The sequence below is a fragment of the Pongo abelii genome, chromosome 7 (assembly GCF_028885655.2).
Source record: "Pongo abelii isolate AG06213 chromosome 7, NHGRI_mPonAbe1-v2.0_pri, whole genome shotgun sequence".
Lineage (NCBI taxonomy): Eukaryota > Metazoa > Chordata > Mammalia > Primates > Hominidae > Pongo > Pongo abelii.
The window spans coordinates 55399465-55467295 of NC_071992.2; the positions used below are offsets into that span (position 1 = coordinate 55399465).

A 67831-nucleotide genomic window follows, 5' to 3' on the forward strand; every position below is an offset into this window, starting at 1 on the left:
TCAGCAGGCCAGGGTGGGGAAAAGGAGGGTGAAAGGGGGTGGCTCAGAGCCCGCTTCTTCAGCTTGGGGGTATCCTGGGAGGAACCGTTGTCCAGTGAGCAGGTCTTCTTCTCCACCAAATTCCCTAGGGGGAAATTTCTGGCAGCCCTTCTTGTTCAGCAGCTTACTGGGGCCAGGTGGACCTCGGCTAGTCACCAGCCGGAAGGCCTTTCTCCATTTCAGTTAGTTTTGCAAGTTGCCTAGGTGACTATTGACCTCATTATCCAGAACAGCAAAGGGACGAGGGGTGAGAAGAGTGGCCGTCTGGGTTTGCAGCATATTGCTGCCTTATAGGAGTTGTGCAGTCATGGGGTGTGCGAAACTCCACCTGGCTGACCGGTGGGAACGCCTCCACAAACTCGCTAAATTCAGTAGCTTTTGCCTTCCAAGATTCATTTACACAATGTAGAATGCTTTAAACGAACGAGCATGAAGAGTACTGGGCCAGAAAGTGACGATATGGATGGTAGGGGCTCCTCGGAGTAGAGGAGTAGAGTTTTACTATGATAACTAGGAGGCAAATAACAAGGAGCTGAACGTGATGCATAATAAACGAAGCACACACTCCCGAAGCTCCATACCAACTACATTAAAATGGTAATCGTGATACTTGGAGATACAACTTAATGGTAAACCTTTAAGTAAACTCATCCAACTTTCTTTAGTGGGTGGCAGGGCTACGGAGGGGAAACAGCAATGGTTCTTGTACCTACTTAACTTTCTTACATTAAATTCACCCAACAAGCCTCCAGAGAAGATATTACTGCTTTGATATTACAAAGGGAAAAACAGGTATGGCATCTCTAAGGAGCACAATGTTCTAGGACTGGGATGACTTGAAATCCACACACACACATTTTTGAGAGAATTTTGCCATAAGGTACCTTACACCTTACTGTAAACTTCTTTTACAATAAGTCTTGAACATCATTCCAAGTTACCATTTGGAAGAGTTTCCTCCATTTGGTTTTGTTCTAGCTGCATAGTATTCTTCTGTAAGGATGAACGTACTCTGATTTAGTTAGCCAGCCTCTTACTGATGTACAATTAAGTCGTTTTTTAATCTTTCACTCTTGAAAATCTTGTTTCTCACACATAAATATTTGTATCCAATCAATAGTTGAAGTAGAATTGTTGGAGTTCGAGACCAGCCTGGCCAACATGGTGAAAACCCATCTCTCCTAGAAACACAAAATTAGCCGCACATGATGGGACATGCCTTTAATCTCAGCTGAGGCAGGAGAATCACTTCAGCCTGGGAGGCAGAGGTTGTAGTGAGCCGAAATCATGCCACTGCACTCCAGCCTGGGCAACACGAGCGAAACGATATCCCCCCCAAAAAATAATAATAAATATATCTATATCTATATATATATAGGTACATATATCCAATAGAATCCTATTCAGCCTTGAAAAAGAAAGAAATCTTATCATTTGCAACGTGAATGAGCCTAGAGGATGTTCTACTGAGTGAAATAAAGCAAAGGCCAGACACAGTGGCTCAGGCCTGTAATCCCAGGACTTTGGGAGGAGAAGGGAGGAGGAAGAGTTGAGCCCAGGAGTTGGAGATCAACCATCTCTACCAAAAATACAAAAATTAGCCAGGTGTGGTGTTGGACGCCTGTAGTCCTAGCTACTCAGGAGGCTGAAGTGGGAGGATCTCTTGACCCCGGGAGGTGGAGGCCGTGGTGAGCCGTGTTTGTGTCACTGTACTCCAGCCTTGGTGACAGACTCCGACACTGTCTGAAAAAATACATCAATACATCATAAAGCTTTAAAAAGCAAACACAGAAATACAAATACTGCACGATCTCACTTCTATGTGCAATGTAAAAAAGAGGAACTCAGAGTCGTAGAGAGCAGAACGCTGCTTACCCGAGGCAGGGGCCGGGGAGGGATTGGGAGATGTTAGTCTAATGATACAAAATTTCAGATACGAATAGTCCTAGAGATATGTTGAACAGCATGGCAACTACAGTGGGTAACTATGTACTGTATACTTGAAATGTGCTATAAGAGTAGATTGGAAACATGTTCTCATCACCATAAAATCAGTATGTGAGGAAACGAATGTGTTAATTAGCTTGATTTTTGTGTCATTCCACAATGTATACATATATGAAACATCATGTTGTACACCATAAATCTATATCATTTTTATTTGTCAATTTAAAATGACAATTTAAATAAATTCTAAAAATCAAATGAAATAACGTACACTGCAAAAGACTTTTATCTAACAAATCTCCAGAGAAGAACTCCAAGTTATAAAGGAAAATAAAATTCCAGGAACGGTGAAATCCATCAGAAATGCCCTTCTTCAGCGCTTTCTGAAATTTGTCTGACACACTGGAAATCCAGTTCTTCACTAAGTCAGTGTTCTGGAAGTGTTAGTGTGTGTGTATATACGTGTGCGTGGGCTCACATACACAAATTAAATGAATGGAAATGTAAGCATCCAAATGATCAGTTTAATTTAGTTATCTATACATACACACACACACACTCACACACCGAAAACATTGACAAAATCAGCCATTCCACCAAAACTAGCTGCTTAGTGTCTCATCTCTCATTGAAGATTCCAAATAGAAACGTGGATTTAAAGAGGCATCGTGGTTCATTCTCTCTTGGAGCCCTGTTGGAAGTTGACTGACTGATTCAGACATTGTATTTGCTCTTGCTTCCCTGGTTCTTTGAATTGGGACGTGAGGGTGTCAATTTTAGATCTTTCCTGCTTTCTCTTGTGGGCATTTAATGCTATGTTTCCCTCTACACACTGCTTTCAATGTATCCCAGAGATTCTGGTATGTTGTGTCTTTGTTCTCATTGGTTTCAGAGAACATCTTTATTCTGTCTTCATTTTGCTATGTACCCAGTAGTCATTCAGGAGCAGATTGCTCCGTTTCCGTGTAGTTGAGCGGTTTTGAGTGAGTTTCTTCATCCTGAGGTCCCGTTTGACTGCCCTGTGGTCTGAGAGACAGTTGGTTGTAATTTCTGTTCTTTTGCATTTGCGGAGGAGTGCTTTTCTTCCAACTGTGTGGTCAGTTTTGAAATAAGTGTGATGTGGTGCTGAGAAGAATGTATATTCTGTTGATTTGGGGTGGAGAGTTAATGTAGATGTCTATTCGGTCTGCTGGGTGCAGAGCTAAGTTCAGTTCCTGGATATCCTTTTCAACTTTCTGTCTCGTTGATCTGTTTCATGTTGACGGTGGGGTGTTAAAATCTCCCATTGCTGTTGTGCGGGTGTCTAATTATCTTCTGATGACACTTGAAAGATGAAGAAGTAGAAGCGCAAAAAAGTTATGCGTCCAATATGACAAAGCTAGTGAGTGGTGGAATTTTAATGGGAACCCAGATGTCTAACTCCAGAGCCTAAGCGCTTGAGCCACCTCACAGTGGTGCCTCTAGAGAAAACCAGGTAAGCGCACATTCAAAAGCAAAGGACTTTCAGTTGTTTTTATCTTTTTTTTTATTTTTAATTTTTAAATTCTGACATTTATTCTGCGCCTGCCCCGTGGGCGGGGAAAAGATCGGGTGGCGGAAGGGAGGTTCAGACAGTCCCACAGAAGGGGAAGAGGCCCAAGAACGAAGACGATCAGGAGGCTGGTGGGCCTGGGGGCTGGCCTTGTTGTCAGAGGCCGGGGAAGTCCAGGTGGGCTGTGGGAGGCTAGTGGTGGAAGGACAGAAGTCTGGGAGGGTCAGAGGGATGGGCACAGGCGCCAGGGGGGGCGGCAGGGTCTTCGGGGACTGGGAGTGGCGGCTGGGGGCTCGGGGAGCCCATTGGTGGAAGGACAGAAGTCTCGGAGGGGCAGAGGGATGGGGACAGGGACGACAGCCCGCGGCAGGGTCTCCGGGGGACTGGGAGTCCGGGGTCGGGGTTAGTCTTGGCTTTTGGCCCTCTCCTGCCGCCGGCTGCTCCAGTTTCTTTCGCTTTGCGGCGAGGTGGACAGGGCTAGCTCTCGGGATCGATGGCAGTTTGGGAAGAGGCCTGGGGCTCAGGACAGGCCAGGGCGGCGGGAGAGGCGGATCGGTGGCGTGGCTGGATCTGGGCACGCTGTCGAACCTTCCACATCGCCAGCTGCAGGCAGGCGTTTGCGTCCTCGCTGGAGTTGTGGCCGTCCTGGCTGTCCTGGATGATCTGTCCCAGGTAGTCGGCCGCGAGATTCCTGAGGGAACGCTTGTAGGGGAAACCCAGGTAGTGCGGGAAGAGCACGGCCGTGTCCATCACGGTGCTGTGGATCAGCTTGAGGGCCAGCAGATCGCTCTCCAGGCTGTGCCCGATGAGGATGGTTTGGGCGCTGAAAAAGCTCAGCAGGATGGCTTGGACTTCGGGCAACGTGACGCTCGTCTTGGCGACGTCGGCCTCGGTCACTCCGGAAAACCTGGTGTTGTAGTCCACGATCTCGTTGTCGGGCTTGACGAAGGTGTCGTACACCACTTGCATGTCGGCGTCCACCACGGTGACGCGCGTCAGCTCCAGGCCATGCGTGGTGTAGCACATCTCACAGTCCAAGGCGTAGATTCCTGGATAAGCGTCTGTGGAAAACTCTTTCTTGAAGGTCTTCACGAAGCCATGGAGGCTCTCCTTGCGGCCGTCCCGCACATGCTGCTTTGCCACCTGGCAGCCCACTGAGCCAGGAGCAGCTGCACAGCAGGTGTACTGGCTAACCCGGCCTCCAGCCACTTGGCTGGAGCGGACCCGCACCCAGTGATAATAACACAACTGGTCGCGTAGACAGCGGCCCGAGGAGGACACCAGGTAGTCGGTGCCACAACGGCAGCAGACCCTGCAGGAGGAGTCGCCGGGCCCCTTCCCCTGGCCAGTGAAGAGGACGGCGCCTCCGGGCCGCTCGGGGTGCGGGAAGGGGTAGCCGTTCTCCTTGAGCTGGTCCTGGGTGAGCAGGAACTCCTGGAGGCGGCTGTACAGGGCGGCCCTGCTGAGGCCCGGCATGGAGCTGGGGATCAGGCCCTTCAGTCTCTTGAGGGTGTTCAGGACCACATTCAGGTACATGTTCTTGTTGGGGCTGCAGTCGTAGGCCACCTTCTCCTCGTTCAGCGCCTTCTCCTCGGCCTCCTGCTTGGAGGCGCAGAACTTGAGACACTCTTTGGTGAACAGTTGGAGATAGCCTCGGCGGATGACGGTGGGGACGTGGCAGCGAGACCTTCGGAGGATAATGGGTTTCTTCCAAGTCGGTAAGGATGGACGACGGACGATTCGCTTAGAGCTGAGTGTGGTGGAGGTCTTGCATGCCCTCCCCGACCTGTTGTGACCAGTCTTCCGTGCCTGTGTGCCTACCCTGGAGCCATTGGAGCGTTGGCTGCTGCCGGCCACCCGGGTTCTCTTGGCATCGGTTCGTCCTGCGACCAAGCAGGGGCTGGGAAAGTGGGCGGTCCTCTTCCTCTCCCTGGGGGCTGAGATGCGGACTCCACAGGGCCTCTCTGTCAGCCTTGGGGCGGCTGGCAAGCAGCAGGCCGACCCCCTCTGCGCGGGGAAGTACCACGCCTCCGTCGCCATCTTGGGCCACGCTGGGGGCACCGCCGGACCCCTATTCTGGGGCTCCGCCCGGATGTCCATGAGTGCTGAGGCCTGGTTGTGCATCTGGGGCACGCAGAGCCCGAAGCTCTGGGAAGGCTGATGAGAGGGCAGTGGGAATTCTGGAGCCTCGAGGGCCGCCTCCTCGGCCACCTTCTTGGCTTCTGGGTATGCAGGTGGGAACCAGCAGGGAGCTGTGGCTCGCAACATCTTGCTGCCTTCGGGAACACCGACCTGGCTCTGCTCCTCTCCCAAATGGCGGCTTGCCTCGTGGGCCGCCTCGTCGGCCACCTTCTTAGCTTCTGGGTATGCAGGTGGGAACGAGCAGGGAGCTGTGGCTCGCAACATCTTGCTGCCTTCGGGAGCACCGGCCTGGCTCTGCTCCTCTCCCAACTGGCGGCTTCAATGAGTGGCGCCGCCGCCACGCGTCACCTTTATATAGGCACAGGGCAGAGTGGGTGGGACTTCCCCTTCATTGGACTGGTGCTTCAGTCTAGTCACACTGAACCTCATCTTCCACGAGACTTCAGCTTGGGAATTCCTCAGGGGGTCCGCCAATGGAATCAACTGGAGTTCCCGGTTGCCAACCTTGGAGCTAGGTTCTTTTTCTTAAGTTAATTGACTGTCCCTGCACAGCAATCCTATAATGGTGACTTTAATTTTTCTACCTAGGATTAACTTAAGGTTCAAGGAAGTTGGTCAACTTGCTGGGGCCACGCAGCAACCCATGGAGCCAGGACTGGGCAAGCAGTCTCCTGCACGCTGGAGGGCATGCCTCTCTCTGGGGTTGCCTTTCCCTGCTCTGTGCACTCCTCCACTGTGGGCAAACTGAGGATAGGAAGTGGACCGCATCCGCTTCTCTCCCAGTATTTGGGCAATGTTCAGTACAGGGGGTCTTCCAAAAGTTCGTAGAAAATATACATGTTGAGAAACCTATGCATGGATTTCAATTTGTTTTCACTAAAATAAACTTGTACTAACTTCTTACAACCTTTCTGAACTGGATCTATTTGGAGGTGTTAAGAAGGATGAGACATCCACTGAAAAGGCCTCCTGTCAGAGGAACAGGTATTCTGCTAAAATTGCAGCAAGCGTAAACATCCAATTTACGGTGAAGCTTCGGTGTACGAATGAAGAAATCATTGATGTTTTAAGTAAAGCTCATAAGGACACTAGCCCAAAGAAATCAACTCTTTACGAATGTATAGCTTGTTTCAAGGAGAGTTGAGAAGATGTGGAAGATGAATCCTGCAGTGGCTGTGAAAACCATTGTGCCCAGATCAGCTGCAGTTACGATCAGAGCAATCATTTAAAATTTTCAACAGGAGGGATCACGAACTTGAGGCGTCTCTTTGACAAATTGTAACCGGAAGTTGGAACATGGCTTTGTCAATAGGATCCCGAAGACAAAGCGTCATCAAAGCGATTTCTACCAAGAGGTGGCCATGGTCCAGCCAAAGAAAAGGAGGCCAGTTAAAAGGCAACATCATGGCATCAGTGTTTTGGGACGCTCAAGACACTTTGCTTGTTTACTTTCTGTAGAGCCAAACATCTGCTTATTAGGAGAGTGTTTTGAGAAAGTTAGACAAAGCTTTGGTAGAAACTTGCTGGGAAAGTCTCACTCGAGTACCTTTTGACACCATCAATGCTCTGCTCATTCCTCTCAGCAAACAAGGACCATTTTGACAGTTTCAATGGGCAGTCCTTAGGAATTCATCTTACGGCTGCTTTCGTTCATTCCAACTTCTTTTTGTTTCCTAATTATAAAAGTCTTCTTGCGTTGCTTGGAAAGATGAGAGAAAGTCTCCTTGCCTTGCTTGGAAAGATGAGAGATGAGATCCTGCTCTTCTCTCCCAGGACGGAATGGTCAGACTTGAGTTTCCTTTCTCCTCACTCTTGTCTTCCTTGAGGGAGCTGCTGTGCCAGACAGACCTTCTCCCGTGTCTAGACACTGGTAGACTCGTTGAAGATCCTCACAGGCAATCCTCCGTGGGGTCAAAGTGGAAGGACTTATTTCTTTAGGGCTCAGTAGTCCACATCCTGACGCGCACCTTCACCAGGCCAGGGTGGGGAAAAGGAGGGTGAAAGGGGGTGGCTCAGAGCCCGCTTCTTCAGCTTGGGGGTATCCTGGGAGGAACCATTGTCCAGTGAGCAGGTCTTCATCTCCACCAAATTCCCTAGTGGGAAATTAATGGCAGCCCTTCTTGTTCAGCAGCTTATGGGGGCCAGGTGGACCTCGGCTAGTCACCAGCCGGAAGGCCTTTCTCCATTTCAGTTAGTTTTGCAGTTGCCTAGGTGACTATTGACCTCATTATCCAGAACAGCAAAGGGACCAGGGGTGAGAAGGGTGGCCATCTGTGTTTGCAGCATATTGCTGCCTTATAGGAGTTGTGCAGTCATCGGTTTTGTGAAATTCCACCTGGCTGACTTGTGGGAACGCCTCCACAAACTCGCTAAATTCAGTAGCTTTTGCCTTCCAAGATTCATTTACACAATGTTAAATGCTTTAAATGAACGAGCATGAAGAGCGCTGGGCTGGAAAGTGACGTTATGGATGGTAAGGCCTCCTCGGAGTAGAGGAGTAGAGTTTTACTATGATAACTAGGGGGCAAATAACAAGGAGCTGAACGTCATGCATAATAAACGAAGCACACACTCACGAAGCTCCATACCAATTACTTTCAAATGGAAATAATGATATTTGGAAATACAACTTAATGGGAAAACATTAAGTAATCTCATCAAACTTTCTTTAGTGGGTGGCAGGGCTATGGAGGGAAATCAGCAATGGTTCTGGTTCCTACTTAACTTTCTTCCATTAAATTCACCCAACAAGACTCCAGAGAAGATATTACTGCTTTGATATTACAAAGGGAAAAACAGGTACGGCATCTCTAAGGAGCACAATACTCTAGGACTGGGATGACTTTAAATCCACACGTAAATTTCTGATAGAATTTTGCCATAAGGTACCTTACACCTTACTATAAACTTATTTTACAATAAGTCTTGAACATCATTCAAAGTTAAGATTTTGAAGAGTTTCCTCCATTTGGTTTTGTTTTAGCTGCATAGTATTCTTCTGTAAGGATGAACGTACTCTGATTTAGTTAGCCAGCCTCTTGCTGATGTACAATTAAGTAGTATTTAAATCTTTCACTCTTGAAAATACTGTTTCTCACACATAAATGTATGTATAAAATAAATAGCTGAAGTAGAATTGTTGGAGTTCAAGACCAGCCTGGCCAACATGGTGAAACCCCATCTCTACTAGAAACACAAAATTAGCCTGACATGGTGGTCCATGCCTTTAATCTCAGCTGAGGCAGGAAAATCACTTCAGCCAGGGAGGCAGAGGTTGTAGTGAACTGAAATCATGCCCGTGCACTCCAGCCTGGGTGACACGAGCAAAACCCTGGCTCAAAAAAAAAAAAAAAAAAAAAATATATATATATATATATATATGTACATATATCCAATAGAATCCTATTCAGCCTTCAAACAGAAAGAAGTCTTAACATTTGCAACATGAATGAGCCTAGAGGATGTTATACTGTGTGCAATAAAGCAAAGGCCAGACACAGTGGCTCAGGCCTGTAATCTCAGGGCCTTGGGAGGTCAAGGCAGGTGGAAGAGTTGAACGCAGGAGCTGGAGATCAACCATCTCTACAAAAAATACAAAAATTATCCAGGTGTGGTTTTGGACGCCTGTAGTCCTAGCTACTCAGGAGGCTGAAGTGGGAGGATCTCTTAACCCCGAGAGGTGGAGGCCGTGGTGAGTTTTGTTTGTGTCACTGGGCTCCAGCCTGGGTGACAGACTCAGACCCTGTCCCAAAAAATAAATAAATACATCATAAAGTTTTAAAAAGCAACCAGAGAAAGACAAATACTGTACGATCTCACTTCTATGTGCAATCTAAAAAGAGGAACTCAGAGTCTTAGAGAGCAGAACGTTGGTTACCCGAGGCAGGGGCCGGGGACGGATTGGGAGATGTTAGTCTAATGATACAAAATTTCAGAGATCTGTTGAACAGCATGGCAACTACAGTGAATTACTATGTATTGTATACTTGAAAAGTGCTATAAGTGTAGATTTTAAACAAATTCTCATCACCATAAAATCAGAATGTGAGGAAAAGGGTTTGTTATTTAGCTTTATTTTTTGTCATTCCACAATGTATACATATATGGAACTTCATGTTGTACACCATAAATATATATCATTTTTATTTGTCAATTTAAAATGAAAATTTAAATAAATTATAAAAATAAAATGAAATAACATGCACTAAAAAAGACTTTTACTTATTAAATCTCCAGTAAAGGACTCTAAGTTATAAAGGAAAATAAAATTCCAGGAACGGTAAAATCAATCAGAAATGCCCTACTTCAGCGCTTTCTGAAATTTGTCTGACACAGTGAAAATCCAGTTCTTCACTAAGTCAGTGTTCTGGAAGTGTTAGTGTGTGTGTATATACGTGTGCGTGGGCCCACATACACAAATTAAATTAATGGAAATGTAAGCATCCAAATTATCAGTTTAATTTAGTTATATACACATGCACAAACACACTCACACACCGAAAACATTTACAAAATCAGCCATTCCACCAAAACTAGCTGCTTAGTGTCTCATCTCTCATTGACGATTCCAAATAGAAACGTGAATTTAGAGAGGCATGGTGGTTCATTCTCTCTTGGAGCCCTGTTGGAAGTTGACTGACTGATTCAGACATTGTGTTTGCTCTTGCATCCTTGGTTCTTTTAATTGTGACGTTAGGGTGTCCATTTTAGATCTTTCCTGCTTTCTCTTGTGGGCATTTAATGCTATGTTTCCCTCTACACACTGCTTTCAATGTATCCCAGAGATTCTGGTATGTTGTGTCTTTGTTCTCATTGGTTTCAAAGAACATCTTTATTCTGTCTTCATTTCGCTATGTACCCAGTAGTCATTCAGGAGCAGATTGCTCCGTTTCCGTGTAGTTGAGCGGTTTTGAGTGAGTTTCTTCATCCTGAGGTCCAGTTTGACTGCACTGTGGTCTGAGAGACCGTTTGTTGTAATTTCTGTTCTTTTGCATTTGCTGAGGAATGCTTTGCTTCCAAGTATGTGGTCAATTTTGGAATAAGTGTGATGTGGTGCTGAGAAGAATGTATATTCTGTTGATTTGGGGTGGAGAGTTAATGTAGATGTCTATTCGGTCTGCTTGGTGCAGAGCTAAGTTCAGTTCCTGGATATCCTTTTCAACTTTCTGTCTCGTTGATCTGTTTCATGTTGACCGTGGGGTGTTAAAATCTCCCATTATTTTTGTGTGGGAGTCTAATTGTCTTTTGATGACACTTTAAACATCAAGAAGTAGAAGCGCAAAAAACTTATGCGTCCAATATGACAAAGCTAGTAAGTGGTGGAATTTGAATTTGTGCCCAGATGTCTAACTCCAGAGCCTAAGAGCTTCACCCGTCTCACTGTGGTACCTCTAGAGAAAGCCAGGTAAGCACACATTCAGAAGTAAAGGCCTTTCAGTTGCTTTTAACTTTTTTTTATTTTTAATTTTTAAATTCATGCAAACATTTATTCTGCGCCTTCCCGGGGGGCGAGGAAAAATCGGGTGGGGGAGGGGAGGTTCAGAAATCCCTCAGAAGGCAATAGGCCCAGGAACGAAGACTATCAGGAGGCTGGTGGGACTGGGGGCTTGCCTTGTTGTCAGAGGCCAGGGAAGTCCTCGTGGCCTGCGGGAGGCTAGTGGTGGAAGGACAGAGGTCTGGGAGGGGCAGAGGGATTGCACAGGCGCCAGGGGCTGCGGCAGGTTCTCCAGGAAAGGTAGTTAATACTGTCATTTTTTTGTTTTCTAGTTGTTTGGAGATATTTTCTTCCTTTCTTCCTTTCTATCTTCTTTTGTTGCTAAATTATGTTGTCTAGTGGTATGTTTTGATTCCTTGCCTTTTTATGTATCTGCTATAGGTTTTTGCTTTGTTGTTACCATGAGGCTTACAAAAAAAATCTTACAGTGCGGTATTTTAAGCTGATAACAACTTTGATCCAAAAACAAACAAACAAACAGAAACCTAACAACAAAAAAGCCTCTACGCTTTTATTCCAGTCCCCTCCTCACATTTTGAATATTTGATGTCACAAATTTTATCTTTTTATGTCGTCTATTGCTTAAAATTATTGCAGCTATTATGATTTTTAATAGTTTTGTCTTTTAACTTTTACAAGAAATCCAGAATACTTTAATTCTGTGATGATGCCGCATGAATTGCTTATATCTTTAGTCAGTGTACTTACTTTTAAGCAAGTTTTAGACTTTCAGATTGTTTTGTGTTTTTCCTTAGCATCCTTTTTTGTTTGTTTGTTTGTTTTGAGCTTGAAGGCTTCCCTTTACCATTTCTTGTAAAACAGTTCTGGTAGTCATGAACTCCCTCATCTTCTGTTTTTCTGGAACAGGCTTTATCTCTTCTTCATTTCTGAAGGACAGCTTTGTGGGGTTTGATATTCTTGGCTGGCAGGGTTTCTTTCAGCACTTTGAGTACTGAGGCAGGCCAGAAGCTTGGGGCAGATGTGGCCAGCACAAGAGTGGTGCATTCTGAAGCAAAAGCTCACTGAGATATCCCTGGTGTTCTGAGTTGTCCAGAGCCCTGAACTGCTGACATCAGCCTGGCATTGGTGCAGCCCAGAGATTGAGTTTGCCTTGAAAGCCTGAAGCCTGGGGTTATGTTGTCCTGCTTGGCACCAGGCTGGATCTAGAGCTTCAGCCCATGGGTACTAGCCTGGAACATGGGGTTGTGGTGGTCTCACCAGTGTTGGGTTTTACTTTGGCAATCCTAGCATTGGAGCTAAAGGGATGGTGTGTCTCTCCTTGCTGTGCTTCCTAGGGTTGAGGGAGGGATGATGGAGTAATATAAAACTGCCCTTCTTACCCTCTTCGATGTGACTTTTCTTATTATTGTGCTGCAACCAGACAGTGTGATCTCTCATGTGGCTTGTTTAGCTCTTGTGAAGGTACGTTATAGTATGCATACTTGTTCAAATTGACGTTTCTGCTGAGGAAAATTGCTGAAGAGTCCTACTCTGCCATCTTGCTCCATCACCTCCTAAATAAATCATTGTTTTAATTTCACCAGTAAAGACTGACTGTCCTCAATTATGAGTCCATAAGTTTCCTCTTACATCTTAATATTTTTGTGAAAGTGAGGATATACTTTCTGATGTTCCTTTTCCAACCTAAAATACAATTACTGAAGTAACATACAAATAGTAGAAAGATTAGGGGAAAAGGTTAACATAGTCTAGAGTAAAACTTGCCCAGTATGCAACCACTCACAGAGAACCACTGTCAACAATTTTTAGTATTTCCCATTTCTTGCAACTTTTTATAGCTGAGATCAAATGCTTATTATTCCTACTTATTAATATTATTATTATTATTGAGGCAGAGTCTCTGTCACCCAGGCTGGAATGCAGTGGTGAGATCTTGGCTTACTGCAACCTCCACCACCCAGGCTCAATCGAGTCTCCTGCCTCAGCCACCCAAGTAGCTGGAATTATAGGCATGAACTACCACGCCTGGGTAATTTTTGTATTTTGGTAGAGATGGGGTTTCGTCGTGTTGGCCAGGCTGGTTTTGAAGTCATGGCCCCAAGTGATCCGCCCACCTCAGGCTCTGAAATTGCTGTGATTATAGGCGTTAGCCACTGCACCCAACCTATTTTTCCAAATTGTAAACATGATTTATAATGTCTTCATAATTTTGATCTATCATATTACCCAGAATTAACCATTCTTATTAGTAGGTATATAAGTTTTTATGTTTTTTTCCTATTTCACACAACAAATAATTTGTTCACAAATGTGTGCCCCATTGTTCTTTATTTTAGTAGCTTCCAGATTATAGTTACCAGAAAAAGTCAGAGAAATGGGCACTTCCACACTTTTAACACTGTGAGGAGTGTTTGGGAGCACCTACCTGAGCCTTGAGGATTGGTGATACAAAAGCCATAAAAGGCTTCAGGGAGTAGCTGGGAGCTGACCTAGGAACTCCGGGACTCAAATGTCAGATGTCATCAATATATATAAAATTTAAGAATTTATGGTTATATTACACCTCTACTTAGAACAACGTTCGGACACCCACAAGACCCTGCCTAGTCTGGCCCTCCTTCCTCTGCCACCTCGTCTACACACTCCCTCTTAGATGACTCCAGTCTCACTGACTCTCCTTCAGCACTCTCACATGACCTCTCCTCCCACCTCAGGGCTGCTGCACAGGCGTTTCCTGCTGCCTGAAATGGACTTCTGCACGTGTGTGAACACACACGCACACACACCACCACCACCACTGCACCACGCATACACAAACACACAACTGGCCACTTCTCCAAACCGACTGGTCTCAGTTTTTTTTTCCTTCTTTTAGATGTTTTTGTAGGCAGAACAGTAGTCCCTCAAAGATGTTCATGTCCTGATTCCTAGGACCTGTGAATATGTTCAGTTACATAGGAAAGGGGAACTAAGGTCAAAGTTGCTAATCTGCTGATTTTAAGATGGGGAGATTTTTCTCTTTTTTTTTTTTTTTTTTTTTTTTTGAGACGGCATCTCTCTCTGTCACCCAGGTTGAAGTGCAGTGGTATGATCTTGGCTCACTGCAACCTCCGCCTCCTGGGTTCAAGCAATTCTCCTGTTTCAGCCTCCCTAGTAGCTGGGACTAAAGGTGCCCACCACCATGCCCAGGTAATTTTTGTATTTTTAGTAGAGACAAGGTTTCACCGTATTGGTCGGGCTGGTCTCAAACTCCTGATCTCAAGTGATCTGCCCACCTCGGCCTCCTAAAATGCTGGGATTACAGGCATGAGCCACCATGCCCAGCCAAGATGTGGAGATTTTTCCTGGAATATCTTGCTGTGCCTGTTGTAATCAAAAAGTTCTTCAAAGTGGAAGAAGGTAGAAGAGAGTGAGAACCAAGGAGGTGAAAGCTTGAAAATGACCTTTCTGCTGTTGGAAGAAGGGGTCATGAGCCAAGAAGTGTGATAGCCTCTGGAACCTGGAACTGCAAAGAAATTGATTCTTCCTTGGAGCATCTAGAAGGAGCACAGCCTTATCAATATTTTGATTTTAGCTCAGTGAGATCCATTTTGGACTTCTGATCTATAGAACTATGAGATAATAAATTTGTGCTACTATTCAATCATAAAAAAAAGGAAATCCTGTCAGTTTTTGACACCATAGATGAACCTGGAAGATATTTTGCTAAGCAAATAAGCCAGGCACAGAAAGACACATAATCTCATACATAGAATCTAAAATTGTCAAATTCATAGAATCTAAGAGTGGGATGGTGGTTACCAGGAGCTTGGGGAGATGTTGGTCAAAGGATACAAAATTTCAGTTAGACAAGAATAAATTTGAGAGCTCTAATATGCATCGTGGTGACTATAGTTAATAACAACGTATTTGCCTTCTTGAAAATTGCTAAGAAAACAGAATTTGAGTGTTCTCATCACAAAAAAAAAATGACCAGTATGTGAGATAATGCATGTTAACTGGCTTGATTTAGCTATTCCACAATGTATACATATTTAAAAACAACATTTTGTAAACAATAAATATATAAAATTTTTAATTACCAATTTTATTTAAAAAATTTGATTTGTCTTAAGCAACTACATTTCTGGTCATTTGCGACAGTTAGCAACGGAAACTAAGGGAATGCAGTGCATACAGATGCTTGTCCTGACTCTTTCCTTAATCTAAAGTGACTGAAGTAGGTTCCTGCTTATTGTGCTTCTCAGCAACCTGGGTTTTTGCCTTACTATCCTTTATCACAATATGGAATTATTTGTTCCTTTGTTTGCCCATGTTTCACTCTAGGCCAGGGACTGTCTTCTGTGTTACCAGTGCTGACCCAGCCAGTCCATTATAAGCTTTCAACAAATAGCTATTAGTTTTGAGTTAAGTGAGAGGACATTCCTAGTCAGCAAGACAGTGTATGTCAGAGCCAAGAGGCAGAGAAACATGTGGGTACATTTGAGAGGCTATAAATCAGATGACTGTTGTATGAACAGAATATTGGATTGCAAGCAGATTTACAGGCCTAAACTAGGTTAGAGGCAGGGACAATAAGAAATGGAGAGATTCTGGTGACTTCACATTGTGGAAGTGACAGAACCTGGTGCTGAGTCTATGGGAATAGGAAAAATTAGCAATGACTGCCATATTGCTGGCTTGGTAAATGGAGTAGATAGTGGTGATTTTCACTTAGAAGTTATCAAAAGGGAGAAAGAATTGAGATGAATGGTAAATTCAATTCTGGACATGAAGAAGATGCCTGTGGGACATCCTAGGGTAGGTCTCTGGCAGCCTGTCAGAATTATAAGTTTGGAACCCAAGATAAAGTTGAGGGCTTCCTGTTTGACTTGGATATGGTTGATTTATGAAGTTTATGTAAGGAAAATGGTTTTTAGCAGAAAGAGGAACAAGAATGGAACTCTGAAACACTAGTAGTTCAGTAGCAGACGGCAGAAGAAAGGGAAAATAAGACAAGAGAAAAGCCTGAGGGTATGGTAACACCAAGACTAGAGAATGATGTTTAAGGGAAGAGGGAGTGGCCAACCAGTGTCCAGTGCTACAGAGGATGCAACAGGACTTAATAGTGTCCACTGGTTTTAGTAACAGAGGTAATTAATGTTCCAGAAAACATTTTGGGCTTTTAGACAGTTTATACTAAAGAATTACTGGAGCAGAGTATAATAATCGTTTTTAAGTCCTTTACTTAATGTTGTCAAATTACAAAAAGATGAAATTAGTTTTCAGTCCAATAGCAGCATATGATTGTGACCAACCATCTCACAGCATCAGAAGTAGCATGGCATCTCTGAGTTTACGTCCTGACTTTATAATATTTAGTGCCCTTGGGCAAGTTACTCAGCCTTGGTTTCCTCTTTTGCAAAAATGGGACAATAATATTACCTACCTCAGATGGTTATGTTTAAAGAAGTTATCAAAATGAGTTTTTACTTTTAAAGCACTTAAACAGCATCTGGCACATAGTAAATGCTACATTGAAGTGTTTGTTGGATAACTGACAGATACATAGAGAGATGGATACATACTTGTATACATACATACATACATAAAATAAATGTTGGGTATTCTATTTTTTTTTGTATTTTGCAAATTTGAAAAGTAATGAATAGTATTTTTTTTCAGTCAACTTTATATATATACTTGACATACATTAAAATGTTCCTGGCCAGGTGCAGTGGCTCATGCCTGTACTCCCAGCACTTTGGGAGGCCAAGCGGGCAGATCACTTGAGGTCAGGAGTTCGAGACCAGCCTGGCCAACATGGTGAAACCCCATCTCTACTAAAAATAAAAAAATTAGCTGTTCCTGGTGGTGGGTGCCTGTAATCCAGCTACTCGGGAGGCTTAGGCAGGAGAATTGCTTGGACCCAGGAGGTGAAGGTTGCAGTGAGTGGAGATCACGCCACTGCACTCCAGCCTGGGTGACAGAGAGATACTCCATCTCAATCAATCAATCAATCAATCAATCAATAAAATGCTCCTATTTTAAGCAAACAGTTAAATTAGTTTTGATAAATACTTGTACCTGAATGATCATCACCTCAACCAGTTGTGGAACATTCCCATCACCCCAAACAGTTCCCTTTTGCCTCCTCCCAGTCAGCCCTCAACTTCATCCTCAATCCCAAGCAACCATTGCTCTGCTTTCTTTCCTGTGAATTAGAATACTCTTTTCTAGAGTTTCATGTCAGTGAAGTTGTACTCTGTGCTTAGCTTCTTTCACTTGGCATGTTTTTGAGATTCATTCGTATTGTTGCATGTACCAATGGTTCATTCCTTCCACTCCCCGAGTGGTATTTTGTTTTATGGATGTACCACACTTTGCTTATGAATACATTTACTCTACTAAATGTATAGTTTTGGTTGTTATGAATACTGCTGCGAATTCATGTATAAGCCTTCATATAGACACATTTTTATTGTTTTAATGTGTATTCATTTGTTATTCCTTTATTAACTCATTAAAAGTTTGAAAACTTTTTCAAGAATGTTAACTTTTTTGGGTTTTATGAGTTGTATCTTTTGTCCGTGTTTTATTTTGTGGTTTTATGTTTTCTTTTATATGTTTTAATTATTGAGATAGTCAAATCATTTTTATTTCTTCCATATGTGTAACATTTATAAGTTCCCATGAAGGAAATTTTTGACATTTTGCTGTATATGCATGTATGTTTGTGTATGTGTGTGCTCAGTAATTTTGGGAGTTTTAATCAGTTTTGAGAATGGGCTATTGGGCAGTTACAAAGACAGCTAACATGAAAGTTGGGGTAAACTCAAGTCATAGTTCATATTCACTATAATTCAGGATTTTTTAGATTATTTTAAAACCCATGTACATTCTAGTAGATTCTGTCTAGTAAATTTTTCTTGAATATGATAAATCTAGGTTCCTGACACCATTTGTTATCCTTTAGGCAATGAAATCTTGTGTATAACTTAGTTTTCTGATTAGCTTAGGTTTATCTCTTTGTTGCTTGTTTGTTTTTCTTTTTTTTTTTTTTTTTCCTTGAGACAGAATCTCACGCTGTCACACAGGCTGGAGTGCAGTGGTGTGATCTCGGCTCACTGCAACCTCTGCCACCCAGGCTCAAGTGATTCTCCTGCCTCAGCCTCCTGATTAGCTGGGATTACAAGTGCCTGCCACCACGCATGGCTAATTTTTGTAGTTTTAGTAGAGACAGGGTTTCACCATCTTGGCCAGGCTGGTCTTCAACTCCTGACCTCATGATCCACCCTCCTCGGCCTCCCAAAGTGCTGGGATTACAGGCATGAGCCACCGTGCCTGGCCCTGTTATTTATTATTATTATTATCTTTTTAATTTTTAAAATTTTTGTAGAATTTAATACCACGCCCGGCTATGCCAGACACTCTTCTATTTCAAATATTATACTCATTTAATCCTCACAGCAACAATATCTTCATAGTTATCTTACAGATGAGGAATTTGAGGCTAAGTAGCTTGCCAAAGGCCACACAGCTAATAAGTGGGGTCTCCCTCAGAGCCCATGTTCCTAAGCTTTATGCTGTGTTGCTGACAGGGTGAGGTTAAAATATGGAGGCCGGACACTGTGGCTTATGTCTGTAATCCCAGCAATTTGGGAGGCCGAGGAGGGTGGATCATGAGGTCAGGATTTCGAGACCAGCTTGGCCAACATAGTGAAACCCCCTCTCTACTAAAAATACAAAAATTAGCCAGGTGTGGTGGCATGCGCCTGTAGTCCCAGCTACTCAGGAGGCTGAGGCAGGAGAATTGCTTGCACCCAGGAGGCGGAGGTTGCAGTGAGCCAAGATTATGCCACTGCACTCCAGCTTGAACAACAGAGCAAGACTCTGTCTCAAAAAACAAAAAAAAGTAGGTGCAAATCTCAGTAGTAGAATAGCAGATTCACACTTAATCTTTCTCCTGTTTTAGGAAGTTAATACTTAAAAGAATTATTATTTATTTTTTCTTTTTTTTCCTTTTTGAGACGGGGTCTCTCTCTGTCACCCAGGCTACAGTGCAGTGGGGCAGTCATGGCCCACTGCATCCTCAACCTCCTGGGTTCCAGTGATTCTTCGACTTTAGCCTCCCAAATAGCTGGGACTGCAGGCACGTACCAACTTGTCTGGCTAATTTTTCAAATTTTTTTTTGTAGAGATGGGGAGCTCTCTCTTTTATCCAGACTGGTCTCAAACTACTGGACTCAAGCAATCCTCACACCTCAGCCTCTCAAAGTGCTAGGATTACAGGCTTGAGCCACTGCATCAGCCAAGAAAATTTTCAAAGTATGCAATTGAAAATGTAGGCAAGCAGTCTCTAGATCTTAATAATTTATAGGTTTCTGAGGTTCAGCATTGTTGTCCTAGTTAAATAGGCACTTTATCAAATATCTTTTTTTCATTTGAGTCATCTTTGATGATTTCTATTGGTAAACGACAATAGAAATGAATTTCCTTTTTTAAAAGTTTATACAAAGTTTATTAAAATTTTTTTAAAAAATTTAAAGCTTATGCATTTCAAAAATATCCAATACAGTAGCAGTTAGTTTGGAGTGACAAGATGACCCCTGAAGATTTTTTAAGGTGAGATTTCCTTGTGGTAGAGTAGTGACTGGGAATTGAAACATGCGGCTTCTGGAGGGAGCACTTTGTGTCTTTAAAGTAAGTTATTTATTATTCTATATTTAATTTCCTTATTGATTTGGTAGCCCCTACAGACCCATGAAAACACATAGTGGCCTCTTCCAGGAACTATTTCCTGTTTGCTCCCACCTTAAGTAATCTCTCATTTTTCTATCTCTTATAATATTTTGTCTATTTTAGGTACTGTTTCATTTTTTAAACCTCATTCTATAAAGTGTTGGTCACAATCCCAGAGCTTTAGACATGTATGCAATTTTTTGTTACTGTTTATTATTTTTCAATAATAAATGGAAATTAAGATCTTTCTGTTTTTTCAGGCCATTTTATACACTTTATATGAAACTTCCTGTAGACCATTGTTATTTGAATTGCTTCTTCAATGCAGTTATATAACTTGGAAACTTTTGGCTGTGCACCAAATTTATTTAAAGTTGTTTGAAATTATATAAGTCCATTTGAAAGTGTTTTACCACAAATGTATTTATGAATATGCAGTTAATGCTAAATTCCACCTTGATCATTCATTAGCTTTGTGAATCTCTTTCCAATATAACAGGGAGAACACTAAAGCTGCCATGAGCACTAAATTAGATAATGTCTCTGTAAGATTCTATTACACAATTATCCTGTTACTGGCTTATAAAAGGTTCCTCTTAATTGTGGATTGAAATAAAACATTCTGCATTAACAACTAAAGATATAAATTATCTTTAACAGTGTTTAAAATTAGATAATAATTAGTCTAAACCTCATCATGAAATAGATCAACATAAAGTACCATGTGGCTCAGTTGAAAACAAGTTCTTTCAGTTTTTATTTTAATTCTCATTAAAATACTCTATAGGCAATTTTGGAGCATCAGTTGGGGTCCTTCCCATCTTATTTTCAAGTGGAACTGATTGGTTTTATATAGTACTTCTGTTGTACATTTTTTATTTTGGGATTCTGGCCTGCTTCATCGTAGTGTTCGTTTCTGAATCACAGTAGCTAAACTATTGAGTGCACATGTATTGACTTCTGTGATTTTGAAAGACAGCAAATAAAGTACCTGCTTTGCAGGTGAAGAACCTGAAAGACAGGATGTTTCCTATTATTGCTTTGATATTAGCCTTTTTAATACAACATCAGGGTCCATCAGAAGAACAACCCTGAGCCAATGAGCCTCAGCTAATCCTAACTCAAATAAAGCTACCACATAATGTCTCTCCCTTTCCACAGTTAACACCGGGTCTTAGTGGACTCGTTTGTTCAAATGAAGAGATGTGGCCTCATGATTATTAAAGCTGTTTTTAGCACTTATGGACTACCTATCTCAGCTTTCCTGGTTCATTAGTCTTGAGCACCTCTTAGCAGCATTGCAAACTTTAATTTTGTTCCACCTATAGACATTGCTTTGTTCACCTTTGGTTATCATATTTTTAGAACAGGATTTAACATTTGGAGGGGAGATCTAATTCTTTCAGAGGAATATTTTTGTTTGTTTTTTTCTGTAAATTCAGTTAATGTGATACAGTTAGATGCTTCCTTTATGGCTGTATAGGTAAAATCCTATGAGAGTAAATGTAGCCTTTTAAAGTAAATGTGATTAAGAAATGCATCTACTTATTCAACAGTTACAGTGGCAAGCATGGGTTGGGAATGGTGACTTGCTTTGCTCTCCACCTACCCCTTGTCTGTACCCAGGCAGCTGTCCAGGGCTGGAGGAAAATGCAAAATAATGCTGATAGGTCTCACTTTATATTCATGATCACCAACTACAAAGGGGCCAGTAGTGCTGTCCAGCATTCCTTCCATGCTACCTATTGTCTTGCTTTTGTACATAAGTATTTTGCACTTTCTTCTCTCCTCTCAACCATTAATAGCTCCTTTCCTTTCTCCCCCATCCCAATGCTGATGAGAGAATAAAAATCAACCAGAAGGAAATGTCTAATCTTTCTCCCTACCTGGTCTACTAATGTACCTATGCCTGTACCCAGGTACTCTGCTGGACTTCAGTTATTAATATGCCCTGTTATTATCTAAGGACAATCCTCACTTATTGAATTCACATCCTGCCTTGCCTACTTATGGCCATCTCTAGCAGTCATCCCTTCTCTCTTCTGCATTGTTAATGATTCCTCTTCGTTCTTTACCAGATTATTCCTATCAGCATACTCACATTTTGAAATAGCTCCCATCTTTAAAAGGAAAAAAAACTTCCTGGAGACCCCACAGTTCCCTAAAAATATTGCCCCATTTCTCCTTACCTCTTTGCAGCAGAACTCTTCAAGAGTTGTCTGCTCTAGCTTTCTTTCCATTCTTTCTTGAAATTTCTCCATTAAGACTTTCAGCCCCACCTCTCTGCCAAAACAGCTCTGATCAAAGTCACCCATGATCTTTCCAAAGGCAAATCACTGATAGGTTCTCACTAACTTGCTCTGACAGCAGTACTTGATATGGTCACACTTTCTTACACTCTCTTCCCTTGGATTCCAAGACCCCACACTTTCTGATTTTCTTCTGACTTCAGTGTCAGGTTGTTCCCTCATTTCCTGGACCTTAAGCTTCCCCAGAGTTGGTTCTTAACCTTCCCTTATATGCTCACCTCCTATGTCAAACTAGTGGATTCCATCTTGTGGTATAAAATGTCTATTTGCTGAAGACTACTGAATTTATATCTCTAGCTTAGATCTCTCCCTTAAGCCACACACTCTCGTGCCCAGTGGTCTTGATTTCTCCTTGTGGATGTCAGAAGGTCCAAGGCCAGTTTCTTTATTTCCATTGCCCCAAACTGGTTCCTTCTGTAGTATACCTTATCTGTAATTGCTCTTATCAAAAACTGAAGTCATTTCTGATTCCTCTCTAGGGACCTGCTGCTTGCCATACCTTCAAAATATATCCAGAATCTTACCATTTTTCACCATCTTCATAGCTACCCCTCCATCCAAGCCACTACCATCTCCGGCATGGATTATTGCCATCACCTTCTTGTTGGTCTCCTTTCCTGTCTTTATCTCCTTTTTCCATTTTCCCTCTCATTATTCTGCCGCACTGGCCTGCCTGCCTCTCCTTGAAGAAGCTAAGCATCCTTCACACTTCAGAGCCTTCATGCTTGCTGCTTCCTCTGCCCAGAATGCTCTACCACCAAACATTCACAGGGGTCTCCTACTCCATTCAAATGTTCGAATGTCACCTTGTCAGAGAGCTCTTTCCCTGAAAATCCTGTTTGATATAGCACCTTCCTCTTGCCTGCATTCTCTCCAAACATAATTATATGTATATTATTAACTTCCCTCTCTTCTTTGAGGGCAGGGACTTTGTTCTGTCACATTTATATCTTTAAGACCCAGAACCAAGCCTGGAACATTTTGGTGTTAAATGAATGGAGGAAGGTAGTGGTGATAGTGGTGGTGGTGGTGGTGGAGATTCATGGTATTATTCTGCTAGGTATTGAAGCCTCAAATTAGTTTTTAAAGAATTCACACACAACTTTTTCAAACACTATATAAAACAAGGTAAGTCTGTATACACACAAACTTTAACCAATCTTAAACACAGTCTTACTCATGATCCATTTCAACCTGTATTTGATGATGAGGCTGACTAGCCAACATTCAAGTAATCACTATGCAGTAGACATTGTGGTAAGATCATCCAGTTTAATTCCCACAATACTCCTTTCAGTATATGTTATACCATTTTATGAAAAAGGAAATGAGGCTTAGTGAGCTTACAATGAGGCCAGCTGAAGATAGGAAGTGGCAGCCCTGGGATTGGATCTCAGTGTGTTTAGCTTCAGAACTTCTTAAGAATGATGGGACTGGCTGGGTGCCATGGCTCATGCCTGTAATCTCAGCACTTTGGGAGGTCGAGGTGGGTGGATCATCTGAGGTCACGAGCTCGAGACCAGCCTGGCCAACATGGTGAAAACCCGTCTCTACTAAAAATGCAAAAATTAGCCAGGCGTGGTGGTACACACCTGTAGTCCCAGCTACTTGGGAGGCTGAGGCAGGAGAATCACTTGAACCAAGGTGGTGGAGGTTGCAGTGAGCCAGGATCACACTACTGCACTCCAGCTTGGGCAAGACAGGGAGACTCTGTCTGAGAAAAAAAAAAGAATGATGGGACTTTCTAAAATAAAAGCCTCCTGGAGATTCTTTTACATATGATCTGTACATGTTGGTCATTTATATGTTTACATACTTAAATAGTAAAGTATTTGAGAAATAATGTTTAGTTTTAGAAACTAGGAGTTAAATGTTGTGATTGGTAAGCAGTAATAAATATAAATGATAAGACACCTTTTTAAAACTTTGAGCTAAAATTCAAATCTCATGGCACTTTGCCTAATGACCTAAGCTAGATCTTGTGGTCTGGTTCATACAAACATGTTCTGATACCAAAACCAGTGTGCTGTTGCTATGGCTGTGAATGCTTTTGTGTGTGAGTACAAAGATACCAATAACACAGAGCCATGGCTTGGAGTTCTCTGAGTTACTTCTCTAGAGAGAGGAAAGTGAGAAATGAAACAGCTTCAGATTTGTACCGTTAACTTTGCAGTCATGTATTGCTCTTCATAAAAACAGCTTCGAAGTCAAGAGTGAAAATTCTATGAAGGTAGATAAAAAAAGAAGGGAATTGCTAAGTACAAGGGAAGAAGATATCAATGAAACAAACCATGGCTAGTCCTGCTGTTAATTTTCTGGTTCTCTAGAAGGGACAGTGCCAAGTTAGAGTTGGGGAACAAAGAGCCCCACTCTCCTGCTTTTCCTTCTTCTGCCACATCCTGCTTATTCTCCTGGTCCACTGAGGCATGAATCCCCTTCCTGAGGAAGACCTGAATGATGGGACAGTAGTAACCTGGGGGTTTTGGTGGCCCATACAAAAAAATGTGTCTGAGAGAACTGACATTTCTCTTAAGATCTCAAATGCCTGTACAGTCAGTATAGTTGTCAGTGGTACCTTCTCCAGGGGGAAGGTAGGTCCAGATTGCAAGCACTGTGCTGAGCTAGGTTTTTACAGAATAAAGAAAGTAGTAATGCTCTCTGGGAGAGCTGTTAGCAATTATGCGAAGCTGGGAGAGCTGTTAGCAATTATGCGAAGCTAAAACCTGTTCATTTAGATATTTTAGATAATGTGCTGAAAATTGCCAGTAGAGACACAAATATTTGTAACTACCATGAATCTTAAAATGTGGCTCCACATTCAAAATATGCTATTGTCTAATCCACTCTGAAAACTTCTTTGAGGTTCTCTTTGTTCTTTTGGGAACAAACATCAAAAACGTGAATTGGAACTAATCAGAGGAATTGTTTGTTGAATTCATAACATGATAGCTTATATTGTTTTGTTGATCTTATCTAATGTGAATGCAACTATCAAGTTTTTGTATAATAGTTGCTAGTGCAATCTTGAGCTATTGATTCTGATTTCTTGCTGATTTTATGCTTTGCGTTAGGATGGCATGATTCATTCCTCTATTTTCATTATGAATCTAAAAATGTAGATATTTATTTCAAGGTATTATAAATGTGCATATAGTTCAGAATTTCCAAGTGTCTTAACTACCAAAATAAACTGCTGAGATGTAATTCTTTAAGATTTTAAAAAATAAGTAACACGTCTTTAGATGAGACTGTTCATGAACAGAGAAATAAGATAGGAGGTGACATGGATAGGCAATTAGTAGCTCCTCCTCAGGATTACTCCATAAAGTGACACAAAGTATTCTTATTGTGTTCTTTTATTTTTGCAGGCTTTGTGTCATGACCTTAATTTCTTTTTCTGTTCCAACATCTGCTAGCTTTTAAATGGAATAATTTCTTTGGTATTTGCAGTGTTTGGGAGATGCTTTGAACATGCTCAGCTATTGTCCGCAAACAACTGACTGGGTCAAATTTGAGATTGGACTTGCTGTGGACTTAATAATCAACCCTTTTTGGCTTTAAAATATGACTTGCCCTTTATTTCACTGTTCTCATTGTCTTTCCTAAACAGGCTGCTGACACTTTGTCTGTGAGGCAAAAAAGGAGAATTTATGATATCACCAATGTCTTAGAGGGAATTGACTTGATTGAAAAAAAGTCAAAAAACAGTATCCAGTGGAAGTAAGTTACAAACCAGCACCCTCTTCTCAAACCTTTATTTTTCTTCTCAATGCTCTGTAAAATTTGAACTTCCTGGTGTTTCTCTCTCCCAAATCCTCTATTTCAGTCAGGCCCCTCAGCTTTCCCTGAACACACCTCTCTGGGCCTCTTTGTCACTCCTGTGTGGGGTGTTCCCTTGCTCTCTTGGATGTTGGGTTTTCACTCTTAAAGTTCAAATCTTACTTTCTCCCTCAAGCTATTACTCATTTGGCACACATTGCATACTGTCTTGTGTTAATCTCTTCCTAACTCTTTACCCATCCTTGAGAGCAAGAACTACTTTCATAGGAATTTGTACTTTGTAAATAGTAATTGATTGAAATGCATGTTGTCATTAATTGTGGCCTGGTTTTATGTTTGAATGTAACAACTTCTGTTCTTCTAATGTGTCCCCTTTGACCACAGTTTTTGTCTTGTTTTGTTTTAGCCAAAATTCCACCAAAACATTAAAAAATTGTAATTTATTTTACCAGCAACTCAGTCACATCCTGAGACTGCTAGGTGTGACTGATGAGCACACTCTTTTGGTACCTAGTCACCAACCAGTCTGGCCTTCCAGATGACAAAAAAACACTGTAGGGAAGATTGAGAATTTTTGAAATTTGGTTGTTCTTGCCAATAAATTTTCTAAGCAAGAGGTATGGTGTTTAAAATTTTTAAGGATTTTAGTGCTTGATTTTAAGAGTGTAAAGACTTCTGCCTTGAATATGTTACTAAATAAGTCAGTTTTATTACAGTAAAAATTAAGTGATATTAACCTAGATCTGATACTGAGGATATTAATTCTCATATGTTTTTAAGAGGTGTAGGTGCTGGCTGTAATACTAAAGAAGTCATAGATAGATTAAGATTTCTTAAAGCTGAAATTGAAGGTCTAGAAATGAAGGAAAGAGAACTTGATCAGCAGAAGTTGTGGCTACAGCAAAGCATCAAAAATGTGATGGACGATTCCATTAATAATAGGTATCCTTTTAAATAAGTTATGCATATACATATAGCTTTGGAATATGTATGTGTAAATTATTTCAGTCTGAAGATCATTCACTTTGTTTTTAGACAGTTAAGTTTTATAAGTAAATATGACATTTTAATTTTATTATATTCTTATAATATATACTAATATTTTCTAAATGTTAACTTTTTAAGTTATATAGTACAGATCCATTACCATTATTCCTGTGTTGCACTGAGGTGGAAAAAGAGATTCGTCGACTTATGGTCTACCTATTGATAGAATGCAGTATGCTAGCCAGTGTGCTTAGGAAATCTGTGACTATTAGAAGCCATTGTTAAGTACATATTTATTTTTAAATAATTATGTTCAGTGTTCTGAAGTATAAAATTCAGCAGCTCTCAAAGTTTTGAAAATTTTTCATTTAAAGATGGGATATCATGTGTCCACAATCAATCCTTGATACTTTCTGCCTAATATGAACCCCAAAATAGTTCCTACTGGAGAACAGGGGTATAAGTCAGGTGTGCCTATCACCAATATATATTGGGGCAAAAAGTTATTATATATAATACATATAATATCATATATAATATACAAAATATATATATTTATATATAATATATAAAAACATTATTTTATATATATATAAAAACACATATCCATGTGTTTCTTACCACTGTCTTCTCTTAGATATCTGTGATTCTCTTAGTTTAGGAACTTACCTGTACTCTCAAAAAAACTAACCACATTTTACCTTGTAGTACCTCATGAAATTTTGACTAATGTATACAATATAATTTACTTTTCACATTTTCCTGTATTTGGTGAACAAGTCCATTATCTCATTTGTTATTTCCTTTCAATGGATCAGAGCCCCTTAACAGTTGGAGAACAATGGGAGTTTTCAAGCTGTGTTCTGTGGAGCTCTGAAATTCAAAAGCCATTTATCTATTTTATCTTGGACTTCGCTGCCCTGCTTTACAAGATGCTGGCCATTCCCATTGCCCCAACCATGGTTATGTGTGATATATATAAAGTTTTCTGTATCTTATGGTATTTTGACATCTCCACAAACCTTTCTGGCTGAGGAGAGACTGCCCATCCTGGGACTAGTCACTTCTTAGAAACAGCATGGGCTCATGTCCTTTGTAGGGACATGGATGAAGCTGCAAACCATCATTCTCAGCAAAGTATCACAAGGACAAAAAACCAAACACCACATGTTCTCACTCATAGGTGGGAATTGAACAATGAGAACACATGGACACAGGAAGGGGAACATCACACACTGGGCACTGTTGTGGGGTGGGGCGAGGGAAGAGGGATAGCATTAGGAGACATACCTAATGCTAAATGATGAGTTAATGGGTGCAGCACACCAACATGGCACATGTATACATATGTAACAAACCTGCACATTGTGCACGTGTACCCTAAAACTTAAAGTATAATAATAATAAAATTAAAAAAAAAAAGAAAGAAACAGCATGGGCTCAGCTAGGAGAATCCCTTTGATATATAAACTAATCAGTCCAGGTCCAGACCTCCTCTCTCCAGTCCATACACCCCAGGTGGCAATATTCCTCTGCCTTAATCATCCCAGGTCCAGGTACCAGACAACTAGGGGACTACTTGCATAGCTTAGAGCCCACCAAAATTATCCAAACTAGGCAAAATGCAGAGGCTCACACCTGTAATCCCAGCACTTTTGGAAGCCAAGTTTGGCGGATCACCTGAGATCAGGAGTTTGAGACCAGCCTGGCCAACAGGGTGAAACCCTGTCCCTACTAAAAGTACAAAAACTAGCTGGGCATGGCAACGTGCATCTGTAATCCCAGCTACCAGGGAGCATAGGAGAATTGCTTGAACCCAGGAGGCAGAAGCTGCAGTGAGCCAAGATCACACTACTGCACTTCAGCTTGGGCGACAGAGCAAACTCCGTCTCAAAACAAAACCAAACAAAATTATCCAAACTAGCTAATCACAGTGTTCTCCCTACCCTGCATTTTTTTTTTTTTTTTCCTCAGATGGAGTCACTCTGTTGCCCAGGCTGGAGTGCAGTGGCACAATCTTGGCTCACTGCAACCTTTACTCCCAGGTTTAAGCAATTCTTCTGCCTCAGCCTCCAGAGTAGCTGTGATTACAGGCGCTCACCACCATGCCCTTCTAAGTTTTGTATTTTAGTAGAGACGGGTTTCACCATTTCCAGACTAGACTTCTTTTTTTATCTGTCCATGTGTGGCAGCCCGTCTGTGCATATGGTCAGGCTGGTCTTGAACTCCTGACCTCAAGTGATCCACCTGCCTCAGCCTCCCAAAGTGCTGGGTGGCTTGAGCCACCATGCCCGGCCACCCTGCATTTCTTTTCCCAAGGAAACCCCAGTAAAAGCTCTGGGCTAATGCTTTCCCCTTGCTCCTGTCTTCTGCCTCCTGACCACCTTGTTGTCTTAACCATGTGGCCCTGAGTAGCCTGCCCTGCCTCCCGTCACTAGGACCTAAGAGTATAATACTTTGTTTTTCTGAGTCTTTCTTTTCCTCTGTGTCCTCTTGTGGCCATACCTGACCATTTAATACAAGAACAAAAAACAACAATCACAGAAAATTCCTGATGTGGAAGCTGATATGGTTGCTGTTGGCCTCCTTTTCCCCATCCATTCCCTTCCCCCAGAAACCTTTGCCTCCATGAAGAATGTGCACTGCTTTCCATCTCTCTCCTAAGGGTCCTCAAATGTCACAAAAATCAGAATGGCTTCTTCTAAGAGCAAAGGATGGGAACTCCTTTAATTGTCTTTACCTTTCTAGAGTAGATTTCTTTTTTTATCTGTCCATGGGTGGCAGTCCCTCTGTGCTTATGGTCATTTAGTTATTTTGACATTCAGATGTATTACCTTAATTTAAATGCCTACGGCTTGATATAAATGTTTTTCCTTAACTCCTATGACAGTACATTTTCCTATGTAACTCATGAAGACATCTGTAATTTCTTTAATGGTAAGTACCATTAGACTTTTCCTTGCATTCTTCCTCTCATCAACCGATTCAGTGGAGAGTGATTTAGAATTCCCTGTGCCCTTATCCTGTCATTTTCAGAAGTTGTGGACACAGTGTCTCACTCCACCATGCCATGTATTCATAGACTGCTTTTGTTTCTGTTTTCATGAGAATAGCTGCTTTTCACAGCATTCAGTTCATTAGCTCCACTGGTAGGCATCAACTGTGTGTGGAAGGGGAAGGGGACAGGGACAGAGGGCAAGCTAAATCAGGGCGGGATTAAGCAACTTTCATTGTCACACAGTCACAGAGTTAGTGACCAAACTTGAACTAGAACATGGTTCTCATCAGCACTGTTTATGAAACTATATGCAGCAAGTATATGCTGGTCTCAAATGAAACTCAAAGAAACCATGAGGAAAGAATTAGGTGAATCCATCTTACAACCAGGAAACCTATTCCTATGCAATTTGCTGCCCCTGTGTTTTCTCCTTAAGATAACAATATCATGTTAATAATTATAGTTATTAATATAACTAAAATGGGGGGACGTGTGTTCCCAAAATTACAACCCAAGTAAAATGAAATTGTGCATATTTAAATTTATGTGTATTATCCACTCATTTAAAAAGATTCTGCCAAGTACCTCATCAAGTGGAATCTGACTTTCTATGTAAGACTATGTTGGAAATACGTATGGACCTATTGTTCTATTTTACCACTGTATTTACTGAGTTTTTTAAGGAAGTTTGCTGAGACTTCTGTTAATCTGCAACTCAACAGAGATTTGTTGTAGAATTTGGCTTCAAAAATAATAAAATCATTTAAGCTCAACATTTCACTGTCTCATACCTAATCTCCACTATCCTTAGTCCAATGAACAGTGTTATTTGAGGCTAAATGGTTTTAAGAATCTCAGACTTTACAGGAGTCTTAGTGAAAGCAAAATCAACTTGAGCTGAATTTGTTAATGAGAATCATACAACTAACCCATGTATAATACTGATATATGTATTACCTTATTTAATCCTCAAAATAAATCTATGCAGTAGGTTGTGTGTCCCCCATTTTATAGAATTGAAAACCAAAGCTCAAGGTCACCTAGTTTGGGACTGAACCAAACATTCTGATTCCAGAGCCCACATTCTTGCCACTATATTCCATGATCAACAGTATTTTATGTAACTTTATATTTATTTTTGACCAGGTGATACACTTTTGGCCATTCAGGCACCTTCTGGTACACAACTGGAGGTACCCATTCCAGAAATGGTATGTAGGATAACTTATATTTACATAAGTGGGAAAAATGAATCTACTGTCTCAAGAAGGATATTTTCTTTAGCTGAATGTGAGCTAATTGTGTAAACACTGTGAGTTAGTCAAGTTTTTATCTAAAAGTGTTGATAGCTGAATTTGTATGTCTTTAATTCCTTGGTAAAATTATAGAACTAAATGAATCATAAATGATTTTAAAGATTATTGGCTATATCCTTAGTCATTTATTGATATCATTTAGCTCAAATAAAGTCAATTTTTAAAAAGTAATCAGAATGTTTTATCAAGTGATTTTTGTTTCACACAAAAATTAAAACTATTGTATAAAATTATCTTCAGGCTATGTGAATAAGGTGTGTATGAAACAAATGAATATTGTGTTTAGACTTGGGTCCTGTCCCTAAAATATCTATCCCGAAGTAACCAAATGATTTAAAATGATTTAACATTTTGATTAAATTATTTTAAATTTGAATTTTTTAAGATAGAAGATGTCAAGAAATGACTAATGATATGGCCAATAATCTATAAAAATCAGTTAAAATGACCACATTGGGCCGGGTGCAGTGGCTCACGCCTGTAATCTCAGCACTTTGGGAGGCCAAGGCAGGTGGATCACTTGAGGTCAGGAGTTTAAGACCAGACTGACCAACATGATGAAACCCCATCTCTACTAAAAATACAAAATTAGCCGAGCATGGTGGTGCACACCTGTAAACCCAGCTACTTGGGAGGCTGAGGCAGGAGAATTGTTTCAAGCCAGGAGGCAGCGGTTGCAGTGAGCCAAAATCGCGCCATTGCACTCCAGCCTGGGCAACAAGAGTGAACCTCTGTCTCAAAACAACAACAACAACAACACATCTACAATTGATATAAAAATTGCCACTGAGGAAAAAGTTCAATGTACATATCAACAATCAATTCCTTTAAATTAGGTCTTTTACAAAACATTGTCCGGCTTATTAAATCAAAGACATTTATTGACTATAAATGAGTTCCATGATTTTCATTTTCAGATTCAGATTTTTAAAAACAAACTAATTTGAAAGCAATAACCAAAAACGGGAGTAGAAAAAGATTACTATATTATCTACCTCCTTCCCCCACCCCCTTATTCTAAAAGTTTAAATTTAGGCATTTGTATTACTGGAGCCTGAAGCCTCAGGATACAGATTACTTTTTCAGCTGGAAGAATGTTATATTTATTTCTCAGTAGGAGAAATTAGTTGTCTTTGTGCTTGCAGATGGGAAAAAAAAGAATTTGATTTGTGAAGCATGTTGAACTGACCAGATCTGTGGTGGCCAACCCCAGGGGATAAAGCTCCTGTATATGGGGAATACCTGGAGCATTGCTTTGCCCTGACATATTATATAGTCACACATGGTAATATCGGACAGTTGCCAGAATCTACACCAGAGAGTTTTTGATGACTAGTGGTTCAGAGCCCTCAAAATTACATTCTACTCTATGTCTCTACTTTTGTGTTTTGACTTAATGACTTTATTGTGTTATGTGAATTTAGTAAGTCCCTAGTAGCTTTGCCTGTCTTATTTTACTGTCTTAAGTTAGCTAGAAATATTAATAATTGTATATTTGTTTATACCCAATAACTTCAAAGGGTCAGAATGGACAAAAGAAATACTAGATCAATCTAAAGATTCATTCAGGACCTATCCATGTGCTGCTTATAAATAAAGAGTCGAGTTCATCTAAGCCCTTGGTTTTTCCTGTTCCCCCACCTGATGACCTCACACAGCCTTTCTCCCAGGCCTTGACTCCAGTAACTCCACAAAAATCCAGCATGGCAGCTCAAAATCTGCCTGAGCAACATGTATCTGAAAGAAGCCAGGCTCTGCAGCAGACATCAGCTACAGATATATCTTCAGGTGGGTTCAGAGCCTTTCTTTTTTTTTTTTTTTTTTTTTTTTTTATTATTATTATTATTATTATACTTTAGGTTTTATGGTACATGTGCGCAATGTGCAGGTAAGTTACATATGTATACATGTGCCATGCTGGTGCGCTGCACCCACCAACCCGTCATCTAGCATTAGGTATATCTCCCAATGCTATCCCTCCCCCCTCCCCCCACCCCACAACAGTCCCCAGAGTGTGATGTTCCCCTTCCTGTGTCCATGTGTTCTCATTGTTCAATTCCCACCTATGAGTGAGAATATGCGGTGTTTGGTTTTTTGTTCTTGTGATAGTTTACTGAGAATGATGATTTCCAATTTCATCCATGTCCCTACAAAGGACGTGAACTCATCATTTTTTATGGCTGCATAGTATTCCATGGTGTATATGTGCCACATTTTCTTAATCCAGTCTATCATTGTTGGACATTTGGGTTGGTTCCAAGTCTTTGCTATTGTGAATAATGCGGCAATAAACATACGTGTGCATGTGTCTTTATAGCAGCATGATTTATAGTCCTTTGGGTATATATCCAGTAATGGAATGGCTGGGTCGAATGGAATTTCTACTTCTAGATCCCTGAGGAATCGCCACACTGACTTCCACAAGGGTTGAACTAGTTTACAGTCCCACCAACAGTGTAAAAGTGTTCCTATTTCTCCACATCCTCTCCAGCACCTGTTGTTTCCTGACTTTTTAATGATTGCCATTCTAACTGGTGTGAGATGGTATCTCATTGTGGTTTTGATTTGCATTTCTCTGATGGCCAGTGACGGTGAGCATTTTTTCATGTGTTTTTTGGCTGCATAAATGTCTTCTTTTGAGAAGTGTCTGTTCATGTCCTTCGCCCACTTTTTGATGGGGTTGTTTGTTTTTTTCTTGTAAATTTGTTGGAGTTCATTGTAGATTCTGGATATTAGCCCTTTGTCAGATGAGTAGGTTGCGAAAATTTTCTCCCATTTTGTAGGTTGCCTGTTCACTCTGATGGTAGTTTCTTTTGCTGTGCAGAAGCTCTTGAGTTTAATTAGATCCCATTTGTCAATTTTGGCTTTTGTTGCCATTGCTTTTGGTGTTTTAGACATGAAGTCCTTGCCCATGCCTATGTCCTGAATGGTAATGCCTAGGTTTTCTTCTAGGGTTTTTATGGTTTTAGGTCTAACATTTAAGTCTTTAATCCATCTTGAATTGATTTTTGTATAAGGTGTAAGGAAGGGATCCAGTTTCAGCTTTCTACATATGGCTAGCCAGTTTTCCCAGCACCATTTATTAAATAGGGAATCCTTTCCCCATTTCTTGTTTTTGTGAGGTTTGTCAAAGATCAGATACTTGTAGATATGTGGCATTATTTCTGACGGCTCTGTTCTGTTCCATTGATCTATATCTCTGTTTTGGTACCAGTACCATGCTGTTTTGGTTACTGTAGCCTTGTAGTATAGTTTGAAGTCAGGTAGCGTGATGCCTCCAGCTTTGTTCTTTTGGCTTAGGATTGACTTGGTGATGCGGGCTCTTTTTTGGTTCCATATGAACTTTAAAGTAGGATATTATCCAGGAGAACTGCCCCAATCTAGCAAGGCAGGCCAACATTCAGATTCAGGAAATACAGAGAACGCCACAAAGATACTCCTCGAGAAGAGCAACTCCAAGACACATAATTGTCAGATTCACCAAAGTTGAAATGAAGGAAAAAATGTTAAGGGCAGCCAGAGAGAAAGGTCGGGTTACCATCAAAGGGAAGCCCATCAGACTAACAGCGGATCTCTCGGCAGAAACCCTGCAAGCCAGAAGAGAGTGGGGGCCAATATTCAACATTCTTAAAGAAAAGAATTTTCAACCCAGAATTTCATATCCTGCCAAACTAAGCTTCATAAGTGAAGGAGAAATAAAATACTTTACAGACAAGCAAATGCTGAGAGATTTTGTCACCACCAGGCCTGCCCTAAAAGAGCTCCTGAAGGAAGCACTAAACATGGAAAGGCAAAACCAGTACCAGCCACTGCAAAATCATACTGAAATGTAAAGAACATCGAGACTAGGAAGAGACTGCATCAACTAACGAGCAAAATATCCAGCTAACATCATAATGACAGGATCAAATTCACACATAACAATATTAACTTTAAATGTAAATGGACTAAATGCTCCAATTAAAAGACACAGACTGGCAAACTGGATAAAGACTCAAGACCCATCAGTGTGCTGTATTCAGGAAACCCATCTCACGTGCAGAGACACACATAGGCTCAAAATAAAAGGATGGAGGAAGATCTACCAAGCAAATGGAAAACAAAAAAAGGCAGGGGTTGCAATCCTAGTCTCTGATAAAACAGATTTTAAACCAACAAAGATCAAAAGAGACAAAGAAGGCCATTACATAATGGTAAAGGGATTAATTCAACAAGAAGAGCTAACTATCCTAAATATATATGCACCCAATACAGGAGCACCCAGATTCATAAAGCAAGTCCTGAGTGACCTACAAAGAGACTTAGACTCCCACACATTAATAATGGGAGACTTTAACACCCCACTATCAACATTAGACAGATCAACGAGACAGAAAGTCAACAAGGATACCCAGGAATTGAACTCAGCTCTGCACCAAGCGGACCTAATAGACATCTACAGAACTCTCCACCCCAAATCAACAGAATATACATTTTTTTCAGCACCACACCACACCTATTCCAAAATTGACCATATACTTGGAAGTAAAGCTCTCCTCAATAAATGTAAAAGAACAGAAATTGTAACAAACTGTCTCTCAGATCACAGTGCAATCAAGCTAGAACTCAGGATTAAGAATCTCACTCAAAACCACTCAACTACGTGGAAACTGAACAACCTGCTCCTGAATGACTACTGGGTACATAACGAAATGAAGGCAGAAATAAAGATGTTCTTTGAAACCAACGAGAACCAAGACACAACATACCAGAATCTCTGGGATGCATTCAAAGCAGTGTGTAGAGGGAAATTTATAGCACTAAATGCCCACAAGAGAAAGCAGGAAAGATCCCAAATTGACACCCTAACATCACAATTAAAAGAACTAGAAAAGCAAGAGCAAACACATTCAAAAGCTAGCAGAAGGCAAGAAATAACTAAAATCAGAGCAGAACTGAAGGAAATAGAGACACAAAAAACCCTTCAAAAAATAAATGAATCCAGGAGCTGGTTTTTTGAAAGGATCAACAAAATTGATAGACCGCTAGCAAGATTAATAAAGAAAAAAAGAGAGAAGAATCAAATAGATGCAATAAAAAATGATAAAGGGGATATCACCACCGATCCCACAGAAATACAAACTACCATCAGAGAATATTACAAACACCTCTATGCAAATAAACTAGAAAATCTAGAAGAAATGGATAAATTCCTCGACACATACACCCTCCCAAGACTAAACCAGGAAGAAGTTGAATCTCTGAATAGACCAATAACAGGAGCTGAAATTGTGGCAATAATCAATAGCTTACCAACCAAAAAAAGTCCAGGTCCAGATGGATTCACAGCCGAATTCTACCAGAGGTACAAGGAGGAGCTGGTGCCATTCCTTCTGAAACTATTCCAGTCAATAGAAAAAGAGGGAATCCTCCCTAACTCATTTTATGAGGCCAGCATCATCCTGATACCAAAGCCTGGCAGAGACACAACAAAAAAAGAGAATTTTAGACCAATATCCTTGATGAACATTGATGCAAAAATCCTCAATAAAATACTGGCAAACAGAATCCAGCAGCACATCAAAAAGCTTATCCACCATGATCAAGTGGGCTTCATCCCTGGGATGCAAGGCTGGTTCAATATACGCAAATCAATAAATGTAATCCAGCATATAAACAGAACGAAAGACAAAAACCACATGATTATCTCAATAGATGCAGAAAAGGCCTTTGACAAAATTCAACAACCCTTCATGTTAAAAACTCTCAATAAATTAGGAATTGATGGGACATATCTCAAAATAATAAGAGCTATTTATGACAAACCCACAGCCAATATCATACTGAATGGGCAAAAACTGGAAGCATTCCCTTTGAAAACTGGCACAAGACAGGGATGCCCTCTCTCACCACTTCTATTCAACATAGTGTTGGAAGTTCTGGCCAGGGCAATTAGGCAGGAGAAGGAAATCAAGGGTATTCAATTAGGAAAAGAGGAAGTCAAATTGTCCCTGTTTGCAGATGACATGATAGTATACCTAGAAAACCCCTTTGTCTCAGCCCAAAATCTCCTTAAGCTGATAAGCAACTTCAGCAAAGTCTCAGGATACAAAATCAATGTGCAAAAATCACAAGCATTCTTATACATCAATAACAGACAAACAGAGAGCCAAATCATGAGTGAACTCCCATTCACAATTGCTTCAAAGAGAATAAAATACCTAGGAATCCAACTTACAAGGGATGTGAAAGACCTCTTCAAGGAGAACTACAAACCACTGCTCAAGGAAATAAAAGAGGATACAAACAAATGGAAGAACATTCCATGCTCATGGGTAGGAAGAATCAATATCATGAAAATGGCCATCCTTCCCAAGGTAATTTACAGATTCAATGCCATCCCCATCAAGCTACCAATGACTTTCTTCACAGAATTGGGTTCAGAGCCTTTCTTTTGTAAATTAGAGAGGGAGAAACATAAAAACAGGTTGGCTATCTCTTATCCAAAGTGATTATGACCAGAAATGTCCCAAGCACTTTCAAATTTTTGGAATATTTGCATATACATAATATCTTGGGGATAGGACCCAAGTCTAAACACAATATTCATTTGTTTCATACACAGCTTATTCAAATAGCCTGAAGATAATTTTATACCATAGTTTTAATTTTTGCATGAAACAAAGTATTGACTGTGGCTTGACTGCAACCTATCACAAGGTCAGGTGTGGAATTTTCCATTTGTGGCATATATAGATGTCAGCTTTTACCTGGAGTTTACTTGGTAAGGTTATTTTATCTCTCTTAGTAAGTCTTGGATAAATTAGTGAAATATGTTCCAACTATCTTTAAGTATAGACCATAGTGACTTACGCCTCTTGTTTCTCCATATTCTTTGTTATACTTTTTATTTGGGAAGCTTAGTTTTACAGAAGTGATAAATGGTCTCAACTACAATTATGTAGGAAATCTTACTTTCCTCAGTTGTTTCATTTATGAAATTTTAAAAAGCTAAAACATTTCACACTGGGTATCAGGAGTAGAGAGCACAACTCTTAATTTGGCAGTATCTTACTGATTCCAAATAAAGGGACCATGGTAGGCAATCTCTCACTGACTACAGAATGAATGAATGGTGCCAATATAGATATCATATTGCAGATAATTTAAAACTATATTGTATATAATCCAAATTGTTTATTTTACCTCTAAGATGTGTCTCATTGCTAAAATGGGAGTTCACAGGTTAAAAGTGATGCTAACAAGATCTAACTGGACATGGAATGTTTTTTAGCTTCTTTTTGCCCGCATCTATTCTTTTCCTTCCCCTATAAATATGTCTATACTATAGGCCATTAGGGTGCACAATAGAAAATGTAGTCCTGGCTGGGCGCAGTGGCTCACACCTGTAATCCCAGCAATTAGGGAAGCCAACACAGGCAGATTACCTGAGGTCAGGGGTTCAAGACCAGCCTGGCCAACCTATAGTGAAGCCCTGTCTCTACTAAAAAATACAAAAATTAGCTGGGCGTGGTGGCGCACACCTGTAGTCCCAGCTACTTGGAAAGCTGAGGCAGGAGAATTGCTTGAACCCAGGAGTTGGAGGTTGCAGTAAGCCGAGATCGCGCCACTGTACTCCAGTCTGGGCGACAGAGTAAGACTACGTCTTAGAAAAAAAAAAAGAAAGAAAGAAAATGTAGTCCTTAAAAAGCTTACAATCTAATTAGAATATAAAGCAGGCAAGCTTTACGTGGGTTTTACATGGGTAAGCTTAGACACAATTAACACATTGGCTTCAACAAAGTGTTTTTAAAAAGTGAGTATTCTGTTTTTATGGTTTCATATTTGGAAATCCTAACTAAGGAAAGTAATTTTGGGCCACATTAGAGCGGGCCTTGAATTTCAGAGTAGTTAGGATATTTATCCAATAAACCAGTGAAGATCTGTGACCAAGAAAATAGCATAATTAGCTATAATGGTGCACACAGGAGTAATATGATTAGGAAAGATGGTTTTGGCCCTGGGAAGCAGAATTCAGAGGCAATGGAAACTAGACGTTTGCAGTTATGCAATTGAGAGAACATTAGGGCTAAAACAAGGGCCAAGAGTGGTGGGGCTCATGCCTGTAATCCCAACACTTTGGGAGGCCGAGGCAGGTACACTGCTTGAGCCCAGGAATTTGAGACCAACCTGGGCAATACAGTGAGACCCTATCTCTAAAAAAAAAAAAAATTAAAAATTAGCTAGGCATTGTGACGTGTGCCTGTGGTCCCAGCTACTGGGGAGGGAGGCCAAAGTGGGAGGATTGCAAGCCTGGGAGGTCAAGGCCACAGTGAGCCATGACAGCACGTAATGTACACCAGCCTGAGTGACAGACAGAGATCCTGTCTCAAAATAAATAAATAAATAAAAAGGCTAAAACAGTGATTACAGTGAGATCGGGAAGAGAAATAATGAACAGATCTGAGAAACACTGTAGGCAAAATAACATTTGATGTGTGAGATCTGGAGATAAAGTTAACAGGAGGAATGGAAAGTGATGTTGAAGTTTTAAGGTTCAATAACTGGGAGAATTATGAAACTACTGACCAAAACTGAGTCAGTTTTGGTAGAATGATGCTGAGGTGATTTTTTGTTGTTGTTGTTTTTTGTTTTTTTTTTGACAGGGTCTCACTTTGTCAGCCAGGCTGGAATGCAGTGGCGTGATCTCAGCTCAGTGCAGCCTCAACCTCCTGGGCTCAAGTGATCCTTCCCACCTCAGTCTCCCAAGTAGTTGGGACCATAGGTACGTGCCACCAATGTCTGGCTAATTTTTTTTGTATTTTTTGTAAAGATGGATTTCACTATGTTGCCCAGGCTGGTCTGAACTCCTGAGCTCAAGCAATCCGTCCGCCTCACTCAGCCTCCCAAAGTGCTAGAATTATAAGCATGAGCCACCATGCCTGGCAGATAATGAGCCTTTTGGTCTTCCTCTTGAGTTTGGAAGTTTAAAAGTAATGCCAGGCATAGAGTAGGTGCTCATGAAAACAACCTGTCCACAAAGTACTAGTACTTTATATAAATGTGCACATCAGTCAAGCTGCTGCTGTGACTACTTGTGTTTAAATATAAGTATCTTTTACTGTTAACAGAAATGTAACAAAACTTTATTACTGTTTCCAGCAGGATCTATTAGTGGAGATATCATTGATGAGTTAATGTCTTCTGATGGTAAGTAGGTTAGAATTTTACTAACTCATATATCAGTAATGCTTTTGTGGAATTTATAAGTGAAACATAATTTAAAAGAAATGAACATATATTTGCCACCTGCTTTACTATGAAGATTCATGAAAATTCTCCCTTAACACTTACAGTAAGTAATAGGCATCCTTCAGAATTTATTTCTCTTTGCTTGCATTTTGAGGGAAAGGAATCCATATGGGGATACTTCTCACCTTCATTGAAAATAAACTGTTAGCCCTTTCCACTCCTGAAGGATCTGGTCCAAGAAGAGTAAAATAACTTGTCTAAATCAGCAAGTGATCTGAACACCTGCTTTTGTAAATACCCCTACCCGGGCCAATTTCAAGCTGCCAATGTGAAGTCACTGAATTAGTATTAATATTAACCACGTTGTCATCTAACCTGAAAAATTATTAAATATCAGTTAGCTACAATATGCTAATTACTTTAATAATTTCTCTCCTTCTGTAAGTTCTTGGATCAGAGTCCTAGTTCCTAACAAATATAGTAGAAACCTACGAAGTGGTAGCAATTAAGTTAGCAATGTTATAGTAACTAGAGATGTACTAAACATATATGTAGAAGCAGAGAACATCAGCAAACTTTGTAAGTCCAATTCATTCTTCTGTTTGCAAAGTGGCAAACAGAACACTTTCATTAGTGTTCTGTTGTGTGTTTGTTTTTTTTTTAGGCAGAGTCTCCCTCTGTCATCCAGGCTGGAGTGTCATCTAGGCTGAGTGCAGTGGCACGATCTCAGCTCACTGAAACCTCCACCTCCCAGGTTCAAGTGATTCTCCTGGCTCAGTCTCCTGAGTAGCTGGTATGACAGGCGCCTGCCACCACACATGGCTACTTTTTGTATTTTTAGTAGAGACGGAGTTTCACCATGTTGGCCAGGCTGGTCTCGAACTCCTGGCCTCAGGTGATCCACCTGCCTCTGCCTCCCAAAGTGTTGGGATTACAGGCATGAGCCACTGCACCTGGCCTCATTAGAGCCTTTTAGTTATATTACCTTAGTGATAAGTTCAACCAATAAACAATTTAACTTCTAGGCCGGGCGCGGTGGCTCACGCCTGTAATCCCAGCATTTTGGGAGGCCAAGGTGGGCACATCACGAGGTCAGGAGATAGAGACCATCCTGGCTAACATGGTGAAACCCCATCTCTATTAAAAAATACAAAAAATGAGCCAGGCATGGTGGCGGGCGCCTGTAGTCCCAGCTACTCGGGAGGCTGAGGCAGGAGAATGGCGTGAACCCGGGAGGTGGAGCTTGCAGTGAGCCGAGATCAAGCCACTGCACTCCAGCCTGGATGACACAGGGAGACTCCATGTTAAAAAAAAAAAAAAAGAAAAAAAGAAAAATTTAACTTCTATTTCTCAATCTAGTATCAATAATCAATGTATAAATTGTTACTAAATGAGAATCTTTCAAAATACACATTACACAAGTCTTTAATTTGGAATGATGTATTTGAGAGTATTTTGTTAAAGATCATTTACTGTATGTAGAAACCATCTTTAACACTGAATTTGTTTTTTGTTTGCAGTGTTTCCTCTCTTAAGGCTTTCTCCTACCCCGGCAGATGACTACAACTTTAATTTAGCTGATAATGAAGGAGTTTGTGATCTGTTTGTTGTCCAGATACTAAATTATTAGATTCAATGGAAACTTGGGACTGTTATCTACCTCTAACTGTGTAACATTTTAGACTTCTTAATAACCTAAGTATTTAAAATAATGAATGTAACACCTCTTTTAGTTCACTGATTCTGAAGTGTTCTTCCCTAATACTTTCTTTACTTCACAAAACTTCAACCATAAAAACAAAGGGCTCTGATTGCTTTAGGGGATAAATGATTTAATATCCACAAACCTCCCCACTCCCAAAAGTAACTAGATTCTGGATTTCAACTTCTAATTGTGAATCCTTCTGTTTTTTCTTCTTACAAGAGGAAAGTTAAAGGACACTACAAGTCATCAAAAACAAGTTGGCCAAGGACTCATTACTTGTTTGTCTTATATTTTTACTGCCACTAAACTGCCTGTATTTCTGTATGTCCTTCTATCCAAACAGACATTCACTGCCACTTGTAAAGTGAAGGATGTAAACGAGGATATATAACGGTTTCAGTGAACAGATTTTGTGAAGTGCCTTCTGTTTTAGCACTTTATCACATTTTGTTGACTTCTGACATTCCACTTTCCTAGGTTATAGGAAAGACATGTTTATGTAGTTTGTTTTCAAAATGTGCCAATGCCTGTACATTAACAAGATTTTTAAAAATAAAATTGTATAAAACATTTAATTTATTGGTCTTTGTGAAGAATTAGATGCATCACCACTATATTACAACAGAGCCATTAATCTTGTAGCTTCGTCAACATTAACAGGTTTGCTTTCATGACGCTGCTGAGGAATCTGAAAGGAGAAAGTATTGTATTTAAAAACGTAGACAACAATAGCAGACAAATGACTTATATAAGCTGTTATTCAATTTAATTTTTCTAGTCATATCTTTGGAAGTAGAACAATAAATCTGTATATTCAGACAATGTTTTAGAGTCTGAATATGCTATTTATACTATAGAGCCTAGTACTAGAGAGCCAGTACCAAGAAAGACACTCAATTTACAGGCTTTGAAAACTTGGAGTTTAATTTACTAGCCTCAATTTGTTAGCCATAAAAAAAAGCAAATGATTTCTGCTTACCAGTTCTTTCTGCAGAGGTTCAAGTGAAGTGCTTTTTGAGAAATGTGCAAGTTCCTTTTGTACATTTACAAAAGCTTTATTTACTCTGTTAACTTTTTCCTCATTCATAATGTTTATCTTTTAAAAAAGAAAAAAAAGCATTAATCTATGATCTCATAACCATTAAAGATAAGATATGTTCAACCTTAACCCATTAAATCTAAAATCTAAAAACTCTTACCAACAAATTAGGAATAATTCACTCAAAAATTCTTATAGTCTTATTGGGAAATTACAGACAAAAAGTTTTGATTTTTAAAAAATGGGATTTATGTGGATATGCCTCACACTTATGTTACAGAAGGCCAAGATATGTGACTGTGATACTGTGATTCATAATAAGATATATACATATATTTGGTCTTTGTCCTCATTTCCCGTCATACAGCTTTTTAAATCACTGTATTAAGAGGCATAACAGTGTCTTTTTAATGCTAATGAGATGGCTGGCAGCTGGGAGTCTCTAGATAGCCTCAGGAGGAGGGCTAGTCAGATAAAAACCAGGGTTGGAGGATTAGGACTTTCTGCTCCAGAGAGAGGAGTTGGGAAAAAGGTTAAGCCCATCACTAATGGCCAATGATTTAATGAATTATGCCTACATAATGAAGCCTCCGTAAATCTACAGAAGAACTGGGTTCAAAGAGCTTCTGGATAGCTGAACACATGAGGGCTCCTAGAAAGTGGCATGCCCAGAGAGAGCAGGGAAGCTCCATGCCCCTTCCCATGTACCTTGCTCTCTGCACTTCTTCCATCTGGCTACGCATCTGTCTCCTTTGTAATATCCTTTATAATAAACTGGTAAAAGTATTTTCCTGGGTTCTGCAAGCTGCTCTAGAAAATTAATCAAACCCAAGGAGGGGGTCATGGGACCCTTTATTTATAGCTGGTTGGTGAGAAGCACAGGTAAAACATCTGGGACTTGTGATTGTCACTGGAAGTTGGGAAGAGGCTTAGGACTCAAGGAATCTGACGCTATCTCCAGGTCAGCAGTGTCAGATTTCAATTAAAGGACACCCAGCTGCTGCCTGCTGAAGATTCATCTGCTGAATTGTTAGGTGTGGGGGAAACCACCCCACAAATCTAGTATTAGAAGTGTTGAGTGACCATATGAGAGTGACAATAAGAGAGACTGAGTTGCTTTTTTCCTGTATCCTTATAGTGACCAAAATCTTTCTAGGCTACAGTGCTGTCATCCCGCATCTATAGAAGAAACCTGGATCAAATACTTTTAGTCCCTTCTAACATAACAGTACATCTCTGAATCCTTCCTGGACCTTCTTGTCTTAATGGAAGACCCCTGATGACAGCTTCCCTTGCAGTCCTCCTCTTTTGAGTGTAACAGAGGTAGGGGTGGTGCTCTTGTTCTTCACTGCTGCTGCCGCCAAACAATTTCTCCTTCAAAACCCTTACCTCCTATGCACTTTATGCTGCCTACCCATAGATCTCTCTCTTAGATTCTACCTGGTGGCATATATAAAAGTTCTAGTACCTCCTGTCCAAATAAAATAATCTTCCTCAAATACACCAAGCTTTTCCCTAGCTCAGGGCCTCTGCACTGGCTATTTTTCTTTGCCTCGAACCCACCACTCCCAACACTTCCTGGCTCTTTGCATTGCTAGCTCTTTATCATTCTAGTGTTGGTTTCAATGTTTCAACTATGAAGACTGTCCTATATAAACTGTCATCCCCAAAACCCCCACCATCTGCTTAATTTCATTCCTAGCATTTATAAAATCATAAAACTATTCAACCAAAAAGCTTAACTCAGCTAGCTCATGAAAGTTGAAAGATGAAATGTTAGAATTCTAAGGATTATTATAATTAAACTGAGTCCTGGAGAGCTGACTCCATCTACTACTGAAACTTGAAAACATTTTCTTAAAAATTTTTCTTAAAAGAATCTAGTTAATCTTGAAGAAATTTCTCAGGTATTTTGAAATATAGACAAAGAAAAGAAAGAAACCCCTTTCAAATTGTGCATTTCAATAAATATTTTTTATCTTCATTTTACAAGTTTTTGTTTGAATTGCAGATGTCTTCAAAGAGACAAGAATTACTGAGGAGAAAAAGAATGGGTGCTCACTGACATCCCATGTCTTGCCTCTATTAATACATTCTTGTATTTGAGTTTAGAGATAAGAACTGTTTCCCATACTATGGTTTTTAAATGAGTTCTATGCTTCAGTAAATTATTAAATTGAAGCTTCACACATTTGTAGTTAAAATGTTTATTTCTTTTCAACATTTGTTTTCAAGAAAGGGAGGTTGTTTTTCTTCCTTTTTTTATATATTTTTTTAGACAAATGCTTGAAACCATCCTTACCTTTCTAGGAAAAATGAAGAACCTTTTTAAAAAGTCATAGCCCACAGTTGTTCAGTAGCTTAAAATGACACTTTGCTTGTAAACAATAAAGTCAGAGTACTTAACTAATACTCACCTTCTTAAGATTAGTGGTAACTGGTTTTGCTTTGTTTTTAGCCTTAAAGTTTTTTTGGCTGGCTATGTGAAATACATTCCTGGACTTCGGCCCTCTTAATTTGTTCTTGGCCATTGTGTAGAAAAGAAAATAAATTCAATTAAATTGCCCACATTTATGAACCGTAAGTCAATTTTAACTTTTTAAAGGTACCAATTAAATCTAAAAAATTCCATCTTACTCTTGATTATTTTTAAAGTTGGTGCATATATTATTTCCATGTCTTTCACTCCTAGTAGATTTTCTGCTCTTTGAGTACAGAGTAGCTAATTCTTCCCTGTATCCCCAGTAATGGGCCCATAGGAGGCATCCAATTAATATCTGCTGGTTGAATTCACTAATATCATCAACACAATAACTGTTATTCTCAGCAGTACCTCACCACCCATCCTTCTGTTAGTCTATATACTACTATGCTATTCTGGTTCCTATCATACTTTAGAGACTGATTCTGCCTCCTTCTTGACTTCTTTTTTATTCCTTTTTACTCTCCCCACTTTCTCTCCTGTGCATCCCATCAAAATCAGTCCTTAATCCTCCATTTCCTACCTCCCTCTCTCCCTTAATTTACTTTTATGACTTCCATATTACCTCTACGTCAATGGCCCTTGCCTTGAAATGTTGGATATTGTCTTTCCTCCGTAGCTAGAGATGAATTAAGCCAGTAAATTCTACCTTAAAACATCTCTCAGATCTGTCTTTAATAATGTATATGAGGAATAATTTTTAAAATATTAAGTTAACATGTATTGAGCTTTTATTGTATGTACAAGCACTACACTAATGTGCTTTAACTCATTTACTCCTTACAACAACCCTTTGTAATAAGTACTATTATCCCCATTTTAAAGATTAAAATTAAAAAACTGACACAAAGAGAAGTTAATTTGCCCAATGTCACACTGTCATTAACCAGGAGATGCCAGGACTTACAGCCAGGAAGACTAGATCAGAGCTAACGTTATGTTGTATTGCACTTCATGTATAAATATAAAAGCTATACAAAAACATGGTGTAATATTGCTTAGTTCAGGACTGGGTTCCTGTTGAAGTCCCTAGGTCCATTTGTTCAAACCACTGTTTGTCAAACTATGCCCATGGACCAAATCAGGCCAAGCACCTCTCCTTGTAAGTAAAGTTTCATTGGAAGCCAAGTGCAGGCACGGTGGCTCACACCTATAATCCTAGCACTTTGGGAGGCGAAGGCAGAGACCAGCCTCACCATGGTGAAACCCTGTCTCTACTACAAATACAAAAATTAGCTGGGCGTAGCGGCACATGCCTATGATCCCAGCTACTCGGGAGACTGAGGAAGGAGAATCACTTGAATCCAGAAGGCGGAGGTTGCAGTGAGCCAAGACTGCACCAGTGCACTCCAGCCTGAATGACAGAGCAAGACTCTGTCTCAAAAAAATTAATTAATTAAAAAATAAAGTTTAATTGGAATACAGTTATGTCCATTCAATCATGGGCTGATATGGCTGCTTTCCTGCTATAACTATGACCCACAAAGTCCAAAATATTTAGTGTCCGACCTTTAACAGAAAGTCTGCCAACCCCTGGCTTAAGCCATCTGCACAGTGGCTATCTGGCACCAAGCTATGCGATCGACCTTCCCATTGTTAAAAACCAACAGTTTTCCCAATGTATAAGGGGCAACGTGCCTTGGCTTGGCATATTACTGGCACGCTGAATCTACCCTAAATCTGCCACATATATCTCCTGTTACGTCTCTATAAACTCTGCTCTAGCCAGCCTGGTCTAACTGTTCTCCTGCACAGACACCTTGAACATTCTTCCTTTTTTTCCTTTGCTCAGTCGTAGCCTTGACTGAAATTTATATCTTCCTTCAATGTAGCCTTACTACATTTTAAGTAATTAAGGAACTACTTAACCGAAACAGCAATGCTTTTGAACCCCAACAGTATTCCTCCTACTTAAAAAATAATGCAGTAGAAAATACATGGTTATTACAGAAGATGCAAGAAATAAAATATGCATAATAAAACCCCTCAAATGAAGTAATCTAAAATCATTCCAGGCCGGGAGCGGTGGCTGATACCTGTAATCCCAGCACATTCGGAGGCCGAGGCGGACGGATCACTTGAGGTCAGGAGTTCGAGACCACCCTGGCCAACATGATGAAACCCCGTTTCCACGAAAAAAAAAAAATTACCCGGGCGTGGTGACGCGCGCCTGTAATCCCAGCTACTCGGGAGGCTGAGACACGAGGAGGCGGAGGTTTCAGTGAGCCGAGACCGCGCCACTGCACACCAGCCTGGGCGACAGACTGAGACTCAGTCTCAATAAAAATAAAAATTAAAATTAAATTATTACAATAGTAACCAAAATCCAATCATTCATCTAGTATATATTAATCAATTGCTATATGCCAGGTGTGGTAGTCACAAACCTGGTATACACAAAAAATATATATGGAACATAAATAATGACAGTATATATACGAAACATACACAAACTTGATAGGTATATTGTACATGACACTACCTATAATATATACACATGGACCATGAACAGACAGTCTACAAGTGAAGGAGAGGTTTACTAGGGCTGTAGACCTGAGGAAGGTTCCTGGAGAAAGTAATACACCAGTGGCGGTGTGCGAGTGGAAGGAAATTCTCTGAAAACCACGTAGAAACTGATCATGAAAGACACAGTCCGAAACTGGGACCGCGTCAGGAGATGAAAGGCCAACAAGCACCGGGGTTTCCGGCCTGCTACCCAGTAGGGCTGCCCGAGGTAGAGCGCGATGGAACCGTGCCTACAGGCCACAGCGGTATGAGACCAGCCCAATCCAACCCCGACCCCTGCAAACTTCACGCCAGCCCTCCAGAAAACTTAATTTATTAAACTCTCACCAGCAATTTAATACTTGCGTGTAGCTTTTTAAGCTCCAGGTGACACCATCTGGCACGTACGCCGTCTAGGAAGTTCCGGGGAGAATGAACCAGTCAGGATTCCACTCACGAGCCGTAGCTCCACCCACTGAATGGAGCCCCGTCCACAGGCGGAAGTCCCGCCCATAGGGCGAGTTCCCACCCACCTGGCATTGTCCCGCCCATAGAGCCAACTCTAAGGAGCAAGGTGCAGTGAGAAAGCGAAGCCCAACTCATAGAGCGAGGTTCGGAAGTTCAGTCTCATTAGCATCCCTTGTCTTCCGCGGTGTTGCAGACTTATCCTCAGCTCAAGCGAGTTTGGGGCTATAGAGCCAGCCAAGTCTCTACTTCCTGGCGTGGGTACTTGTGCAGAAACTGCCCGAGGTGCTTCTGAGACTGCACAGTGAAGACCGAGGCACTGGAGGTCAGCGCTCCGCCGCGGACTCCCGGTTAACTCTGCTACTCTCCCAGGAGGAGGCGCTGTGCACCTCTGGGTGGTTTCCTGGGTTCGGCTGGTGGTAGAGGGAACCTTGAGGTTGGAAAAGATCTAGAGCTATAATCTCCGAAAGGAAGATTTGTAATGCACTGCGAGTTAGAAATGCTTTTCTCATTGCAGCCTCCACGTTTCAAAAAGAGAATTTTTGACAGCACTGCAAAGGCACAAGAAACCAGGCACAGTATAAAACATACAAATAAAACAGGTACCAGGAACTTAAAACATTCAACCCATAACATCATCTAGGTTTTTCTGCTTTAAGAAAATTGACTCAATTCTTCCAAGAGAAAAACCCTACTTAAGCTAAATTTTCACATGTGCCTCTGTGAAGCGGTGGGTCGCCCCTCCACACCTGTGGGTGTTTCTCGTTAGGTGGAATGAGAGACGTAAGGCTGACTGTAGACATACTCGGGATCTCTCGTCGACTTGTCCTCAATGACCACGCTCGAGCGTACCTTCACCCTAGAGAAAAGCCTCCACGTTGGGCACCAGATGAAGGGGGAAATGTGGGGAAAAGCAAGAGAGATCAGGTTGTTAATATGTCTGTGTAGAAAGAAGTGGACATAAGAGACTCCATTTTGTTCTGTACTAAGAAAAATTCTTCTGCCTTGAGATGCTGTTAATCTGTGACCTTACCCCCAACCCCATGCTCTCTGAAACATGTGCTGTGTCATACTCAGGGTTAAATGGATTAAGGATTGTGCAAGATGTGCTTTGTTAAACAAATGCTTGAAGGCAGCATGCTCCTTAAGAGTCATCACCACTCTCTAATCTCAAGTACCCAGGGACACAAAAACTGCGAAGGCCACAGGGATCTCTGCCTAGGAAAGCCAGGTATTGTCCAAGGTTTCTCCCCATGTGATAGTCTGAAATATGGCCTCGTGGGAAGGGAAAGACCTGACCGTCCCCCAGCCCGACATCCGTAAAGGGTCTGTGCTGAGGAGGATTAGTATAAGAGGAAGGCATGCCTCTTGCAGTTGAGACAAGAGGAAGGCATCTGTCTCCTGCCTGTCCCTGGACAATGGAATGTTTTGGTATAAAACCCGATTGTACGTTCCATCTACTGAGATAGGGAAAAACCGCCTTAGGGCTAGAGGTGAGACATGCGGGCAGCAATACTGCTTAGCAAAGCATTGAGATGTTTATGTGTATGCATATCTAAAGCACAGCACTTGATTCTTTACCTTGTCTATGATGCAAAGACCTTTGTTCATGTGTTTGTCTGCTGACCCTCTCCCCACTATTGTCTTGTGACCATGACACATCCCCCTCTCTGAGAAACAGCGACAAATAATCAATAAATACTAAGGGAACTCAGAAGCCAGAGGGATCCTCCATATGCTGAATGCTGGTCCCCTGGGTCCCCTTATTTCTTTCTCTATACTTTGTCTCTGTGTCTTTTTCTTTTCCAAGTCTCTCGTTCCACCTAACGAGAAACACCCACAGGTGTGGAGGGGCGACCCACCCCTTCACCTCTATTTATTTTGTTGAGGTCATAGGAAAAACTGGATTTCAAACAAACGTAGATGTAAGAATTAAATAGAGGAGAGAAGCACGAAGGGTGGTTTTATAGTCAACAGGGACAGGTTTATTTTAAATAAACCTGAGACTGGTGGCTGGCCAAGTTAGGTCAGAGCCACACTCTCTTACAGACTAAGAGTTTTTAAGGATTCAGGGTGGGAGAGTTTAACAGAGGCTTGGACTGCTTCTGTGTCTCTTTGCTGTGCTTATCTGGGAGGGAGAGTTGTGTGTCTATTGCCATACATCTTTCTGCAGCTGCAGGCATACCAGCAGCTAAAAGTCTGCTTTTAGCTTCCCTATCTTAGTACACCTGAAGGGAAAGGAATGTGCTTATTAAGGCCCACTGTTTCACTGGGGCCCATTGTATGAGGGTGAGGTTTGGTAGTTACCCAAGAGACTTTCCCCCTACTTCACACTGTGCCTGAGCTGTCTTATCTGTGTTTTACTGACTGCTCTTTCTATCTGCTTGTAATTAGAAGAGAAGTGATTTCCTTGAGATTCATGAGGCTAGAAAGGGAGCTGGAAATTAAAAGTGGCAGTGTTTGTCCGAGATGACGGTGCTCCTGCTCTGTCAGTAAAACTGTCATTTATATGCCATTTTGTAGCTTACAAAAGATTTCAGCCTATACTATGCTCAAAATAGGGTGATAAAACCACTCCTCTTTTGCAAGTGATGATACTACTAAGGTTCAAAGTTTAAGCCATTTGCTGGCAGCCACACAACTAACTAGAAATTGACAAAGCCAGACAGTTTTGTAAAACTAAGCATTTTTTTAAAACAGTTTTTAAAAAGTTTTTGTAAACTTAATAATTCGCAAATCCACATTGGTTAGCACTTGGTCAAGTCCTCTTTCCAACAAACCAGGCTCTTGCCTGCTTACAGAAAGATTAGCAATTTTTGCAATAAATCACTTAATTATGTTTATGCCCATCACACACAAAAAATTAAGGAGTAGAATATACTAAGGGAAGAGGAATAATTGCTTGCCAATGTATGTTTATTCAAACTTTTACATTCTTTCTGAAGATCCACCTGTTAAAAACACCTAAAAATGCTGGTATAAAATGCCCATAAAGTGTAAGAGCAAAACAAAAACAGAAAACCGTTAGACTTTTTTATAGGCCAGAGTTATTCACATATACTGAGGTGAATAAGTTGGGTATAATTATTTGGTTCTTTGAATGTGAGGCTATTGATGTATATACAGAAGGCAAAGAAATAGATGTAACAGAATGACATTACAGTGTTTATGAAAACTGGTAGGTCTCACTTTTATTTTGAAGTGGCGAAATAACATGGTTATTCAGGCAAGAGCAGAGGTCTGAGTGAGGAGGCCTCGGTTTTTGGTTTACCTCTGCCACCAACAAACAGTTTGACCTTGGAAAAATTACTTCATTTCTCTGCCTCCCTTTCCCATATGCATGTAGATGGTCATTATAACCTCTTCAGAGAACATTGATTATCTGCTCTGCATCCCTTTCTGGATAACCACTCTTCTCCCATCAAGTGGTCCTGGTTGGGCTGATAACTACAGTCCCCCTCTAAGAATTTTCCAGCTAGAGCTGGTGGAAAATGCTGTCTCTTGCATTTGGTGTCTTTGTGCTGGGATGATATACAATCAAAGCTACTAGTGGCCATCTCCCCAGCAACTTGGAAGAAGTCTTCCTACAATGAGAGCAACACACACAAGAAGACAGAATTGAACAGACCAGAGGACGCTGATGCGATCATTTGAGTCCTTGGATTCAGCCATAGATGGGAGAAAGATCCATCCCTTCATTTTTCAAGTACCTGAGCTAAAATATTACCTTCTTTGAGCTTAAACTACTTTGGGTTGTTTTTATTTTATTTTTTAGTCACTTTTACCTGAAAGAGTCTTGACTCCACTCCTGTCCTACCTACTTCACAGGATTATTGTGCAGAGTTAGTGAAATATAAAACATGAAAGCATAAAGTATAACTAAAACAAAATAAAGGATTATGTTAATTTTCTAAGAGCCATATTTACACATGTTCCAAATGAATCATACATAAAGAAAATAGCTTAAAGATTTTTCATCTTTAAAAATACATGCAAAAATTAAATTTCCAGTTTTTCTAACCATCTTAAAGATGAATAAAATCATAAATAGAAAACTAATCTTTCAGAAACCTTGGTTTTCCTGTGATAGACTCAGCAATGCAGAGTTATTTATACAGACCTGGACCTCAAATAATTGTCTTGGAGGCAATTCAACAAGTAAACAAAGATAATTAAGGAGAAGAAGAAAATGAGAACACCACATAAATTACAAGCCATCTATAACAAAACTTATAGTCCTCTAAGGGAACACAGCCAGCCTTGTATAGATGATACTCCATAATTTCTCTTGCTTAGTCAACCTCCGTCTCTTCTCTCCACCACACAGTTTCATTAAGTCAAAATAGTTTGGACACCTAGGCTCTGTAGGTGCTCAAAGGAAACACATACCACATTTCTATCTCTCAGGGCGCAATCGTCTGGATTGTAAATGCACAGGGAACAATGATTCTTGACAGAAAGTGGTAAGAACTATGATAAATGCACAAAATATGCTATTTATGGGTGGAGATAATTCCGAATTCCGGAAACATTCATGTTAAAGCTCTTATTTGATTGTCTCAGAGCAGAAATCAGCAGACTTCAGTCCAAAGGCCAGATCCAGCCCACGACTTATTTTTGTATAGCCCACGAGCTAAGAATGAAGTTACATCTTAAGATGGGGAGAAACTCAACATAAGAATGATACATAGCAACACATGCATATTCTATTAAATTCATGTTTCTATATCCACAAAGTGTCACTGCAGCACAGCCATGCTCATTTGTTTACATCTTGTCTGTCTGCTGTCATGTTGTAACGATAATGCTGAGTACTTGCGACAGAAACCGCATAGCCTGGAAAGCCTAAAACATTTATTACCTAGGCCTTGACCAATTTAATTTTTTTTTTTTTTGAGACGGAATTTTGCTCTTGTTGCCCAGGCTGGAGTGCAGTGGCTCAATCTTGGCTCACCACAACCTGTGCCTCCCTGGATCAAGCGATTCTCCTGCCTCAGCCTCCTGAGTAGCTGGGATTACAGGCATGCGCCACCATGCCCAGCTAATTTTGTATTTTTAGTAGAGATGGGGTTTCTCCATGTTGGTCAGGCTGGTCTCGAACTCCCGATCCCATGTGATCCACCCGCCTCAGCCTCCCAAAGTGCTGGGATTACAGGCGTGAGCCACCGCGCCCAGCCCTAATTTTTTTTTTTTTTTAAACAGGGTCTCATTCTGTTGCCTATGCTGGAGTGCAATGGTGCGAGCACTTCTCACTGCAGCCTCCACCTCCCGGACTCAAGCGATCCTCCCACCTCAACCCCCCAAGTAGCTGGGACTACAGGTGCACACCACCATGCTTGGATAATTTTTGTATTTTTTGCAGAGACATGGTTTCACCATGTTGCCCAGGCTGGCCTTGCATTCCTGAGATCATGTGATCCACCCTCCTTCGCATCCCAGATTCTGGGGTTACAGGTGTAAGCCACTGCACCCAGCCACCAATTTAAAATTTTAAAACATTGCCAATCCCTATATTAGAGTTGAGCAGCATGGTGGTGTTATTCAGAATATTGCTGTTTTATACTCAAATACACAGGCAGCTTAAATGAATATTTCCTCCCGGCATTTCAAGAAGGTAGAAAAATCTTAATGTCACGACTTTGGGTTCCCTTTCATCTGATGGTTATCAATAATTTTCATTCTTCCGGGCTAAAAATGGAAGCTCCCAGTTATGTAGAAGATATTTCCACCTGGATCCATCTTAGAAAGTGGAAAGAGGAAATGGCTTAATCCTAGAGGAGATGATAAGACTGGAGAAATTATCGGGGAAAGGGCAGTTAAGGGCTTTCTGCAAGTGCTTGAGACTATCCCTGTGGCACCCCCTACCACAGCCCTAGGAACAATAGCATAAGATCCTTGTACCAATAAATGTCACAGAAGGGATGGAGCTTTCTGCCTTTAAATGTAATCTGGACTTTGGCATTGAGCATCTCAGCAGCCACTGTGATGAATTGAAGATGAGAGAAAGTTTCCTATTTTCTGGGCAATGGGTAAGCCACCCACTTCCATATACTTGAGACTGAGATCACATTTTTATGCCAAATTAAGAAGGGAGAGTCGAAGTCAGATTTAATTTTATGTAAAATTTTAAGTTTTATGATGTTTCTAGCATACTTATACTCAAGTATTGAAGTGTTATGGTGATCCTCTTTTTGGAGACACAAAGGCTTACTGCAACCTCCGCCTCCTGGGCTCAGGCGATCCTCCCACCCCTCCTCCTGAGTAGCTCAGATTATAGGCGCATGCCACCATGCCCAGCTAATTTTATTTTTTGAGAGATGAGGTCTCACTATGTTGCCCAGGCTGGCCTGGAACTTCTGGGCTCAAGCAATCCTCCTGCCTTGATCTCCCAAAGTGCTGAGATTACATGACATCATGCCCCACAATGATGTTTCTTAAACTCAAGCATTTTAACTGGCAAAAATGGAGCTGTAAGGCTTTGTATATATACATACATATGGCCGGGCATGGTGGCTCACACCTGTAATCCCAGTATCTTGGGAGGCCGAGGCCGAGGCGGTCGGATCACCTGAGGTCAGGAGTTCAAGACCAGCCTGACCAACATGGAGAAACCCCATCTCTACTAAAAATACAAAATTAGCCAGGCTTGGTGGCGCATGACTGTAATCCCAGCTACTCAGGAGGCTGAGGCAGGAGAATTACTTGAATCCGGGAGACAGAGGCTGCAGTGAGCTGAGATCATGCCATTGCACTCCAACCTGGGCAACAAGAGCAAAACTCTATCTCAATAAATAAATAAAAATAAAATGATATATACATATATCTGTGTACATACACATATACATACAGCATAACATAAGCAAGCCCTAGACCCAGAGATGGACATGCTATGATTGTGGGAAAGGTCTAATATGGGTGGAGGATGGGGTTGTGGAGATGCTATTGAAGATGAGACTGTAAGATAAACTAATGAAGGGCCTTAACCAGGAAGGGTTCATTTCACTTTAGTATTTTAAAATACTTTAGTATTTCCAAAAAATAAGGATATTCTCCCTCATAAACACAATGCAGCCATCAAAACTCAAAAAAATGGATACTGACACATTACTGCTGTCTAATCCATAATTGTCATTCGGATTCCATCAGTTATCCCAATAACATCTTTTATAACAAAAGAATCCTATTCAGGATAAAGTGTTGCATCAGGTTGTCATGTCTCTTTAGGTACCTCTTACCTGAATAGAACCTCAATCTTTCCTTGGCTTTCCTGGCTTGATGCTTTTGAAAATAACTGTTCAATCATTTTTTGAAATGTTTTAGAATGTTTCTCTTTCTATTGTTTCCTCATGATTAGATTTAGTATACACTATTTTGGGTGATGGGGAGAAAGTGATCACAGCACTACTCTCTCCTCCTTATAAGACCTAATGTCTTTTAGACTGAAGAAGGAAGGAAGGAAAAAGGAATAGAGAGAGGGAGGGAGGCAGACAAGCAGATAGCAGAGTTTGAAATTTTATTCTATAGGCAATGAAGGACTTGTTCGCCTCTCCACACCCCACCCCCCCCAAAACACACAGGAGATTGCTTATTATAGGGAATAATTTTGTTAGCTGCATGAAAGTAGCTTAGAAGAAGGAATGGTTGCAGGCAGGGGAGCAGTGGTTCAGGAAATAAGTGATGAAGCCTAACGAGCAGATAGAGATCCTTAGATGACTGTGCAGCCACTATGGCTCCTCTGAGCAGCCAATGCATGAAAAACAGTCAATAAAAATTATATGCAGTCTGCATTTCTGTGTAGTTTCTTCATGGGTCAAATAAATATTAGAGCTACTTTCCAATGAAATTTTTATTTCTTGGCCAGGAAGAGTGGCTCATGCCTGTATTCCCAGCAATTTTGGAGGCCAAGGCAGGAGGATCACTTGAGCCCAGGAGTTTGAGACCAGCCTGGGCAACATATCAACACCTTGTTTCTACCAAAAATACAAAATTAGTTGGACACGGTAGTGTGCACCTGTAGTCTCAGCTCCTCAGGAAGCTGAGGTGGGAGGAAGCTGAGCTTGGGAGGTCAAGGCAGCAGCAAGCCATGATTGTGTCACTGCACTCCAATGTGGGTGACAGAGCAAGACCCTGCCTCAAAATAATGAAAGGAAAAAAAGGAAGGAAGGGAGGGAGGGAAGGAAGGAAGGAAGGAAGGAAGGAAGGAAGGAAGGAAGGAAGGAAGGAAGGAGAGAAGGAAAAGAAGTCTACATTTCTTATGAGGAACCAATCAGATGAACATTTTCATGATTGACTGTGGAAATAGAGAATCATTTTTTTTAACCCCCTATTGACAGGAGCATTTATTTCTAGACTATAAATGAAAATTTGTGACACAGCCTATATAAGAAAATGCATCAGAATAAACAGGATCCTAGATATGATCTGTCTAGGTCATATTCCTGGAAATATCTGGACGGTAAGAACCTGTTAATGAAAAGAGATGGTTAATGCTTTGCGGTGAAGGAAAAGTGACTCGCATCAGTAGATTACTTTGAAGCTGCAAGAGGTGAGTCACAGGCTTTAGCTTTTCATGGTATGGTTTCTGTATTCAAATACCATGTTACTTTTATGCACGCTTTTCTCTCATGCTCTTTTCAGGGCCCAGAAAAAAAAGTCACCTTGGATTTCCATTCATGAATACATACTTCTGTGACATAGGAGTGAAAGAAGCATTTGCTGAATGAAATAAAACTTCCTGAAATGTAAAAATAGGCAAGGGTTTGTAGCCCTACACTAAAAATTATTGTAAAGCACTATCACTGTTAGCACGGCCAAGATATACTTAGAACACTTTTTGTCTTCCTGTAGCACTGCTTCTTGGATGTGATAGGTGCTCCACAAGTACACTATTAATTTAATTAAGCAAATTTGATTTAGAATAATCTCCTGGCCAAATGCCTAGGGATCTTGAACCTGAACTAATTATAGTCACAAAGAAGGGCTTGCAGTTGAAATACTCGAGGGTTAAGAATGGTCAAATACATGTCACAAACAGAATAAAAATATTCCAAGGGCTTGCGTCATACTTTTTCACGCTTTATGATACTTGGTTAAAATGCAAGTAATGGTTAAAAATTAGAGGAACTGTGAAATATTTAGCAGGTGCATATTTAAAATGCAGAAAGTTGGCAAAGGCAAAGAAGGCAGTGTGCTATTAAATTTAAAAAAATGAAAGGATGCAGTGCTTTGTAATTATCAAGTTTAATTGATAATGTAAACTCTCAGCTATCTAAGTCTCAACTATGATTTTGTGTTTCAGTTTAAAGTGTTATTTTCAGAGTTTCCGCAGACCAAAGCAGACAGTCAAAAACTGAGAGAATGCTTGAAAGAGGTGAAGGAGAGTGTCTTGCAGATATTTAGGGGGAGGATGCTCCAGGCAGAAAGGCCAAGAGCAGGAGAGAGCATGCATGATTAATGAACAGAGAGCACATGGCTGAAGGGGGTCACATAGGGTTCTGCAGGTCATTGCAAGTACTTTGCTTTCATTAATTCATTATTTCTTTTCTTTTATTTTCTTTTTGTTTTTGTTTTTGAGATGGAGTGTTGCTCTGTCGCCCAGGTTGGAGTGCAGTGGTGCAATCTAGGCTCACTGCAAGCTCCGCCTCCTGGGTTCATGCCATTCCTCTGCCTCAGCCTCCAGAGTAGCTGGGACTACAGGCGACTGCCACCACACCCGGCTAATTTTTTTGTATTTTAGTAGAGACAGGTTTCACCACGTTAGCCAGGAAGGTCTCGATCTCCTGACCTCATGATCCCCACGCCTTGGCCTCCCAAAGTGCTGAGATTACAGGCATGAGCCACTGCACCAGGCCCATTATTTCTTTCTTTAATTATTATTATTATTATTAATTTTTGAGACAGAGTCTCACTCTGTAGCCCAGGCTGGAGTGCAGTGGTGCGATCTTGACCCACTGCAACCTCCACCTCCCAGGTTCAAGTGATTCTCCTGCCTCAGCCTCCTGTGTAGCTGGGACTACAGGCATGCACCACCATGTCTACTAACTTTGTATTTTTAGTAGAGATGGAATTCCTTCATGTTGGCCAGGTTGGTCTCGAACTCCAGACCTCGGGTGATCCACCTGCCTTGGCCTCCCAAAGTGCTGAGATTACAGGTGTGAGCCACTGCACCCAGCTTTTTTGATATATTTCTTTACAATCTTTTTTTTCTAGGCATATATACTATATTGCTTATTAAAATTTCTGTGTAGATACAATTTTATAATCTATATATCTATATATATACAGTTTAATAAGTAGTTTGGAAATATGGCATTTAATGTCTTTCAAAAATTATATCATTTTGATATACATAAGTTGTTTCAACCCTTTTCTTGTCATTATCATTTTTGTTGTTTCTAGAGCTTTTTTCTGTTATAAATACACTGTAATTAACATCCTTTTGAATAATCTTTGACAGAATCTCTTAATATTTTCTCAGGCAGCGTGTCTATCAATAAGATATAAAGTTATGAATACACTAAAAATTCTTGATTTAAATTACCAATTTTTTTCCAAAAGATCATATACTCTACATTTCTACCAATAGTGTATGAACATGCCTGTTTTGCCATATTCTTATTAACACAAATTGTTTATACATTTTTGGTGGGTTTTCTTTTTTTTTTTTTTTTTTTTTTTTTTTTTTTTTTTTGAGACGGAGTCTTGCTCTGTCACCCAGTCTGGAGTGCAGTGGTGCAATCTCAGCTTACTGCAACCTCCGCCTCCCGGGTTCAAACTATTCTCCTGCCTCAGCCTCCCGAGTAACTGGGACTACAGGCATGTACCAGCACGCCAGGCTAATTTTTGTATTTTTAATAGAGATGGGGTTTCACCTTGTTGGCCAGGCTGGTTTCGAATGCCTGACCTCAGGTAATCCACTTGCCTGGGCCTCCCAAAGTGCTGAGATTACAGATGTGAGCCACCGCGCCTGGCCACTCTTTTTTTTTTTCTTTTTTGAGACAGGATCTTGCTCGCTTTGTTGCCCACGCTGGAGTGCACTGGTGAGATCACTGCTTACTGAAGCCTCCATCTCCTGGGCTCAAACAATCCTCACGCCTCAGTGAGTAGCTGGGGCCACAGGATTGTGCCATCACACCCAACTAATTTTTGTTTCTTTTTTTTTTTTACAGACAGGGTTTCACCATGTTGCCCAGGCTGTTCACAAATGCCCAGGCTCAAGTGATCCACCAACCTCGGCCTCCCAAAGTGCTGGGATTACAGGCATGAGCCACCGTGCCCACCCTGATACTTTTTTAGAAGCAGAAAAAATTTGATTAGGAAGAAAGGGCATACAGATTGTTTTAAAATTATACATCTTTTGAATTTTGTTTTAGGCTTATAGTATAGTGGAGTGTTTTTTTGTGGTGTGAAGATTGCTTAGGAGTTAAAACTGACAAAACTTAGAGGTGAAGAGAAAAAGAGAAAATCAGAAATTAATGTGACTATGAAGTTTCTGGTTTGTGCATCTGGTGGATGGTGGTACCATTGGATGAGATAGAAATGTGACAGGGAAGTTGGGACAGGGAAATACTACATAATTCCATGTGAACAATTTAAGTTGAAGTCATTGGATCTAATTCAGTAGATCTAGAGCTGTGCCGCCAGCATAGTAGCCACTAGCTTCATGTGGCTTTTGAGCTCTTGCAATGTGGCTACCCTAAATTGAGATGTGCTGTCAGAATAAAATATACACAGATTTGGAACTCTTTGTAAGAACAAAGAAGATAAAAGACATATGATAGTATCAGTTAAGAGCCAACCAGGAGACAAATCACACAGTAATTTGAACAGGGAAAGTTTACTGTAAAGAATTATTAAGTATAATGGGGCAACTATAAAGATGTAAAAGATAACTCTAAACAATATCCCAAGGCTAAGGAAGTTTCTAATGAGGGACAAACTTGGATGTCAGCCTCCGTTCCAAAGGGATTCAGGTCACTGGAGAAGATACGGTTGCAACCCAGTGGATGACAGAGAAGTTTGCTGGGTTGTCCAGGTCTGAGCTGGTCCACAGTTACTAGACAAGCAAGAAACAGGGTAAAGGTGGGCTAAGACTGGTGTGCAAGACTACAGGTGTGCAGAGGGACTCAAAGCATTGGGAACAACTCTGGCTGACAGATGCATAGCCCAGAGTGGACAGTGTCCATGTCAGGAGGCCATGGGAAACACTCTTTGGGGTGCAGGCAGACTAAGGCTGGTGGGCAGGTATGAAGAGGGAGTTGGGGCATCTGCTTGCCAATAGGGTGGCATGAGGCCTGGATTATGTGGGGTTTGTTTTGGGAGGGGCAGTGAGATGGTCACTGGGTTGGGACTAGGATTGTCAGCTTGCTGAGAGACTGCATACTCTGAGTGTGCTGCTAGGCCGGAGTGCCTGGATGTCTCCATACATGGCCACATGTGGCTACTGAGAGCAGCCCAGCAGGAACAAGAATAAAACAAAAAACACAGCATTCAGGAACCAGGAAGAGAAGTTCCTTTCTCCGGCAATGACCTTCCACTGAAGAAAGCTTAACATTATGCTTGCTGCAAAAAAGAAATGCTTAAAGCTTCATTATCACAGAGCTGGTAATGCAGGGTAAAATTAGACGTGAAAGACAATAAATTGATAACTGAAACACTCATTAATTTTTATTTTTTTTTTTGAGACAGAGTCTCACTCTGTCACCCAGGCTTGAGTGCAGTGGCGTGATCTCAGCTCACTGCAACCTTCATTTCCTGGGTTCAAGTGATTCTCCTGCCTCAGCCTCCTGAGTTGCTGAGATTACAGGCACCCACCACCATGGCCAGCTAATTTTTTGTATTTTTAATAGAGACGGGGTTTCACCATGTTGCCCAGGCTGGTTTCGAACTCCTGAGCTCAGGCAATCCACCTGCCTTGGCCTCCCAAAATGCTGGGATTACAAGCATGAGTTCATTAATTTTTTTTTATTGACTAATGTTGAAATGATATTTTTGATGTATTATGTTAAATAATATATATAATTAAGTATAATTTCACTTTCCTTTTTAGTTTTTAAAGTGTACCTAGTCAAAAATTTAAGTAACATATATGCTTAGCACTTAGACAGTTCTGGAATAGATGTCTAAGCTAGGTAGATTACTTCCATAAGAACTGATGGAAGGGCCTAGGAGGAGAGTGTAGAGAGAGGAGAGATTATAGTAGAAAGCCCCAAACCCCCAAATTTAAAGGTTGGTGTGATGATTAATTGTATGTGTCAATTTGGACCATGAGGTGCTTGGATATTTGGTAGAACAGTATTCTGGATGTTTACATGAGGGTGTTTTTGGAGGACATTAACATTTCAACCAGCAGATGGACTAAGGCAGACTGTCTCCCTAAGGAGCTGGGCCTCATGTAATCAGTGAAAGCCTGAATAGAAAAAAAAAGCTGACCCTCTTCCAAGTAAGGGAAACTTCCTTCTGCCTGATTGTCTTTGGGATAGGGCATTGGCTTTATCCTACTCTAGGATTCAAACTGAAACAATGGCTTTACCTGGGGTCTTGAGCCTGCTGGGCTCTGGACTGAAACTACACCATCAGCTCTCCTGGGTCTCTAGCCTCCAGCTCGCCTACTCACTCTGAAGATCTTGGGTCTTGTCAGGCTTCATAATGAAGTGAGCCATTTTTAATAATAAATCTCATTTTCTCCCTCAGTAAATATACATGGTTTTGGAGACCCCTAACTAACACATAATACAGTTGAGTATAGAAAGAAGGACCAAAGGAATTCCAGAGAGCATAGGTGGGTAGCAAATGGAAAATGTAAATTCAGGAAGAAAGTTTCCTTCTAATGAGAAGAAATTCCAGAACATGTTAGTATGCTGTTGGCAATAATGGAGAAGAGTGAATGGAGGTGGCAATGGAGGCTATAAGGGATAAAATAGTATATGTTCGGCAAGAGTGCAAGGTTTTGCTAGGCACATAGCGCTAGTGCAGCAAGCTTTCAGTAATGAAATTGTGGCATCCAGGTCAGAACTTCTTGGAATGAGGGTAAATCACACCTTCCTAGGTGGTGAGACGGGCATATGGGTACTGCTTTTCATAGAGCAAACTGTTCGGCCAGGGGCACGGTGGCTCACACCTTTAACCACAGCACTTTTAGAGGCCAAGGCAGGCGGATCACCTGAGGTCAGGAGTTCAAAGCCAATGTGGTGAAACCCCGTCTCTACTAAAAATACAAAAATTAGCTAGGTGTGGTGGTCCATGCCTGTAGTCCCAGCTACTCAGGAGGCTGAAGCAGGAGAATTGCTTGAACCCAGGAGGCAGGGGTTGTGGTGAGCTGAGATTGTGCCACTATACTCCAGCCTGGGCAACAGAGTGAAACTCTGTCTCAAAAAAAAAAAAAAAAAAGAGGAACAAACCTTCCTGTTCTAGAGGACAGAAAGGAATAGACAAACCTTACAAGAGCTGATGACAGAATGCCGTCACATCCCTAATATCACTCTGTGGTTACATTTCAAAGAGCTGACAGCAATAGAATGACATTGACTTATTCATTCTAGGCCAAGGAACTACGAAATTCTTTAACAGCTGAATTACTTTAGCATGAATTATCTGGACTTTTCAACACTGATCTGATGTTTATACAAGCGTATTTCCTTTCAAATAGTCTTGATGCTTCCTTTTTCTCTTTCACACTTTACCTACTTTTGTAATATGCACAAATAAGATGTGAAACACTACAAAATAGGGTGTAGATAAATTTCGATTAGAAAACTGTATAAAATTAAACAAAACAAAAATGTAGAAATTGAGTTTTAGCAATATGTTCTTTTCTGAGAATAGACGACAAAGAATGTTTGGCTCTAGTTTCTGAAAGCTATCATTGGAGAGGTGACTGGAGAAGAGATTTATTGAAGTTATCCTTTCAATTTTGGTCTGAGAATCCTCATCTTGGCATGAAAACTTGGTCACCTGAGAAAGTCCTTTAACCCTTTTGAGTCTCAAATTCCTCTTTGGGAGATTGCATTATGCAAGCCTAACCATAGGATAACCTTAGGAATAAGAAAATAAAGAAATCGAAACCCCATATAGTATCAACTCCATAAAGTCAACAATCTCCACAAGATATCAAGTGATAAGACGTTCTTGTGGGTAACACTTCCTGGTTGTACAAATCACAGGACTCAATGAATAAAGGAAGCTGGGCAGAAATTGGAGAGCACCTTGGACTTGGGACTCTGCAGACTGGTGCTACGTCCCTGACCATCTGGCTTGCCTCTCTAGGGGATTGGGGAACCTTGCTCATCTAAGCTTCGTGCTTGGTAAAAATCAGATGATAATAGCTACTTTGGCTCACATTTAGAGTTTTTCAAAATAATACCTGGGGGCTGGGTGCGGTGGCTCACGCCTGTAATCCAGCACTTTGGGAGGCTGATGCAGGCAGATTGCCTGAGGTCAGGAGTTTCAGACCAGCCTGGCCAACATGGAGAAACCCCATCTCTGCTAAAAATACAAAAATTAGCAGGGCGTGGTGGCACATGCCTGTAATTCCAGCTATTCGGGAGGCTGAGGCAGGAAAATTGCTTGAGCCCAGGAGACGGAGGTTGCAGTGAGCCAAGAGGGTGCACTCCAGCACTTCAGCCTGGCCAACAGAGCAAGACTCTGTCTCAAAAAATAAATAAATAAATAAATAAATAAATAAATAAATAAATAAATAAATAAAAAGAATACCTGGAAAAATGTGCGTCTCAGGGACAGTCTGTATACATGCCATAATAAAACAATATGAACTTATACTCTGATATTTCCTTAATATGTTACTGTGTTAATTAAATATTTTCATGGCTAGATTTGTAATTTACAAGTGTTGCTTTATTATGACACACAGTGTCACTGAAGAGGAGAGTGGACTTCAGCACATTTTGTTCCTTAAGGGTGCTTAAATTGGATCTAAACAGTTCAAAAGTGAAGTGAAAAAAAAACACACATCTCCACCAACCAAAAAAAGAATGAGGTGGAGATGATGACCATATCGTGGGTCCACATTTCTGGGTTATTTGGTTAGTGTTAGTCTTTTTGTTTTTGTTTTCTGTTTGAGACAGGGTCTCACTATCTCACCCAGGCTGAAGTGCAGTGGCATGATCACAGCTCACTGCAACCTCCGTCTCCTGGGCTCAAGAATTCACTGCAACCTCCACCTCCCAGACTCAAGTGATTCTTCTATCTCAGCCTCCCAAGTAGCTGGGACCACAGGTGGGTGCCACCATACTTGGCTAATTTTTTTTTTTTTTTTTTTTGGCAGAGACAGGGTCTCACTGTGTTGCCCAGTCTGGTCTTGGACTCCTGGGTTCAAGCAATCCTCCTGCCTTAGCCTCTCAAAGTGCTGGGATTACAGGTTGTGCCCAACCAGTGTTAGTCTTCTTTTACTTGGTTACACTTAATCGTTGTGAGCCTGGAGACAGAGACTCCTTGTTAAGGAGAAACCACACAAATAGTTATGAAAGATTATTTAGTAAGTTAATGGATTCATTGATTTGAAGAAGTAAAAGATTTTTGTTTCCTGGTTTTTTTTTTGAAAAAAATTCAAACCTACGGAAAAAAAGTAAGAATATTATCATGAGTTCCCAAAGATCCTTCAGCTAGATTAATCAATTATTTACTGAGACATTTGGAAGTCAGTTTCAGACATCAAGATATTCAGCCCCAGCAGTTTAGGAGGCCGAAGCACGTGGATCACCTAAGGTCAGGTGTTCAAGACCATCCTGACCAATATGGTGAAACCCGTCTCTACTAAACATAGAAAAATTAGCGGGGTGTGGTGGTGTGTGCCGGTAGTCCTGGCTACTCAGGGGGCTGAGACAGGAGAATTGCTTGAACCAGGAAGGCGGAGGTTGCAGTGAGCCGAGATTGCGCCACTGCATTCCAGCCTGGGCAACAGAGCAAGACTCAGTCTCAAAAAAAAAAAAAAAAAAAGTATTTCAGCCCTGTAGCTTTAGTGTTGAACTCTTAAATCATTCTCAGTACCATTATCACACCTGAGAGAATTAGTATCAATTAATAATATCACATAGATGCTGTCCATATTTAAATTTCTCCAAATGTCCCCCAAACATTTATTACAGCTTTTATGTAACCTAGAATCTAACTAAGTGTCATACATTGCATTTGGTTGCTACATATCTTTTGTCTCTTTTAATCCTAGACTGTGTGAATATCCTATTCCCCAAAAACCTTTCATCCAGAAGTTTTAGTACCCATTACTGATCCTTGCCTGAATCAGATATTATACAGAGATTATATGGGCCTTGCAAAAATGGTGGTTTTAAAATTTTATCATTTCATCTGTATTTATTAGTGGACATAAAGAAGATCTCTCATTCTCTCTCAGCATCACTATGCACTGATGGATATTTGGTGGGTAGGGAGTTATAATCTATTACTATCATTATTTCTTTTGAGGGTCAAATTATCCCAAATTTGTCAGCAGTTCCTCCTTCAAGCTACCTTATTGGTGCATATCTGTGTATGTGTGTGTGTGTGAATATGTCTCTGTGTGTGTGTGTGTTTGAATGCTTTCTAGCTTTCTGGCATAAGAAATATGTTCCAGGCTCATCTTAGTCTTTCTCTGCTCTAGACTTAAAACTGTTATGTAGGTAGTCAGGAACACATAAGCAGGGCAGGAGAGCCCCTACTGCCCCCCAACCAAGAATGTCAGACAACCATCAGGTGATGGTCAGGTGGTTATTAACCTGCTTCTCTAAAATAATAATTGGTTGCAGCTGGCATCAGGAAAAGGCAGTCTCCCAATAGATAGAAACACTTAAAGTTGGTGATCAGCAGCTTCACAATAGGATCTCAGGAGTTGGTTGAGTGGTCTCAAGCATGCACACTAAGAGGCAAATGGCAGAGTTTAACTGGTATATGACCTTCCTCTAGGAACACTCAACTGGTAAGGGAAAAACCCCTCAAGTGAGCATGTGCACAATTTTGGTAAACACACTGGGCATACAGCCCCTTTCAAGTGCTGGCAGTCCACTATGCCTATGGACAGCCACCTCAAAGAAGAATCAGGGAAGAAGGATTGCAAGACCCCAGAAGCATGCCAACGTATAAGACCCCAAGTCAAAGGTCAAACAGTGCACTTCAATCTCTCAAGTTGCTGGCTTGGCCATCTTCCAGGTGTACTTTACTTCCTTTTTTCCCTCTAAATTTGTTAGTGAACTTTCATTCCTGCTCTAAAACTTGCCTTGGTGTTTCATTCTGCCCTATGCCCCTTGGTCAAATTCTTTCTTCTGAGGAGGCAAGAATTGAGGTTGCTGTAGACCTGTACAGGTTTGCAGCTGCTAACAAAACTAGTCACTTCTCCAAGTAGCTCTGGTTCCTTCGAATGGGGAATGGTGTTTAGGAAACAAGATCTGAGTGCTAGTGTTTAAATTACCTTTGCAAAAATCATAATAGTGAGAAAATTATAACAGTGAAAGAGGTCTGACCTAACCAACTTCATCTTGCCTTTCATCTCCAAACTGTCCTTGATCATTTCTGTGTGTGAACCAAGCTAACTTTGGGAGAAATTTAGTTTATAATTTCAATGGTAATAACCCTTCCCAAAGCTATTTGCTCTGGAGCTCACAACATTTGCAACTTCCCCAATTACTCCCATAAATAACATCACTATTGTAGAACCTAAGATTGACCTTTTGAGATGTTTTTTCAGGCATTTGCATTTAGGATGACCAGATGGCCCCACCCAGACCAGCAACTCCTCTGTGGCCCCCACCCAAAGTGGACTCAGCTCATGAGGACCATTTTCTACACCCCTATAATTGCATTTCCAACCAATCAGCATCACCAATTCCCTAGCCCCCTGCCTGCCAAACTATTCTTGAAAAACCCTAACCTTGGAATTTGGTGGGAGGCTGATTTGTGTAATAATAAAACTTTGAGTAGGGCATGGTGGCTCACACCTATAATTTCAGCACTTTGGGAGGAGGCTAAGGAAGGAGGATTGCTTGAGCCCAGGAGTTTGACACCAGCCTGGGCAACACAGTGAGACCCTGTCTCTCCCTGCTACAAAAAAAAAAGTTAGCCAGACATGGTGGCACATGCCTGCAATCCCAGCTATGTGGGAGGCTGAGGCAGGAGGATGCTTGAGCCTGAGAGGTGGAGGCTGCAGTGAGCCATGATTGCACCACTCCACTC

The 67831-nt window shown here is 41.0% G+C and overlaps 1 protein-coding gene and 1 pseudogene across 1 annotated transcript; one reads left to right on the plus strand and one right to left on the minus strand.

Annotated features, from left to right (window-relative positions):
* The first annotated feature begins 25649 nt into the window (after positions 1–25649).
* LOC134761922 (transcription factor E2F5-like) lies at positions 25650–42086 on the plus strand (annotated as a pseudogene).
* A 613-nt stretch (positions 42087–42699) lies between these two features.
* Positions 42700–45795, minus strand: LOC134761923 (ribosomal biogenesis factor). The gene is made up of 3 exons (XM_063726628.1): positions 45618–45795; positions 43141–43257; positions 42700–42849 (listed from the first exon to the last, which is right to left on the minus strand). Exons 1-3 carry the CDS (start codon positions 45729–45731, stop codon positions 42778–42780), a joined length of 303 nt encoding a protein of 100 aa, XP_063582698.1. The 5' UTR covers positions 45732–45795; the 3' UTR covers positions 42700–42777.
* Between the last annotated feature and the right edge of the window lie 22036 nt (positions 45796–67831).

Coding starts and splice junctions, on each gene's coding strand:
- LOC134761923 (XM_063726628.1), bottom strand. CDS start 45,731: ATGGCCAAGAACAAATTAAGAGGGCCGAAGTCCAGGAATGTATTTCAC. Junction 43,258..45,617: donor TTACCACTAATCTTAAGAAG/GTGAGTATTAGT, acceptor CTTTTTTAAAAG/ATAAACATTATGAATGAGGA. Junction 42,850..43,140: donor AACCTCTGCAGAAAGAACTG/GTAAGCAGAAAT, acceptor TTCTCCTTTCAG/ATTCCTCAGCAGCGTCATGA.